The sequence below is a fragment of the Oncorhynchus gorbuscha genome, linkage group LG11 (genome assembly GCF_021184085.1).
Source record: "Oncorhynchus gorbuscha isolate QuinsamMale2020 ecotype Even-year linkage group LG11, OgorEven_v1.0, whole genome shotgun sequence".
NCBI classification, from domain to species: Eukaryota; Metazoa; Chordata; class Actinopteri; order Salmoniformes; family Salmonidae; genus Oncorhynchus; species Oncorhynchus gorbuscha.
In genome coordinates, this window is record NC_060183.1 from 85003875 (window position 1) to 85064822 (window position 60948).

Sequence of the window (60948 nt, forward strand, 5' to 3'; positions counted from 1 at the left end):
ATTAGTAACGCTGTGTGGCTGTCATTAGTAACGCTGTGTGGCTGTCATTAGTAACGCTGTGTTGCTGTCATTAGTAACGCTGTGTGGCTGTCATTAGTAACGCTGTGTGGCTGTCATTAGTAACGCTGTGTGGCTGTCATTAGTAACGCTGTGTGGCTGTCATTAGTAACGCTGTGTTGCTGTCATTAGTAACGCTGTGTGGCTGTCATTAGTAACGCTGTGTTGCTGTCATTAGTAACGCAGTGTTACTGTCATTAGTAACGCTGTGTGGCTGTCATTAGTAACGCGGTGTGGCTGTCATTAGTAACGCGGTGTGGCTGTCATTAGTAACGCGGTGTGGCTGTCATTAGTAACGCGGTGTGGCTGTCATTAGTAACGCGGTGTGGCTGTCATTAGTAACGCTGTGTGGCTGTCATTAGTAACGCTGTGTGGCTGTCATTAGTAACGCTGTGTGGCTGTCATTAGTAACGCTGTGTGGCTGTCATTAGTAACGCTGTGTGGCTGTCATTAGTAACGCTGTGTGGCTGTCATTAGTAACGCTGTGTGGCTGTCATTAGTAACGCTGTGTGGTGGTGTGGCTGTCATTAGTAACGCTGTGTGGCTGTCATTAGTAACGCTGTGTGGCTGTCATTAGTAACGCTGTGTGGCTGTCATTAGTAACGCTGTGTGGCTGTCATTAGTAACGCTGTGTGGCTGTCATTAGTAACGCTGTGTGGCTGTCATTAGTAATGCGGTGTGGCTGTGTGGCTGTCATTAGTAACGCTGTGTGGCTGTCATTAGTAACGCTGTGTGGCTGTCATTAGTAACGCTGTGTGGCTGTCATTAGTAACGCTGTGTGGCTGTCATTAGTAACGCTGTGTGGCTGTCATTAGTAACGCTGTGTGGCTGTCATTAGTAATGCGGTGTGGCTGTGTGGCTGTCATTAGTAACGCTGTGTGGCTGTCATTAGTAACGCTGTGTGGCTGTCATTAGTAACGCTGTGTGGCTGTCATTAGTAACGCTGTGTGGTGGTGTGGCTGTCATTAGTAACGCTGTGTGGCTGTCATTAGTAACGCTGTGTGGCTGTCATTAGTAACGCTGTGTGGCTGTCATTAGTAACGCTGTGTGGCTGTCATTAGTAACGCTGTGTGGCTGTCATTAACGTGTGTGGCTGTCATTAGTAACTGTGTGGCTGTCATTAGTAACGCTGTGTGGCTGTCATTAGTAACGCTGTGTGGCTGTCATTAGTAACGCTGTGTGGCTGTCATTAGTAACGCTGTGTGGCTGTCATTAGTAACGCTGTGTGGCTGTCATTAGTAACGCTGTGTGGCTGTCATTAGTAACGCTGTGTGGCTGTCATTAGTAACGCTGTGTGGCTGTCATTAGTAACGCTGTGTGGCTGTCATTAGTAACGCTGTGTGGCTGTCATTAGTAACGCTGTGTGGCTGTCATTAGTAACGCTGTGTGGCTGTCATTAGTAACGCTGTGTTGCTGTCATTAGTAACGCTGTGTGGCTGTCATTAGTAACGCTGTGTGGCTGTCATTAGTAACGCTGTGTGGCTGTCATTAGTAACGCTGTGTGGCTGTCATTAGTAACGCTGTGTTGCTGTCATTAAGAGCGTCTGCTAAATGACTTAAATGTAAATGTAAATTAGTAACGCTGTGTGGCTGTCATTAGTAACGCGGTGTTGCTGTCATTAGTAACGCTGTGTGGCTGTCATTAGTAACGCTGTGTGGCTGTCATTAGTAACGCTGTGTGGCTGTGTGGCTGTCATTAGTAACGCGGTGTGGCTGTCATTAGTAACGCTGTGTGGCTGTGTGGCTGTCATTAGTAACGCTGTGTGGCTGTCATTAGTAACGCTGTGTAGCTAAATAATAATAATAATAATATATGCCATTTAGCAGACACTTTTATCCAAAGCGACTTACAGTCATGTGTGCATACATTCTACGTATGGGTGGTCCCGGGGATCGAACCCACTACCCTGGCGTTACAAGCGCCATGCTCTACCAACTGAGCTACAGAAGGACCAGCTGTCATTAGTAATGCTGTGTGGCTGTCATTAGTAACGCTGTGTGGCTGTCATTAGTAACGCTGTGTGGCTGTCATTAGTAACGCTGTGTGGCTGTCATTAGTAACGCTGTGTGGCTGTCATTAGTAACGCGGTGTGGCTGTGTGGCTGTCATTAGTAACGCTGTGTGGCTGTCATTAGTAACGCTGTGTGGCTGTCATTAGTAACGCTGTGTGGCTGTCATTAGTAACGCTGTGTGGCTGTCATTAGTAACGCTGTGTGGTGGTGTGGCTGTCATTAGTAACGCTGTGTGGCTGTCATTAGTAACGCTGTGTGGCTGTCATTAGTAACGCTGTGTGGCTGTCATTAGTAACGCTGTGTGGCTGTCATTAGTAACGCTGTGTGGCTGTCATTAGTAACGCTGTGTGGCTGTCATTAGTAACGCTGTGTGGCTGTCATTAGTAACGCTGTGTGGCTGTCATTAGTAACGCTGTGTGGCTGTCATTAGTAACGCTGTGTGGCTGTCATTAGTAACGCTGTGTGGCTGTCATTAGTAACGCTGTGTGGCTGTCATTAGTAACGCTGTGTTGCTGTCATTAGTAACGCTGTGTGGCTGTCATTAGTAACGCTGTGTGGCTGTCATTAGTAACGCTGTGTGGCTGTCATTAGTAACGCTGTGTGGCTGTCATTAGTAACGCTGTGTGGCTGTCATTAGTAACGCTGTGTGGCTGTCATTAGTAACGCTGTGTGGCTGTCATTAGTAACGCTGTGTGGCTGTCATTAGTAACGCTGTGTGGCTGTCATTAGTAACGCTGTGTGGCTGTCATTAGTAACGCTGTGTGGCTGTCATTAGTAACGCTGTGTGGCTGTCATTAGTAACGCTGTGTGGCTGTCATTAGTAACGCTGTGTGGCTGTCATTAGTAACGCTGTGTGGCTGTCATTAGTAACGCTGTGTTGCTGTCATTAGTAACGCTGTGTGGCTGTCATTAGTAACGCTGTGTGGCTGTCATTAGTAACGCTGTGTGGCTGTCATTAGTAACGCTGTGTGGCTGTCATTAGTAACGCTGTGTGGCTGTCATTAGTAACGCTGTGTGGCTGTCATTAGTAACGCTGTGTGGCTGTCATTAGTAACGCTGTGTGGCTGTCATTAGTAACGCTGTGTGGCTGTGTGGCTGTCATTAGTAACGCGGTGTGGCTGTCATTAGTAACGCTGTGTGGCTGTGTGGCTGTCATTAGTAACGCTGTGTGGCTGTCATTAGTAACGCTGTGTAGCTAAATAATAATAATAATAATATATGCCATTTAGCAGACGCTTTTATCCAAAGCGACTTACAGTCATGTGTGCATACATTCTACGTATGGGTGGTCCCGGGGATCAAACCCACTACCCTGGCGTTACAAGCGCCATGCTCTACCAACTGAGCTACAGAAGGACCAGCTGTCATTAGTAACGCTGTGTGGCTGTCATTAGTAACGCTGTGTGGCTGTCATTAGTAACGCTGTGTGGCTGTCATTAGTAACGCTGTGTGGCTGTCATTAGTAACGCTGTGTGGCTGTCATTAGTAACGCGGTGTGGCTGTGTGGCTGTCATTAGTAACGCTGTGTGGCTGTCATTAGTAACGCTGTGTGGCTGTCATTAGTAACGCTGTGTGGCTGTCATTAGTAACGCTGTGTGGCTGTCATTAGTAACGCTGTGTGGCTGTCATTAGTAACGCTGTGTGGCTGTCATTAGTAACGCTGTGTGGCTGTCATTAGTAACGCTGTGTGGCTGTCATTAGTAACGCTGTGTGGCTGTCATTAGTAACGCTGTGTGGCTGTCATTAGTAACGCTGTGTTGCTGTCATTAGTAACGCTGTGTGGCTGTCATTAGTAACGCGGTGTTGCTGTCATTAGTAACGCTGTGTGGCTGTCATTAGTAACGCTGTGTGGCTGTCATTAGTAACGCTGTGTGGCTGTCATTAGTAATGCTGTGTGGCTGTCATTAGTAACGCTGTGTGGCTGTCATTAGTAATGCTGTGTTGCTGTCATTAGTAACGCTGTGTGGCTGTCATTTCGTGCACCAGCTGTTGTTCACACATATGCATTAGCCGCCGCCCCTAGTCTTAATAACAGAGGCTGCTGTTCTATGCTGCTTAAAAAGTTTAAAACCCACCAGCTGTATGTTCGTCATGTCATTGTTCAGCCACGATTCGGTGAAACATAAGATATTACCGTTTTTAATGTCCCGTTGGTAGGATATACGTTCTTGTAGTTAGTCTGTTTTACAATAGATTGATTGTACGTTGACTAATAGGACCGATGGTAAAGGTAATGGATCCTTACAAGACATATGACCCCTATACAGATACATAGAACCTCTACAGATGGGAACTGCCCATTCACATTCTCTCAAGATGCTGAAATAAATAAATCATATCTCTCCACTCCTGTTGTCTACATTTGGTGTAGCCTAACATGTTTACCGCACCGCTCGTGTTGCAAAATAAATGTACACATACATGTTATTCAATAATTTCATCTAAACTGTTCGCGCGTGTCTGAATAGAGCGTCAACAAGCGTCTGACTAGAGCGTCAACAAGTGTCTGACTAGAGCGTCAACAAGTGTCTGACTGACTAGAGCGTCAACAAGTGTCTGACTGACTAGAGCGTCAACAAGTGTCTGACTGACTAGAGCATCAACAAGTGTCTGACTGACTAGAGCATCAACAAGTGTCTGACTGACTAGAGCGTCAACAAGTGTCTGACTAGAGCGTCAACAAGTGTCTGACTGACTAGAGCATCAACAAGTGTCTGACTAGAGCGTCAATAAGTGTCTGACTGACTAGAGCGTCAACAAGTGTCTGACTGACTAGAGCATCAACAAGTGTCTGACTGACTAGAGCGTCAACAAGTGTCTGACTGACTAGAGCATCAACAAGTGTCTGACTAGAGCGTCAACAAGTGTCTGACTGACTAGAGCGTCAACAAGTGTCTGACTAACTAGAGCGTCAACAAGCATCTGACTAGACTTAAAAAAGGACCTTGTGCATTTCAGGTAAAATAACAACCCAATGTTTATATCCCAGGACAAACTAGCTAGCAACAGCAAGTCAGCTAGCTAAATGTCCATTAATTGTTTAATGTGTTTCGACCTGTCCCCAAATGAATATAGTGTGTTCATGGCCGCTAGTATTTCTTAATGAGCACGGATTAAAAACAAACAAAAAAACAAAGGCCAAATCAGGAAGTGCAGTAACCCTTTAAGAGAGTATGTTATGCAACTATGTTGTCTGTCTTCAGACTTATTTATTGTCTGTGTTCATAACATCTTGTAAATAGCAGCATCCGACTGGGGAAACATCTCCTTTAACGCCCCTGTAACTGGTATTTACTAGTGGGAAACTCATTATCTCTAAGCTCCAACTTTTACGACATGTCGAACTGTAACATCACATACTAAGGAAATGACCTTGATAACATCATGTTTCAACGGTTATATCACATCCAAACAACGACAGTGGGTTAATTTGAGTCAGAACCTGCCGGAACAGGATCCGACATCTCTCAGTTTTGGGCTGTTTAGTTCTGGTACTTCTGGTGGCAAAAACAATCATTTTCACTGTCTTTTTTTAAATGGTTTAATTGCAGAGTTAAATCAGTTTGACTCCTCCTTAATTCTATGTTATGCTGCATCCTTTAACCTGATGTTGTTTTTGTTGGGCCAATTAGGTTGCAGGTTTCTCTCTAAGGAAGGAGCTGACTTTTCTACCCATGAGGAGCTGTGGCACATGAGGAGCTGTGGCACATGACAGCGCCCAGTGCGTCTTTCTGCTTCAGAATCCTCTTCGCAGTGCTCTTTTACACGTGTCTGTTACCCTGAGGGAGGTAATGTGTTACCCTGAGGGAGGTAATGTGTTACCCTGAGGGAGGTAATGTGTTACCCTGAGGGAGGTAATGTGTTACCCTGAGGGAGGTAATGTGTTACCCTGAGGGAGGTAATGTGTTACCCTGAGGGAGGTAATGTGTTACCCTGAGGGAGGTAATGTGTTACCCTGAGGGAGGTAATGTGTTACCCTGAGGGAGGTAATGTGCTACTCTGAGGGAGGTAATGTGTTACTCTGAGGGAGGTAATGTGTTACTCTGAGGGAGGTAATGTGCTACTCTGAGGGAGGTAATGTGTTACCCTGAGGGAGGTAATGTGTTACCCTGAGGGAGGTAATGTGTTACCCTGAGGGAGGTAATGTGCTACTCTGAGGGAGGTAATGTGCTACTCTGAGGGAGGTAATGTGTTACTCTGAGGGAGGTAATGTGCTTAAAGTCAATCTGCTTTGCCATTTCTTGTAACTCGGAACTCAAGAATTCAGGGCCTGTTGTCACTAACGACCTCATCTGCCATGCTTGTGACGGTTCAGCTTCAGGGAGACCTGGGTAGTGTGGTTGTAGATGTGTAGAATCTCAGGGAATCTTGACTTGTAGTCTGATACATGATCAGATTAGTTCTGTTTTCTTATGCTCACATAGGTCCAGAGCAATGGGCCCCATCAGGGAGCCCGTCCTTTTGCTATGACTTTAAAAAAATCTCACAACAGAACTGACAACACCTTTACCTTTGAGATCCCGCCCGCCATACCACAGTAAAGTCATGCCATAATAATTTAAAAAATCACAACAGAACTGACAACACCTTTACCTTTGAGATCCCGCCCGCCATACCACAGTAAAGTCATGCCATAATAATTAAAAAAATCACAACAGCTGAAGAAATAGGAAGTGTCGGGACAATTTTATAAATGTCGAACAGATCTTTTTGGGATCTTTTTGTGTCAGTAAAATGTACTATGCGAGAAATGGTGGTGGAAATGCCCGTATGTGCAAATATATCTGTACAGCAACGCTCCCCATCCAACCTGACAGAGCTTGAGAGGATCTGCAGAGAACAATGGGAGAAACTCCCCAAATACATTTACATTTCCATTTAAGTCATTTAGCAGACGCTCTTATCCAGAGCGACTTACAAATTGGCAAACAGGTGTGCCAAGCTTGTAGCATCATACCCTAGAAGACTCAAGACTGTAATCTCTTCCAAAGATGCTTCAACAAAGTACTTAGTTTGTGATACATTTACATTTGTCAATTAGCAGACACTTTTATCCAGAGAGACTTGCAGTAGTGAGAACATTCATTTTATCATACTAAATGTGATATGTTTTTTTTTCTTTCATACATTTGCAAAAAATTCTAAAGACCTGTTTTTGCTTTGCCATTATGGGTTATTTTGTGTAGATTCATGAGGAAAAAACAGTTTAATACAATTCAGAATAAGGCTGTAACGCAACAAAATGAGGATGCACTGTACATTAACCAGATTTATTTGTGGGTAAAGTTGATAACATTACCGGTGGAGGGTTCTTATCAACAGTTTAAACCCATCTACATTTTCTAGAAATAAAATTAAAAAGCAGCTAGTGTGAGTTATTTTTGAATGTAAACATGTTTTTAAGATTTTTTTTTAAAGTTTAACTTTCCAGTTTTGTTAATATAAATATACAATGAGCCTAACATCAACCCATACGTTGTCCTCAGTTTTCTCATCCTTCCACATGTTTTGTACATGTTACAAATGGTCCTGTATTTGTATTTATATTGAATAAGATGATCATTTTCATCTCTCATAACAACACGATGACGTAGATACACATCCGAAATGACGTATTTCCGGTAAGGCCTCGTTTTTACTTCTATGTTTTGGAGAAGAAGAAGAAAATATCTCCCACTATCCAGCTAGTCGGAGTGGTCTATCGCTTGCTTTGACCGCTGATTTGTTACTTATAATCATCCCAAACAACTCCTTCCTTTTATATTAGAAGAAATAGCTATATGAAGAGTCTCCGGTGTAAAGGTAAGTGTTTATTGACAATAACAGAGAGATAACAGGCGTCTCTTTGTTCTATGAGTCGGATCACGCTAACGACCGTAGCTAGCTAGCTAGTTAGCCGTAGACCAAAGCCAGCTTCATATTCGGGCTGCTGTTTGATTTGAAATAGCTGAATAGTTAGCAAGATAACTGGCTAGCTCGGGTGTGTTATGTTAGCCGCGGGCCCAGCTAGATAATTAGCAAGCTAGATAGATAGCGATATGCAGAATGGTTGAAATGACTAGCCAGCCCAGAATTAACATTATATCAATGCGTTAGCCACTGATAACGATATGGGCTATGAACAATATTTGATCTGTGTTGCTAAATATCTAGTAATTGTAACAGTAGGCCGTTCTTTGCCTTAGTTGTCTTATGCTCGGTATACACTACACGACTTCTGAAATGGTAACAACTTGAACGTGCTCCCATTTCCCGATGTCCTTGTCCCCAAATCTTTCTCCCCATCCATCCTAAAACCACAGGACGAGGGTGGTTACACAATGAGTCCCTAGTTGATCCTGTCCTGCTTTTCTCGGTTGTCGTAGGAAGAAAACAAATAGGTGCAGAAACATTTTTTTTTAAGTCTTGAGGCGCAGAATATGGTCTTGATTTCACGTCGGTATATATATATTTGTATTTCTGTCATGTAATGTAGGACACTGATGTAATATTGGTTCGTTTTGCCTGTTGCCTCGGGTGAGTGGAGGTTTTACGTAAGTACCAAGGATTCTGTGGTTTCTCTTGCAAAAGGGATTGCTTTTGATAAAACGTATTTTTCTTCCTTCCCAATGAGAACTAAATTAGAAAATGTTAAAATATGTATTTTATGGAAAAGATATGTATGTTTATGGACGATGCACCATGCTGCCTTGTTGACAAAATGACCGAGCTGTTCCATTTGAGAAGGACATTGCCTCCCTCCCCGTTTTCGCCAGATGTGACAGGCATCTGCCCGGGCTCAACATAATTGAATCCGCCCATTGTTTTCGTCTCACATGCTGAATGCTCAATGGCTATTGGGAGCAGTCCTTGTCCAATCATGCTGTAGCACTGCTCGTACTATAAAATGTAGGACATGTCCTTGACCTGCTCAAACTATGCGAGTCTCGATGTAATGATCCTAGCCCAAGTTCATAGGATTTCAGCCAGATCAGGAATATTCGTCTGAGATGGAAAAAATGTAGCGACTTCATGTTAAGGTTGTGTAGTGTATGCCTGGCCTTAAACCCTCTACAGGCTGTATGATTTTAGCTGTCTTATGCTGGGATTTTGCAGACATTTCCACGACGTTGGCAAATTAAAAAAATCGTAAACGATTGTTGGACATCTGGGCTCGTTCAGTGTAACAGGGTCGTAGGTCGTAGGCTCTGACCGTTCTGGTTGTGTCTTTATCATGTCAGGTGTTCCGAGCTGATCCCAGTGACTGACCAATAGGAACACTTGAGTATGCACACAATTAGTCAGAATAATATAATAGTTTGATTTTTAAACATTTACATGCTGTGCAAGAAGGAACGATTTCCCTAATAATCTTGTTTACATGATGGGATTTTGATAAATGCAGAAAATATCCAAACAAAATAAACGTTCTACCATGTTCTTTTGGGGAAGCTTCTTTTGATTCTGACATGGGACATATGAAGTTTGTTTGTGTAAACTTTTTAAAAAGATTCATACGTTCGGTTGTTCTGAACTCACTTCTCTCGCGCATAACCGTAGAGAGAGGCTTGCGCTGCTGGTACATGCATAGATCAAATACACCGCTGATGTTGACGAAAGCCTGTACCAATTTAACCCGCTTGATATCAAGATTTGAATTAACATCTCACACAGTGGTGTGATAATCGTAAAAGACTGAATCTGACGTACAGTCTGCACAAAGGCCTTAAACTCAACTCTACGAATTACTATGGAGTTGAGCAGCGGCGAGTGTGAGTGGACTGTTGCTAGCAGATTGTAACGTGCTCCATTAGCCATAGGCAGGGCAAACCCTGGTAGATCATCAACAAATAAATCGCAGTGTGTTTTTGGACACATTCAGCAGCTTTTACCAGATTAAATACAATACCATTTGGAAATCAATGTTAAAAATTCAGTTGTATATTCATAACTTAAATAGAAAAAATTCTGTCAACTGCTTCTGTTTTTTCTGTTGGTCATGTCCCAGACGCCAAGCCCCTCCCCAGACGCCAAGCCCCTCCCCAGACGCCAAGCCCCTCCCCAGACGCCAAGCCCCTCCCCAGACGCCAAGCCCCTCCCCAGACGCCAAGCCCCTCCCCAGACGCCAAGCCCCTCCCCAGACGCCAAGCCCCTCCCCAGACGCCAAGCCCCTCCCCAGACGCCAAGCCCCTCCCCAGACGCCAAGCCCCTCCCCAGACGCCAAGCCCCTCCCCAGACGCCAAGCCCCTCCCCAGACGCCAAGCCAATGAACATGTTGTGGAAAATCAATCAAATGTATTTATAAAGCCCTTTTTACATCAGCCGATATCACAAAGTGCTGTGCAGAAACCCAGCCTAAATCCCCAAACAGCAAGCAATGCAGATGTAGAAGCACGGTGGTTAGGAAAAACTCCCTAGAAAGGCCAGAACCTAGGAAGAGACCAAGAGAGGAACCAGGCTATGAGGGGTGGCCAGTCCTCTTCTGCCTGTACCAGGTGGAGATTATAACAGAACATGGCCAAGATGTTCAAATGTTCATAACCAGCAGGGTAAAATAATAATAATAATCACAGTGTTTTCAGTTCACCGGTATGGGGTCCAGCATGCTCGGGGCATTACTGACTCAAATGAATGAGATGGTTCTGGTGTAGTACAGAGTTTTTTTTTTTTTTTCAACAAACCTTAACCTGGTGATACCATCTCAGTTCTTAGTTCTCCTATCCTCTAAAATATAAGTTTTCCTGTTTACAGGTTTATTTTGATTTTGGAGCAAAAAATTGTAAAATAAATCAAAGGCACCTCTGACTACATCGAGTCGCTGTCAGTTCATACTTGGAGAAATGTTGCCTACGTTTGTCCCGTGTAAATGCGTTCTTTTCTTTGGGTGCTGCAATCTGTCGTGTTTTAGCCCTGCCAAGGGAGTGGGTGTTAATGCAGAATGACTAGATCCCATTTAGCCCTGCCAAGGGAGTGGGTGTTAATGCAGAATGACTAGATCCCATTTAGCCCTGCCAAGGGAGTGGGTGTTAATGCAGAATGACTAGATCCCATTTAGCTCTGCCAAGGGAGCGGGTGTTAATGCAGAATGACTAGATCCCATTTAGCCCTGCCAAGGGAGTGGGTGTTAATGCAGAATGACTAGATCCCATTTAGCCCTGCCAAGGGAGTGGGTGTTAATGCAGAATGACTAGATCCCATTTAGCCCTGCCAAGGGAGTGGGTGTTAATGCAGAATGACTAGATCCCATTTAGCCCTGCCAAGGGAGTGGGTGTTAATGCAGAATGACTAGATCCCATTTGGCCCCTGAATAGTTAATGATAAGCTGTAGACCACACTGTCTACCAAGAGAGTTCTCATCTATATTTTTCGCAGCCATCTATTTACCACCACAGAACGATACTGGCACTAATAGCGCTCTTAACCAACTCTATAAGGCCATAAGCAAAGAAGAAAATGCTCACTCAGAAGTGGCACTCCTAGTGGCCAGGGACTTTAAGGCAGGCAAACTTAAATCAGTTTAACCAAAATTTTACCAGCATGTCACATGTGCAACCAGGGAAAAAAAAACAAAATCCTAGACCACCTTTACTCAACACACAGAGATGCATACAAAGCTCTCCATTTAGGAAATCTGACCATAATTCTATCCTCCCTGATTCCTGCTTACGAGCAAAAACTAAAGCAGGAAGTACCAGTGACTTCCGTGTTGCTCAATACGGAAGTGGTCAGATGACGCGGATGCTACGCTACAGGACTCTTTTGCAGCACAGACTGGAATATGTTCCGGGATTCATCCAATGGCATTGAGGAATGTAAGACATGGATGTGCATCGATGACGTCGTCCCCACAGTGACTGTACGTACATATCCCAACCAGAATCCATGGATTACAGGCAACATTCTCATCGAGCTAATGGCTAGAGCTGCCGCTTTCAAGGAGCGGGAGACTAATCCGGACTCTTTTAAGAAATCCCGCTATGCCCTCAGACGAACCATCAATACAGGCAAAGCATCAATACAGGACTAAGATTAAATCGTACTACACCGTCTCTGAAGCTCGTCAGATGTGGCAGGGAAAACTAGAAAACTATTACAGACTACAAAGGGAAGCCCAGACTCGGGCTGCCCAGTGACGTGAGCCTACCAGATGAGCTAAATGCCTTATATGCTCGCTTCGAGGCAAGCAACCCTGAAGCATGCACGAGAACACCAGCTGTGCTGGATGGCTGTGTAATAACGCTCTCGGTAGCCAATGTGAACAAAACCTTTAAACATGTCAATGTTCACAAAGCTGCTGGGCCAGACAGATGACCTATTACTGCTCGGCATCTGCCTGTAAGGCGCTACAGAGGGTGGTGTGAATGGCCCAATACATCACCGGTGGCCAAGTTTCCTGCCATCCAGGCAGTGTCAGAGGAAAGCCCATAAAATGGTCAGAGACCACACGGCAAGTGGTACTGGAGCGCCGAGTCTCGGACCAAAATGCTCCTTCACCGTTTCTACCCCCTCCCAAAAAAAACCATAAGACTGTTGAATAATTCATAAAATCGACCACTGGACAATTTATATTGACCCCCACCCCCACTCCCCCCTCCCTTTAGAACACTGCTGCTGTTTGTAACCTATGTCACTGCCCCCACCTACATGTACAGATGACCTTAACTAGCCTGTACACCTACATGTACAGATGACCTTAACTAGCCTGTACACCTACATGTACAGATGACCTTAACTAGCCTGTACACCTACATGTACAGATGACCTTAACTAGCCTGTACACCTACATGTACAGATGACCTTAACTAGCCTGTACACCTACATGTACAGATGACCTTAACTAGCCTGTACACCTACATGTACAGATGACCTTAACTAGCCTGTACACCGACATGTACAGATGACCTTAACTAGCCTGTACACCGACACCCTGACTCTGTACTGGTGCTCCCTGTATATAGCCTCGTTATTCTTATTCTATTACTGTGTATTATTATTTGTATTTGTCTACTTGGTAAATATGTTCTTCTTAAACTTCACTGTTAAGGGCCTTTAAGTAAGAATTTCATGGTAAAGTCCACACCTATTGTATTCGGTGTGTGTGTGACAAAGTTTGATTTGATTTTGATTTGAACTCACACTTCTATTATGAATAAGTAATATACATTTTTCCATAGGGGAAACGGCTCCAACTCACGATGGAAGACTGCTTGCACACTTCTTCAGAGAACCTGTCTAAGCTGGTCCGCTGGGCCCACAGTCACGGCACCATCTGTGCTCTCATCCCGAACCTCAAACACCTGCTTACCGAGGGTTCCCATGGGAACCTAACCGCCATGTGGGGGTGCAGCGCGGGCCACGCCTACCACTGGCCCCTCCCCGCCACCTGTAAAACCGGCCAGAAGGTGGGTGTTTTCTTTTAGTCCCAGATGTTTGTGATTTTGACTGAACATGTTTGGGTTGGCAAGAGGGCAGAAACAGACTGGAGCCCAGGCTAGGCATTTATGGCACTGCAATGTACACTCGGTGGCCAGTTTACACCACCCCGTTCACAAAAAGGGTTCGCCCCTACAGACAGTGAGCCACGTGTCCGTGGCTTGCTATATAAAGCAGGCATCGAGGCATTCAGTTATTGTTTTATTGAAATTTAGAATGGGCAAAACAAGTGACCTACACGACTGAGCGTGGTATGATTGTCGATGCCAGGTGTGCCAGTTCCAATGCGCCGGTTCTCAGAAACGTCCAGAAGCCTCCTGGGCTTTTCACGCACGACAGTGTCTAGGGTTTATTGAGAATGCGACAAACATAAACATATCCGGTCAGTGGCCAAAAACAGCTTGTCGGTGAGATGCCGAAGGAGAATGGCAAGAATCGTGCAAGCTAAAAGGTGGTCCACGAACAGGCAAATAACGGTGCAGTACAACAGTGGTGTGCAGAAACGGCTTCTCGGGACACAACTCGTCGGTCCTTTTCACGGATTGGCTATTGCAGCAGACGACCACACCAGGTTCCAATCCTATCAGATAAAAACAAGAGGAAGTGGCTCCAGCGGCCACGCGATCACCAACAATGGACAATAGAGGAGTGGAAAAAACATTGCCTGGTCCAACGAATCCCGGTTCTTGTTGTCAAGCTGATGGCACTCAGTATTTAGCATGAGCAGCAGAGCGCTCTGTAAGCAGTATGAGTCATGGCCCCATCCTGCCTGGTGTCGACACTACAGGCTGGTGGCGGTGGTTTAATGGAACGGGGAATGTTTTGCTGGCATGCCTTACGTCCCTTGACACCGATTAAGCAACTTTCCCTGACGAAGTCCGGCTTTTCTGGAGGCAAAGGGGGTTCAACCCAGTACTGTAAGAGTTTACAATGTGGACGGTTTGTTTTTCTGTAGATAATGGGGAAAAACATTTCTAAATGGTTTGAAACTAAAATAAAACATATTTTCATGCAGTTCCACATGTGAACTCTGATAAAAATAAAAGTGAATATATGCAAATTGGCCCGTAACTCTGTTGTCTTAACTAAAAGTCTTCAGTTTAATGATAGTAATCAAAGATTCTCTGTAATTAATATATGCCATTTAGCAGACGCTTTTATCCAAAGCGACTTACAGTCATGTGTGCATACATTCTACGTATGGGTGGTCCCGGGGATCGAACCCACTACCCTGGCGTTACAAGCGCCATGCTCTACCAACTGAGCTACAGAAGGACCACAATTAGTATTACACGATTAAACTGATTAATCATGTAACTGTAATTAACTAGGAAGTTAAGATTACAAGGTTATAATTTCCTAATATAACCTTTCAGATATTTTGTCTGATCAATTAGTCTTCGATTTAATGAATTATTTATTTTACCTTTCGTTAGTCTCATTCCAAACGTCGTAAATTGTTGGTTATCTGCACGAACCCAGTTTTCACTATGAGTCATCCATACATCAATTGTCTTAAATAATTTATTACTAAATAAGTAATTCACAGAAATGCATAAACAAACAAACAGTCAATATGGTTACAAGAAATGATAAGGGAATGTGCCCCTAGTGGGCTAAACCGGCATCGCGGCTTGGTAGACAAAACAGGGAGTGGAGGTCAGCTGAGAAGTCACTACAGATTGATAATTATAACAATTGAAATGCTAATCCTTTGCACATGAACGCTCACTCATTCGGGAACAATTGCAATCAATATATATATTTACACTTGTCGTCTTGATCGCTGGTGAAAAGTGTTTCTTTTGTAGAATTGTCCGTCTCTCTCTGTCTGTCGTGGTTAGAGGGGGTAGTTCAGAGTGACATTCGTGTTGTTATAGAATGGATGTTTCGGCGGTTGTCGTTCTTCAATGATACCGAATTCCTAGTTGCAGACTAGTAATTAATATCAAAGACTTGTTCTTATTCTGTCGGTATCGATAGTCTTAAGAGTTTAACCAGGTGGTATGATTAAAAGATTCAGCAATGGTCTGCAACCTTTAGTCCCCCTCCTAATGGAGAAAAACTTGGTCTGATGACAATTTCTCAAAGTTGGGGTTTTATTCGGAATTGCAGAAAAGGGGCTGTCCCAGGGTGCCTGACCCTAACTGGGCTCAGTGGCGGTCCTCTGATTTAGTTAAACTCAAAAGAGAATTGGAGTTTCCTTCATTAAACAGTCCAAAATCACATCACACAATTTTACAAACCGTATCATACTCACTCATTCATCTTATACAACAATTAGATGTAATTACAATTAGATGTAAACCTTATATCTTGGGCTATTATATAAACAGCGTTATGGTAATGTGGCCACACCGTCTCCCATGAGCTTCACCAAGTTGTGGAAGAAATTCCTTTGTTCTCTATGAAACTTCACTCTCTCTTATATTGTGTGTCCATGAGGCAGGGGCTTCTCCTCAGGAATTTACGACCACAGCAGCCTAGTTGAAGGAGGCAAGGGGGAGGCAGGGAGAGGGGGATGCGGCTTGCTGTACCCAAAGAGGGCAAAGTCATGACAACTCCATCTATACGACAACACGGGTCTAGGACTGTACGGCAACTCGGGTCTAGGACTGTACGGCAACTCGGGTCTAGGACTGTACGGCAACTCCGGTCTAGGACTGTACGGCAACTCCGGTCTAGGACTGTACGGCAACTCAGGGCGAGGACTGTACGGCAACTCAGGGCGAGGACTGTACGGCAACTCAGGGCGAGGACTGTACGGCAACTCAGGGCGAGGACTGTACGGCAACTCAGGGCGAGGACTGTACGGCAACTCAGGGCGAGGACTGTACGGCAACTCAGGGCGAGGACTGTACGGCAACTCAGGGCGAGGACTGTACGGCAACTCAGGGCGAGGACTGTACGGCAACTCAGGGCGAGGACTGTACGGCAACTCAGGGCGAGGACTGTACGGCAACTCAGGGCGAGGACTGTACGGCAACTCAGGGCGAGGACTGTACGGCAACTCAGGGCGAGGACTGTACGGCAACTCAGGGCGAGGACTGTACGGCAACTCAGGGCGAGGACTGTACGGCAACTCAGGGCGAGGACTGTACGGCAACTCAGGGCGAGGACTGTACGGCAACTCAGGGCGAGGACTGTACGGCAACTCAGGGCGAGGACTGTACGGCAACTCAGGGCGAGGACTGTACAGTACCGCCAGTACCAAGTTAATGTGGCGGCTATATACAGGGGGTACCAGTACAGAGTCTATGTGGAGGCTATATACAGGGGGTACCGGTACAGAGTCAATGTATGGGGCTACAGGTTAGTCATGGTAATTCAAGATAATAACAGCAGTGTAAAGGGGGGGGGGGCAATGCAAATAGTCTAGGTAGCCATTTGATTAGATGTTCAGGAGTCTTGGGGGTGGAAGCTGTTTAGAAGCCTCTTGGACCTAGACTTGGCACTCCGGTACTGCTTGCCGTGCGATAGCAGAGAGAAGTCTATGACTAGAGTGGCTGGAGTCTTTGACAATTTTTAGGGCGTTTATCTGACACCACCCTAGTATATATGTCCTGGAAGGCAGGAAGCTTGGCCCCTGTGATGTACTGGGATGTACGCACTACCCTCTAGTGCCTTGCGGTCGGAGGCCGAGCAGTTGCCATAACAGGCATTGATGCAACTAGTCAGGATGCTCTCGATGGTGCAGCTGTTAAACCTTTTGAGGATCTGAGGACCAATGCCAAATCTTTTCAGTCTCCTGACGGGAAAAGGGTTTCTCTTGCCCTCTTCTCTTGTCTTCGTGTGCTTGGACCATGTTAGTTTATTGGTGATGTGGATACCAAGGAACTTGAAGCTCTCAACCTGCTCCACTACAGCCCCGTCGATGAGAATGGGGGCGTTCTCAGTCCTCCTTTTTCTGTAGTCCACAATCATCTCTTTTGTCTTGATCACGTTGAGGGAGAGGTTGTTGTCCTGGCACAACACGACCTGGTCTCTGACCTCCTCTATAGGCTGTCTCGTCGTTGCCCCCCCCCCCCCACTTGTGTCATCGGCAAACTTAACGATGGGGGCCTCCCAGGGGTGGCGCAGTGGTTAAGGGCGCTGTACTGCAGTGCCAGCTGTGCCATCAGAGTCCCTGGGTTCGCGCCCAGGCTCTGTCTTAACCGGCCGCGACCGGGAGGTCAGTGGGGCGACACACAATTAGCGTCGTCTGGGATAGGGAGGGCTTGGTCGGTAGGGATGTCCTTGTCTCATCACGCATCAAGCGACTCCTGTGGCGGGCCGGGCGCAGTGTGTGCTAACCAAGGTTGCCAGGTGCACGGTGTTTCCTCCGACACATTGGTGCGGATGGCTTCTGGGTTGGATGCGCGCTGTGTTAAGAAGCAGTGCGGCTTGGTTGGGTTGTGTATCGGAGGACGCATGACTTTCGACCTTCGTCTCTCCCGAGCCCGTACGGGAGTTGTAGCGATGAGACAAGATAGTAACTACTACAACAATTGGATACCACGAAATTGGGGAGAAAAAAAGGAGTAAAATTCAACGAAAAAAACACACAAACTGTTAATAATAAATAATAATATATGCCATTTAGCAGACGCTTTTATCCAAAGCGACTTACAGTCATGTGTGCATACATTCTACGTATGGGTGGTCCCGGGGATCGAACCCACTACCCTGGCGTTACAAGCGCCATGCTCTACCAACTGAGCTACAGAGAGTGGAGTCGTGCCTCGGTGTTGGAGTCGTGCCTCGGTGTTGGAGTCGTGCCTCGGTGTTGGAGTCGTGCCTCGGTGTTGGAGTCGTGCCTGGCCGTGCAGTCCTGAGTGAACCGGGTTTAAAGTGACTCTCGGTTAGTTCCATAATTTGGGATTTGTGTGTCCATGAAAACCGTGTAACATAAAGACACACAAAATGTAATGATATCTTTATACACAAACTATCCCACAGCCAAAATGCAAGTCATGTTTTATGTCACACAATCTTGGGATTTGGACAAATAAAAAGGTTAAAACCCGGTTTTAAATCAACTTGTGAATATTATTGATTATAGCTATGATGTTATTGATTATGATCCCCCATTGTCAGATTATTATAATGACTTCTAAAAGCTGGAACACCTTTTCAGGGAAATCCTCACTGGTACCCTCGTTTATAGAAAGGTCATATAGGAAGTATTCTGACCCCGTGACTTTTCCCACATTTTGTTTCGTTACAGCCCCCTCCCCCCTCATCAATCTACACACAATACCCCATAATGACAAAGCGAAAACAGGTTTATATATATATTTTTTATATCACATTTACATAATTATTCAGACCTTTTACTCAGTACTTTGTTGAAGCACCTTTGGCAGCGATTACAGCCATGAGTCTTCTTGGGTATGACGCTACAAGCTTGCTACAACTGTATTTGGGGAGTTTCTCCCATTCTTCTCTGCAGATCCTCTCAAGCTCTGTCAGGTTGGATGGGGAGCGTCACTGCACAGCTATTCTCAGGTCTCTCCAGAGATGTTCGATCGGGTTCAAGTCCAGGCTCTGACTGGGACACTCAAGCACATTCAGAGACTTGTCCCGAAACCACCCCTGCGCTCTCTTGGCTGTGTGCTTAGGGTCCTTGTCCTGTTGGAAGGTGAACCTTCGCCCCAGTCTGAGGTCCTGAGTACACTGGAACATCAAGGATCGGTCTGTACTTTGCTCCGTTCATCTTTCCCTCGATCCTGACTAGTCTCCCAGTCCCTGCTGCTGAAAAACATCCCCACAACATGATGCTGCCACCACCATGCTTCACCGTAGGGATGGTGCCAGGTTTCCTCCAGACATGACGCTTGGCATTCAGGCCAAAGAGTTCAATCTTGGTTTTATCAGACGAGAGAATCCTGTTTCTCATGGTCAGAGTCCTTTAGGTGCTATTTGGCAAACTCCAAGCGGGCTGTCATGTGCCTTTTTACTGAGGAGTGGCATCCATCTGACCACTCTACCATAACGGCCTGATTAGTGAAGTGCTGCAGAGATGGTTGTCCTTCTGGAAGGTTCTCCCATCTCCACAGAGAAACTGTGGAGCTCTGTCAGTGACCATCGGGTTCTTGATCACCTCCATGACCAAGGCCCTTCCAAATCATGTCCAATCAATTGAATTTACCACCGGTGGACTCCAAGTTGTAGGAACATCTCAAGGGTGATCAATGGAAACAGGATGCACCTGAACTCAATTTATTGAATGTTCCTAGCAAACCGCAAATTGGCGGTAATCTTAGCTAACTTCATAGCAAAGGGTCTGAATACTTAAGTATTTTTAGTACATTTGCAAGAAAATCTAAACTTGTTTTCACTTTGTCATTATGGGGTATTGTGTGTAGATTGAGGCGGAAGAGAACGACTTAATCCATGTGGAGAATAGTCACGGGGTCTGAATACCTCTCTGATGTTGTCAGGGCCATCCCACCAGGTCAAATTCCCGATCCATGTAAAATGTATTTGTTGACTTCTGATTCTAAAGGAGCGGGGGGGCTGCTTCCAGGACAGCCGAAGCATCAACTCAGACAGCCTCAGTGTCCAGGGAGGGGCCTCAGCCCGTCAAAGCAGCCCAGGAGGTGAGAGGTTTCTGGGCCACTCCACCAAGGCCAAGGGAGGTGACAGCAGCCAGACACGGGAGTCCTGCGACTTCTCCAACTGCAGCGACGACAACACTGAGGCTGACGACAACACAGAGGAGTATAACAACAACCTGTTTGATATTGTCTGTGAGTCTTCAGCCACGACAGACGAGGATGGAGACGTAGACTACGAGCCTCATCACAGACCCAGGAAGAGGGGTCCCCCGGGGGGCATGCCCGGCCCCCAGAGACCAGGGTCTGAGGACAGGGGACAGGGGGACAAGTCAGTGAAGAAGATCAAGCAGGAGACTGCTGAGGACTTTTACACAGTACCTAAAGCCCAGCTAGCAGCAGGGGTAGGTACTGACTCTGGCCTAGCCTCTCACTCAGTCTCCCAGTCCCCAAAACCTAATAATTCCCTGTCCCACCATGCATTGCCACACAAACCCTTGCAGCTGGACGCCGACTGTTTGGTTGGTGGTGTGTCGTCGTCTCTGCTGGGCCACTCCTTTCCTCACAAACCTCTCCGAGGCTCTATCTCCAGCTCTGTCTCCAAACCTTCCATGATGAGCACTAGTTCTCCCAGACATCAGGACCTGTCTTCGGTGTCGACCCAGGGCCTGAGCACCCTCCCTGGTGCAGGTAGTGAGCTGATGGAGGACCTGCTGAACCATGGAGGATCTGAGGGGCCGTTGGGGAACCTGACTCCCTCCTCTCCCAGTGGGATGAACCCTGACCTGGACCTCCTGGGAGCAGAGACCAAAGGAGAGGCAACAGGTACAGTTAACCTCTCCCTCTAGCTGCTCTCCCTCTAGCTGCTCTCTCTCGCTGCCCTCTCTCTCTCTCTCTCGCTGCTCTCTCTAGCTGCCCTCTCTCTCTCTCGCTGCTCTCTCTAGCTGCTCTCTCTCGCTGCCCTCTCTCTCTCTCGCTGCTCTCTCTAGCTGCTCTCTCTCGCTGCCCTCTCTCTCGCTGCTCTCTCTAGCTGCTCTCTCTCGCTGCCCTCTCTCTCTCTCGCTGCTCTCTCTAGCTGCTCTCTCTCGCTGCCCTCTCTCTCTCTCGCTGCTCCCTCTAGCTGCTCTCTCTCGCTGCCCTCTCTCTCTCCAGCTGCTCTCTCCAGCTGCTCTCTCCAGCTGCTCTCTCTCGCTGCCCTCGCTCTCTCTCGCTGCTCTCTAGCTGCTCTCTCTCGCTGCCCTCTCTCCCTCTAGCTGCTCTCTCTCTCTCTCTCTCTCTCTCTCTCTCTCTCTCTCTCTCTCTGTCTCTCTCTCTCTCTCTCTCGCTGCCCTCTCTCTCTCTCTCTCGCTGCCCTCTCTCTCTCTCTCGCTGCCCTCTCTCTCTCTCTCGCTGCCCTCTCTCTCTCTCTCGCTGCCCTCTCTCTCTCTCTCGCTGCCCTCTGTCTCTCTCTCGCTGCCCTCTGTCTCTCTCTCGCTGCCCTCTGTCTCTCTCTCGCTGCCCTCTGTCTCTCTCTCGCTGCCCTCTGTCTCTCTCTCGCTGCCCTCTGTCTCTCTCTCGCTGCCCTCTCTCTCTCGCTGCTCTCTCTCCCTCGCTGCTCTCTCTCTCCCCTCTCTCTCTCTCGCTGCCCTCTCTCTCTCTCGCTGCCCTCTCTCGCTCTAGCTGCTCTCTCTCGCTGCCCTCTCTCTCTCACTGCTCTCCCTCGCTGCCGTCTCTCTTTCGCTGCTCTCTTTCGCTGCTCTCTCTAGCTGCTCTCTCTAGCTGCTCTCTCTCGCTACCCTCTCTCCCTCTAGCTGCTCTCTCTCGCTGCTCTCTCTCTCTCTCTCGCTTCTCTCTCTCTCTCGCTTCTCTCTCTCTCTCTCGCTTCTCTCTCTCTCTCTCTCTCTCTCGCTGCCCTCTCTCTCTCACTGCTCTCCCTCGCTGCCCTCTCTCTTTCGCTGCTCTCTTTCGCTGCTCTCTTTCGCTGCTCTCTTTCGCTGCTCTCTCTAGCTGCTCTCTCTAGCTGCTCTCTCTAGCTGCTCTCTCTTGCTGCCCTCTCTCCCTCTAGCTGCTCTCTCTCGCTGCTCTCTCTCTCTCTCTCTCTCTCTCTCTCTCGCTTCTCTCTCTCTCTCTCGCTTCTCTCTCTCTCTCTCGCTTCTCTCTCTCTCTCTCGCTTCTCTCTCTCTCTCTCGCTCGCTGCCCTCTCTCTCGCTCGCTGCCCTCTCTCTCGCTCTCTCTCTCTCGCTCGCTGCCCTCTCTCTCTCTCGCTCGCTGCCCTCTCTCTCTCTCGCTCGCTGCCCTCTCTCTCTCTCTCGCTCGCTCGCTGCCCTCTCTCTCTCTCTCGCTCGCTCGCTGCCCTCTCTCTCTCTCTCGCTCGCTCGCTGCCCTCTCTCTCTCTCTCGCTCGCTCGCTGCCCTCTCTCTCTCTCTCGCTCGCTCGCTGCCCTCTCTCTCTCTCTCGCTCGCTCGCTGCCCTCTCTCTCTCTCTCGCTCGCTCGCTGCCCTCTCTCTCTCTCTCGCTCGCTCGCTGCCCTCTCTCTCTCTCTCGCTCGCTCGCTGCCCTCTCTCTCTCTCTCGCTCGCTGCCCTCTCTCTCTCTCGCTCGCTCGCTGCCCTCTCTCTCTCTCGCTCGCTGCCCTCTCTCTCTCTCGCTCGCTGCCCGCTCGCTCGCTCGCTGCCCTCTCTCTCTCTCTCTCTCGCTCGCTGCCCTCTCTCTCTCTCGCTGCCCTCTCTCTCTCTCGCTGCCCTCTCTCTCTCTCTCGCTGCCCTCTCTCTCTCTCTCGCTGCCCTCTCTCTCTCTCGCTGCCCTCTCTCTCTCTCGCTGCCCTCTCTCTCTCTCGCTGCTCTCTCTCGCTGCTCTCTCTCTCTCTGTCTGTGTGTCACCACACTGGTTCTGCTGTCATACATAAACAAACACAACCAATTGTCACAAGAAGGCCCCTCACCATTTCTGAGTGGTATCCCTGAGAGCTGTATGCACCTAGCACTTAAAGAGTGTCTAAACATCTATAATATAATGTACCGTTACACCTTTTCTATACCGGTGGAAACCTGTATCTGTCTGTTTTGTAGTTTTATTAGTCTTTTCTGTCTGTTGTAATCTGCTGCATGCTCCATAAATCTGCTAGGATTTTAGGAGACATGACAGTTCCTCTGTGAATCATGTAGGCCTCTTAAGGGTGTAACAGTACACGTATGTGTCTACTGAACCGTTTGGCACGAGGACCTCTGTTCGGTCCGCACTGTGAACTCTAATACCTCTGAAAATATATTTACAAAAGTAAAAATACTAGGCCAAAAGTCTATGCCTAAACTGTGTGGTGGGGCCCCGCTCCTCTGTGTGGTGGGGCCTGCTCCTCTGTGTGGTGGGGCCTGCTCCTCTGTGTGGTAGGGCCTGCTCCTCTGTGTGGTGGGGCCTGCTCCTCTGTGTGGTGGGGCCTGCTCCTCTGTGTGGTGGGGCCCTGCTCCTCTGTGTGGTGGGGCCCTGCTCCTCTGTGTGGTGGGGCCCTGCTCCTCTGTGTGGTGGGGCCCTGCTCCTCTGTGTGGTGGGGCCCTGCTCCTCTGTGTGGTGGGGCCTGCTCTGTGTGGTGGGGCCCTGCTCCTCAAGTAAATCAGAGCTGTGCGATGGAGAGTGGTGGGGTCGATCATCCGGCGCTTTAAATCTCCAGTTTGACTGTAACGGTCAACTAGAAGTGGCGACTTGTGACTGTAACGGTCAACTAGAAGTGGAGACTTGTGACTGTAACGGTCAACTAGAAGTGGAGACTTGTGACTGTAACGGTCATATGAAGTGGAGACTTGTGACTGTAACGGTCATATGAAGTGGAGACTTGTGACTGTAACGGTCGTCATGTGAAGTGGAGACTTGAGACTGTAACGGTCAACTAGAAGTGGAGACTTGTGACTGTAACAGTCGTCATGTGAAGTGGAGACTTGTGACTGTAACGGTCGTCATATGAAGTGGAGACTTGTGACTGTAACAGTCGTCATGTGAAGTGGAGACTTGTGACTGTAACGGTCGTCATGTGAAGTGGAGACTTGTGACTGTAACGGTCAACTAGAAGTGGAGACTTGTGACTGTAACAGTCGTCATGTGAAGTGGAGACTTGTGACTGTAACGGTCGTCATATGAAGTGGAGACTTGTGACTGTAACGGTCGTCATGTGAAGTGGAGACTTGTGACTAACGGTCATATGAAGTGGAGACTTGTGACTGTAACGGTCAACTAGAAGTGGAGGCTTGTGACTGTAACGGTCAACTAGAAGTGGAGACTTGTGACTGTAACGGTCAACTAGAAGTGGAGACTTGTGACTGTAACGGTCAACTAGAAGTGGAGGCTTGTGACTGTAACGGTCGTCATATGAAGTGGAGACTTGTGACTGTAACGGTCAACTAGAAGTGGAGACTTGTGACTGTAACGGTCAACTAGAAGTGGAGGCTTGTGACTGTAACGGTCGTCGTGTGAAGTGGAGGCTTGTGACTGTAACGGTCATATGAAGTGGAGACTTGTGACTGTAACGGTCAACTAGAAGTGGAGGCTTGTGACTGTAACGGTCGTCGTGTGAAGTGGAGACTTGTGACTGTAACGGTCAACTAGAAGTGGAGACTTGTGACTGTAACGGTCAACTAGAAGTGGAGGCTTGTGACTGTAACGGTCGTCGTGTGAAGTGGAGACTTGAGACTGTAACGGTCAACTAGAAGTGGAGGCTTGTGACTGTAACGGTCAACTAGAAGTGGAGGCTTGTGACTGTAACGGTCAACTAGAAGTGGAGGCTTGTGACTGTAACGGTCAACTAGAAGTGGAGGCTTGTGACTGTAACGGTCAACTAGAAGTGGAGGCTTGTGACTGTAACGGTCAACTAGAAGTGGAGACTTGTGACTGTAACGGTCAACTAGAAGTGGAGACTTGTGACTGTAACGGTCAACTAGAAGTGGAGACTTGTGACTGTAACGGTCAACTAGAAGTGGAGGCTTGTGACTGTAACGGTCGTCGTGTGAAGTGGAGACTTGAGACTGTAACGGTCAACTAGAAGTGGAGACTTGTGACTGTAACGGTCAACTAGAAGTGGAGGCTTGTGACTGTAACGGTCAACTAGAAGTGGAGGCTTGTGACTGTAACGGTCAACTAGAAGTGGAGACTTGAGACTGTAACGGTCGTCGTGTGAAGTGGAGACTTGAGACTGTAACGGTCGTCGTGTGAAGTGGAGACTTGTGACTGTAACGGTCGTCATGTGAAGTGGAGACTTGTGACTGTAACGGTCGTCATGTGAAGTGGAGACTTGTGACTGTAACGGTCAACTAGAAGTGGAGACTTGTGACTGTAACGGTCGTCATGTGAAGTGGAGACTTGTGACTGTAACGGTCAACTAGAAGTGGAGACTTGTGACTGTAACGGTCGTCGTGTGAAGTGGAGACTTGAGACTGTAACGGTCATCGTGTGGAGACTTCACAATAAGTACCAAACTTTGGTTTGGGAAAACATTACATTACACATTCACATATCACATATGGGGCGGCAGGGTAGTCTAAGCTTGGTTTGGGTATCCTAGTGGTTAGAGCGTTGGGCCAGTAACGGAAGGTTGTACGTTCGAATCCCCGAGCTGACAAGGTACAAATCTGTTGTTCTGCCCCCCCCCTCCCCTCCTTGCATTGTCGGAACTAGAAGCACAAGCGTTTCGCAACATTCGCATTAAAATCTGCTAACCATGTGTATGTGACAAATAAAATTTGATCTGATTTGAAACTATTATGACTATGGAAAGATGAGACTCTCAAAATGGATACCATTTTATTTTCCTCATCAATCTACATACAATACACCATAATAGGTTTTTAGACATTTTTGCTCATTTATATATATATTTTAAAAAGTATCACCGTCTCATTCAGAACCCTTCACTTTTTCCACATTTTTACATTAGACTGAAATGAATTAAATGTTTTTTTCCCCCCTCATCAATCTTCACATAATACCCTATAATGACAAAGCAAAATATTTTTTGTTTGTTTCATTTTTGCTAATTTATTAAAAATAAACTTAAACATTACATTTACGTAAGAATTCAGACCCTTTACTCAGTAGTTTGTTGAAGCACCTTTGGCAGCGACTACAGTCTCAAGTCTTCTTGGGTATGACGCTACAAGCTTGGTACACCTGTATTTGGGGAGTTTCTCCCATTCTTCTCTACAGATCCTCTCAAGCTCTGTCAGGTTGGATGGGGAGCGTCACTGCGTCGCTATTTTCTGTGTCGCTATTTTCTGTTCTCTCCAGAGATGTTAGATCGGTTTCAAGTCCGGGCTCTGGCTGGGCCACTCAAGCACATTGAGACTTGTCCTTAAGCCACTCCTGCGTTATCTTGTCTGTGTGCTTAGGGTCACTGTCCTGTTGGAAGGTGAACCTTAGCCTCAGCCTGAGGTCCTGAGCGCTCTGGAGCAGGTTTTCATCAAGGATCTCTCTGTACTTTGCTCCTTCATCTTTCCCTCGATCCTGACTATTCTCCCAGTCCCTGCAGCTGAAGAACATCCCCACAGCATGATGCTGCCACCACCAAATCAAATCAAATCAAATCAAATCAAATTTTATTTGTCACATACACATGGTTAGCAGATGTTAATGCGAGTGTAGCGAAATGCTTGTGCTTCTAGTTCCGACAATGCAGTGATAACCAACAAGTAATCTAACTAACAATTCCAAAAAAAACTACTGTCTTATACACAGTGTAAGGGGATAAGGAACATGTACATAAGGATATATGAATGAGTGATGGTACAGAGCAGCATACAGTAGATGGTATCGAGTACAGTATATACATATGAGATGAGTATGTAGACAAGTAAACAAAGTGGCATAGTTAAAGTGGCTAGTGATACATGTGTTACATAAGGATGCAGTCGATGTTGTAGAGTACAGTATATACATATGCATATGAGATGAATAATGTAGGGTAAGTAACATTATATAAGGTAGCATTGTTTAAAGTGGCTAGTGATATATTTACATCATTTCCATCAATTCCCATTATTAAAATGGCTGGAGTTGGGTCAGTGTCAATGACAGTGTGTTGGCAGCAGCCACTCAATGTTAGTGGTGGCTATTTAACAGTCTGATGGCCTTGAGATAGAAGCTGTTTTTCAGTCTCTCGGTCCCAGCTTTGATGCACCTGTACTGACCTCGCCTTCTGGATGATAGCGGGGTGAACAGGCAGTGGTTCGGGTGGTTGATGTCCTCGATGATCTTTATGGCCTTCCTGTAACAACGGGTGGTGTAGGTGTCCTGGAGGGCAGGTAGTTTGCCCCCGGTGATGCGTTGTGCAGTCCTCACTACCCTCTGGAGAGCCTTACGGTTGAGGGCGGAGCAGTTGCCGTACCAGGCGGTGATACAGCCCGCCAGGATGCTCTCGATTGTGCATCTGTAGAAGTTTGTGAGTGCTTTTGGTGACAAGCCGAATTTCTTCAGCCTCCTGAGGTTGAATAGGCGCTGCTGCGCCTTCTTCACGACGCTGTCAGTGTGAGTGGACCAATTCAGTTTGTCTGTGATGTGTATGCCGAGGAACTTAAAACTAGCTACCCTCTCCACTACTGTTCCATCGATGTGGATAGGGGGGTGTTCCCTCTGCTGTTTCCTGAAGTCCACAATCATCTCCTTAGTTTTGTTGACGTTGAGTGTGAGGTTATTTTCCTGACACCACACTCCAAGGGTCCACCATGCTTCACCGTAGGAATGGTGCCAGGTTTCCTCCAGGCGTGACACTTGGCATTCAGGCCAAAGAGTTCAATCTTGGTTTCATCAGACCAGAGAATCTTGTTTCTCATGGTCAGAGTCCTTTAGGTGCTATTTGGCAAACTCCAAGAGGGCTGTCATGTGTCTTTTACTAAAAAGGATTACAATTTTTTAAATCCTCAATCTACACACAACACCCCATAATGACAAAGCGACAACAGGTTTTTAAACATTTTTGCACATTATATAAAATATTTAAATGAACAGAAATACCTTATTTACATACAGTTGAAGTCATACATTTACATACACTTAGGTTGGAGTCATTAAAACTAGTTTACATACACTTAGGTTGGAGTCATTAACTAGTTTACATACACTTAGGTTGGAGTCATTAAAACTAGTTTACATACACTTAGGTTGGAGTCATTAAAACTAGTTTACATACACTTAGGTTGGAGTCATTAAAACTAGTTTACATACACTTAGGTTGGAGTCATTAAAACTAGTTTACATACACTTAGGTTGGAGTCATTAAAACTAGTTTACATACACTTAGGTTGGAGTCATTAAAACTAGTTTACATACACTTAGGTTGGAGTCATTAACTCGTTTTTCAACCACTCCACAAATTTCTTGTTAACAAACTATTGTTTTGTCAAGTCGGTTAGGACATCTACTTTGTGCATGACACAAGTAATTTTTCCAACAATTGTTTGCAGACAGATTATTTCACTTATGATTCACTGTATCACAACAATATTGTATTTACTTTGCCACCATGGCCTTTTTTGCCTTTACCTCCCTTCTCACCTCATTTGCTCACATCGTATATAGACTTGTTTATACTGTATTATTGACTGTATGTTTGTTTTACTCCATGTGTAACTCTGTGTCGTTGTATCTGTCGAACTGCTTTGCTTTATCTTGGCCAGGTCGCAATTGTAAATGAGAACTTGTTCTCAACTAGCCTACCTGGTTAAATAAAGGTGAAATAAAAAATAAATTAAAAATTCCAGTGGGTCAGAAGTTTACATACACGAATTTAACTGTGCCTTTAAACAGCTTAGAAAATTCCAGAAAATGATGTCATGGTTTTAGAAGCTTCTGATAGGCTAATTGACATCATGTGAGTCAATTGGAGGTGTACCTGTGGATGTATTTCAAGGTCTACCTTCAAACTCAGTGCCTCTTTGCTTGACATCATGGGAAAACCAAAAGGAGTCAGCCAAGACCTCAGATAAATTGTAGACCTCCAAGTCTGGTTCATCCTTGGGAGCAATTTCCAAACACCTGTCAAAAAATGATTCAGCTTTTCCTGACTGTACAGTGCCTTTTCAATGTTAGGGTTGATTGCGGGCCTCAAATGTTAAACATTTATCACATAGTCGGGAGGTTGCGGATGAGTAAGAAGAAACGGCTGACCTGCGCACCACTAATCTCAATATAAGGTGAGTTTATTAAACCTTTTCGTTGTTGAGTGATCACATATATAATTCTAGCCGTTTTGTGTAATGTAGCTCTGTGAAATCGGATTTCATTGTTTTGAGACTGCCTGTATGCTGTAACTAAGGAGAGCACTGTATGTTTCCGTCCTAAATCCCACCCCATTCCCTAAGTAGTGCACTGCTTTTGCCCAGTGCCCATAGGGAATAGGGTTCCATTTGGGGAATTAAGGTGCCAACAGTAGACTGTTTTTCTTCATGTGAAACAGTGAATGAACCAAGTGTTCAATCCCATTTTACAGGACCACCAGACTGTTCCAAGAAGAAGGAGTGAGCTGTTTTTTACTTTGAGAGAAATGGTTAGTTATTTGTATGTACATTTCCAATTAAATGTGCTTTTAAATGTCATGACCGATCAAAATCATGTTTTTCATTTTTAATTGGATGATATTGGGATGAAACCAGATCAGAAGTATGAATAAATGACTGAATGCTTCTACATCGCTAAAGTTTGATTATAAAGTCACTCCCCCAAACACTTATAAAGTCACTCCCCCAAACACTTATAAAGTCACTCCCCCAAACACTTATAAAGTCACTCCCCCAAACACTTATAAAGTCACTCCCCCAAACACTTATAAAGTCACTCCCCCAAACACTTATAAAGTCACTCCCCCAAACACTTGCATTCAGGAGGCGGGATTATTAAGATGATCGGGTGACATCACCTTTAATACACCAATGGTAACATGATTATTATTTCACCTAATTTAAATAAGTAGGGGCTTGTAACCAACATCAGAGATGGTGTGTTTGCAGAGGGGCGTGTCCTAGATAGCTCTAAAGCTACTCTACTGGTGCCAAAATCTGACTGTAGGATGGCAGCTAATATCATTTAAAGTTTTTACTCATTCGTTTACCCTTTCATCCGGCTAGCTAGGTCTTTAGCCAGCATAGAACAGGGGGGGGGGGGGGTTGTTCAAAACTCAAGTCAACACGTCCGTCAGGATGTGACCCGCGTCACGAGAGACGCAACAAACGGGAGTCATCCAGTGATGACTAGGTTGAGATGATTTTACGTTGCATCCAAGTTGCTTGGTGTGTTCCAAGAGCTGTCAGTCAAGGCAACCTCGTGAATATAAGCTCCCCGCAAACTCAACCGGCCTTTAAAAAAAAAAAAACTTCCTGGTAGGAAGTACTTTTCCCTCAAATTTAAATTTAGTCTTGTTTGACATGGGAATCAGAATGACTGTTGAGGACCAAGGCATTGTTCAGTGAATACTGTGTAAAATAAACTGTAATAAAAAAAAAATGTATAGCCAAACTGTGTTGTCATTATGTCTCATAAGGATTATAGTTAAAGATGCACTATGTAGAAATCGCTCCGCCATTTCCTGGTTGCAAAATTTTGAAAGTTTGCCTAATTTCAGTTTGTGACAGAACGAGAAAGGACAGTGTAGAGAATCATTGTACCATCTAAACCACTGTCAAATATATGTTCCATAACTCAAAATATTTTCAGCGGTTTGAAGCTGGTGGACAAAACTGAAAGTTAAAAAAACAAACAAACGGAAAAAACGAAACTTAAGAACAGGAAGCATAGAAATAGCACATGCAGAACAGATCTGCCGTTTCTTCGACTCGGCGACAGATCTATAACTCTAATTTCTATGAGTTTGGTCGGCTCATCCAAAAAGTGACATATTGCCACTTTTAATGGAAAATATTTATATAAACATTTTCTAAAAACCTGTCTGATTCCTCCTCTTTTTTCATTTTTTAGACGTAATCTGGCCCACCTTTTCAAGCCATTGCCTGACCAGCGAACCGGCAATGGAGAGGCGGCGCGTTGAAGAGTTTGTTGCTAGAATAGGTGAGACCATTCTGGAGCTACGCTAGTTTTCAAATGACACTATTGATGAAGCTTTCTCCTAGGCACATTTTGTAGAAATTTCTCTGTGTTTTGTTTTTGTGTGTAAATATCTCTGTTGTTCTCTACAGATCTGGGTCAGCTACAGAGTCTACAGACAGTCATACACCAGGTTCTGTCTTTCCGTGACAAGAAAATGGAGAGAGGGGAGGATTGGAAAATGGAGAGAGGGGAGGATTGGAAAATGGAGAGAGGGGAGGAGAGGAGAACGGAGAGAGGACAGGATTGGAAAACGGAGAGAGGGGAAGAGAGGAGAATGGAGAGGGGGGAGGATTGGAGAACGGAGAGTGGGGAAGAGAGGATAGCGGAGAGAGGGGAGGATTGGAGAACTGAGAGAGGGGAAGAGAGGAGAGTGGAGAGAAGGCAGTACCATGAGGATAGAGCTCCCAGTCATTATCCCCAGCCCCACATTTATCAACCCAACACCCATCACCAACAGACCCAGTTCCAGTCCCATCTTGAGACCCACCAGCCACAGCTTCAACCCCAGGCTGAGCCAACGCGCTGGCGAGGCCGTCACAGGGAGCAGCTGCAGGGCCAGCAGGAGCTCTACCCCGGCTCAGGAGTCCTGCTGTCCTCCCTGCAGCTAGCTGCCATGTTTCAGGAGGCTAGAGGGAACTGCATGAGACTCTTTCATCTCCTATTCGAGCATTTCTTCACCGAGGAAGACCTCATAGGGGCGGTGGCCTTCGGCAGGAGGGGAAAAGTACCCGACGGCAAGAAGATTCTTGACCGCAGAACGGTGGACGCAATCATAGGTGAGGAGGAGTAGTAGGCAATCATAGGTGAGGAGGAGGAGGAGTGGACGATCATAGGTGAGGAGGAGGAGTAGACTATCATAGGTGAGGAGGAGGAGTAGACTATCATAGGTGAGGAGGAGGAGTAGACTATCATAGGTGAGGAGGAGGAGTAGACTATCATAGGTGAGGAGGAGGAGTAGACTATCATAGGTGAGGAGGAGGAGTAGACTATCATAGGTGAGGAGGAGGAGTAGACTATCATAGGTGAGGAGGAGGAGTAGACTATCATAGGTGAGGAGGAGGAGTAGACTATCATAGGTGAGGAGGAGGAGTAGACTATCATAGGTGAGGAGGAGGAGTAGACTATCATAGGTGAGGAGGAGGAGTAGACTATCATAGGTGAGGAGGAGGAGTAGACTATCATAGGTGAGGAGGAGGAGGAGTAGACTATCATAGGTGAGGAGGAGGAGGAGACTATCATAGGTGAGGAGGAGGAGGAGACTATCATAGGTGAGGAGGAGGAGTAGACTATCATAGGTGAGGAGGAGGAGTAGACTATCATAGGTGAGGAGGAGGAGTAGACTATCATAGGTGAGGAGGAGGAGTAGACTATCATAGGTGAGGAGGAGGAGGAGACTATCATAGGTGAGGAGGAGGAGGAGGAGTAGACTATCATAGGTGAGGAGGAGGAGGAGTAGACTATCATAGGTGAGGAGGAGGAGGAGTAGACTATCATAGGTGAGGAGGAGGAGTAGACTATCATAGGTGAGGAGGAGGAGTAGACTATCATAGGTGAGGAGGAGGAGTAGACTATCATAGGTGAGGAGGAGGAGTAGACTATCATAGGTGAGGAGGAGGAGTAGACTATCATAGGTGAGGAGGAGGAGTAGACTATCATAGGTGAGGAGGAGGAGTAGACTATCATAGGTGAGGAGGAGGAGTAGACGATCATAGGTGAGGAGGAGGAGTAGACGATCATAGGTGAGGAGGAGGAGTAGACGATCATAGGTGAGGAGGAGGAGTAGACGATCATAGGTGAGGAGGAGGAGTAGACGATCATAGGTGAGGAGGAGGAGTAGACGATCATAGGTGAGGAGGAGGAGTAGACGATCATAGGTGAGGAGGAGGAGTAGACGATCATAGGTGAGGAGGAGGAGTAGACGATCATAGGTGAGGAGGAGGAGTAGACGATCATAGGTGAGGAGGAGGAGTAGACGATCATAGGTGAGGAGGAGGAGTAGACGATCATAGGTGAGGAGGAGGAGTAGACGATCATAGGTGAGGAGGAGGAGTAGACGATCATAGGTGAGGAGGAGGAGTAGACGATCATAGGGGAGGAGGAGGAGTAGGCGATCATAGGGGAGGAGGAGGAGTAGGCGATCATAGGGGAGGAGGAGGAGTAGGCGATCATAGGGGAGGAGGAGGAGTAGGCGACCATAGGTGAGGAGGAGGAGGAGTAGGCGACCATAGGTGAGGAGGAGGAGGAGTAGACGACCATAGGTGAGGAGGAGTAGACGACCATAGGTGAGGAGGAGGAGGAGTGGACGATCATAGGTGAGGAGGAGTAGACTATCATAGGTGATTGTTAATGCACTTTTTCGGGTCCTGGTCTAAAGTAGGTCACTATATAGAGGGAATAGGGCCCTGGTCTAAAGTAGATCACTATATAGAGGGAATAGGGCCCTGGTCTAAAGCAGGTCACTATATAGAGGGAATAGGGCCCTGGTCTAAATCAGTGTACTATATAAAGGGAATAGGGCCCTGGTCTAAAGCAGGTCACTATATAGAGGGAATAGGGCCCTGGTTTAAAGCAGGTCACTATATAGAGGGAATAGGGCCCTGGTCTAAAGCAGGTCACTATATAGAGGGAATAGGGCCCTGGTTTAAAGCAGGTCACTATATAGAGGGAATAGGGCCCTGGTCTAAAGCAGGTCACTATATAGAGGGAATAGGGCCCTGGTTTAAAGCAGGTCACTATATAGAGGGAATAGGGCCCTGGTCTAAAGTAGGTCACTATATAGAGGGAATAGGGCCCTGGCTTAAAGCAGGTCACTATATAGAGGGAATAGGGCCCTGGTCTAAAGTAGGTCACTATATAGAGGGAATAGGGCCCCCCCCCCTAAGTTTTAGATGCACTATTGTTAAGTGACTGTCCCACTGGATGTCATAAGGTGAATGCACCAATTTGTAAGTCGCTCTGGATAAGAGCGTCTGCTAAATGACTTAAATGTAAATGGTCTAAAGCAGGTCACTATATAGAGGGAATAGGGCCCTGGTTTAAAGCAGGTCACTATATAGAGGGAATAGGGCCCTGGTCTAAAGTAGGTCACTATATAGAGGGAATAGGGCCCTGGTCTAAAGCAGGTCACTATATAGAGGGAATAGGGCCCTGGTCTAAAGCAGGTCACTATATAGAGGGAATAGGGCCCTGGTCTAAAGCAGGTCACTATATAGAGGGAATAGGGCCCTGGGCCCTTGTGTTTTCTACTCTGGGCCCATGTATGTAGTGACTCATACCAACTGCTCAACGTGTCAGTTAACTAACTGTATCTCCACTTCACAGCGTACGTCCTCCACTGCTCTGCCCTGGATGGCTGGACGTCGGTGGAGTCGTCCAAACTGAAGAAAGCATGCATCAATAAGTGTAGACTGAGGATGTGTCAGAGGAGAATTGTTACATGTCCTGACGACTTTCCGCAGGTCAGGGTCTGAGGATCCTACCGTTGTGGAGGAAAGGAGGTCATCGTGTCTGCCTTCTTTTGTCCCAAATGGAATCCTATTGCCTTCATATGGGCTCTGGTCAAAAGTAGTGCTCTATATAGGGCTCTGGTCAAAAGTAGGGCTCTCTATAGGGCTCTGGTCAAAAGGAGTGCTCTCTATTGGGCTCTTGTCAAAAGTAGTGCTCTATATAGGGCTCTGGTCAAAAGTAGTGCTCTCTATAGGGCTCTGGTCAAAAATAGTGCTCTCTATAGGGCTCTGGTCAAAAGGAGTGCTCTCTATTGGGCTCTGGTCAAAAGTAGTGCTCTATATAGGGCTCTGGTCAAAAGTAGTGCTCTATATAGGGCTCTGGTCAAAAGTAGTGCTCTCTATAGGGCTCTGGTCAAAAGTAGTGCTCTATATAGGGCTCTGGTCAAAAGTAGTGCTCTCTATAGGGCTCTGGTCAAAAGTAGTGCTCTCTATAGGGCTCTGGTCAAAAGTAGTGCTCTCTATAGGGCTCTGGTCAAAAGTAGTGCTCTCTATAGGGCTCTGGTCAAAAGTAGTGCTCTCTCTGGTCAAAAGTAGGGCTCTGGTCAAAAGTAGTGCTCTCTATAGGGCTCTGGTCAAAAGTAGTGCTCTCTATGGGGCTCTGGTCAAAAGTAGTGCTCTCTATAGGGCTCTGGTCAAAAGTAGTGCTCTCTATAGGGCTCTGGTCAAAAGTAGTGCTCTCTATAGGGCTCTGGTCAAAAGTAGTGCTCTCTATAGGGCTCTGGTCAAAAGTAGTGCTCTCTATAGGGCTCTGGTCAAAAGTAGTGCTCTCTATAGGGCTCTGGTCAAAAGTAGTGCTCTATATAGGGCTCTGGTCAAAAGTAGTGCTCTATATAGGGCTCTGGTCAAAAGTAGTGCTCTCTATAGGGCTCTGGTCAAAAGTAGTGCTCTATATAGGGCTCTGGTCAAAAGTAGTGCTCTATAGGGCTCTGGTCAAAAGTAGGGCTCTGGTCAAAAAAGTAGTGCTCTATATAGGGCTCTGGTCAAAAGTAGTGCTCTCTATAGGGCTCTGGTCAAAAGTAGTGCTCTCTATGCTCTCTAGGGCTCTGGTCAAAAGTAGTGCTCTCTATAGGGCTCTGGTCAAAAGTAGTGCTCTATATAGGGCTCTGGTCAAAAGTATTGGGCTCTGGTCAAAAGTAGTGGGCTCTGGTCTAGTGCTCTAGGGCTCTGGTCAAAAGTAGTGCTCTCTATAGGGCTCTGGTCAAAAGTAGTGCTCTCTCTGGTCAAAAGTAGGGCTCTGGTCAAAAGTAGTGCTCTCTATAGGGCTCTGGTCAAAAGTAGTGCTCTCTATAGGGCTCTGGTCAAAAGTAGTGCTCTCTATGGGGCTCTGGTCAAAAGTAGTGCTCTCTATGGGGCTCTGGTCAAAAGTAGTGCTCTCTATAGGGCTCTGGTCAAAAGTAGTGCTCTCTATAGGGCTCTGGTCAAAAGTAGTGCTCTCTATAGGGCTCTGGTCAAAAGTAGTGCTCTCTATAGGGCTCTGGTCAAAAGTAGTGCTCTATAGGGCTCTGGTCAAAAGTAGTGCTCTATAGGGAATATGGTGCCATTTTGAGCCTGTGGGACGACGTGTTTTCTTATCCAGAAGACATGACGCCAGCGGAATGCAGGGTTCTATGTTCTTTACTTCCATTTTTCCTGCATTAAGTTGTTGTTAGTCACGATGTTAGACCAATGACTGAAGGAGAAATGTTGTGTGTAATGATGTTAGACCAATGACTGAAGGAGAAATGTTGTGTGTAATGATGTTAGACCAATGACTGAAGGAGAAACGTTGACAGTATGTTGCCCTGAAATAAATGGTCAATCCCCCTCGATGGTGTCGAGAAATTATTGAATGGATATTTAAATAGACGAGCCTTGATCTCAGCCATAGAAGGGTTTAAACTTGTCTCTTCATGACTCTCTACAACTTTTCTTTAATCAATTCTGAATTCTGTACGTCACAGTTTTATATTAGTGATTCGTGTTGAAGACTAGTTGAAGTCGGACGTTTAAATGCACTTAGGTTGGAGTCATTAAAACTCATTTTTCAACCACTACAGAAATGTCTTGTTAACTATAGTTTTGTCAAGTCAGTTAGGACATCTATTTTGCATGACACAAGGAATTTTTCCAACAATTGTTTACAGACAGATTATTTCACTTATTCACTGTATCACAATTCCAGTGGGTCAGACGTTTACATACACTAAGTTGACTGTGCCTTTAAACAGCTTGGAAAATTCCAGAAAATGATGTCATGGCTTTAGAAGCTCCTGTCAATTGGAGGTGCACCTGTCAATGTATTTCAAGGTCTACCTTCAAACTCAGTGCGCCTTTGCTTGATATGGTAAAATCAAAAGAACTCAGCCAAGACCTCAGAAAAATATTTCCAAACGCCTGAAGGTACCACGTTCATCTGTACAAACAATAGTACGCAAGTATAAACACCATGGGACCACACAGCCGTCATACCACTCAGGAAGGAGACGCATTCTGTCTCCTAGATATGAACGTACTTTGGTGCGAAAAGTGCAAATCAATCCCAGAACAACAGTAAAGAACCTTGTGAAGATGCTGGAGGAAACCGGTACAAAAGTATCTATATCCACAGTAAAAACGAGTCCTATATCGACATAACCTGAAAGGCCGCTCAGCAAGGAAGAAGTCACTGCTTCAAAACCGCCATAAAAAAGACAGACTACGGTTTGCAACTGCAAATGGGGACAAAGAACGTTGAAGAAATGTCCTCTGGTCTGATGAAACATAAATAGAACTGTTTGGCAAAAATGACCATTGTCATGTTTGGAGGAAAAAGGGGGATGCTTGCAAGCCGAAGAACACCATCCCAACCGTGAAGCACGGGGGTGGCAGCATCATGTTGTGGGGGTGCTTTGCTGCAGGCGGGACTGGTGCACTTCACAAAATAGATGGCATCATGAGGGAGGAAAATTATGTGGATATATTGAAGCAACATCTCAAGACATCAGTCAGGAAGTTTAAGCTTGGTCGCAAATGAGTCTTCCAAATGGACAATGACCTCAAGCATACTTCCAAAGTTGTGGCAAAATGGCCTAAGGACAACAAAGTCAAGGTATTGGAGTGGCCATCACAAAGCCCTGACCTCAATCCTATAGAAAATGTGTGGGCAGAACTGAAAAAGTGTGTGTGAGCAAGGAGGCCTACAAACCTGACTCAATTATATCAGCTCTGTCAGGAGGAATGGGACAAAACTCACCCAACTTATTGTGGGAAGCTTGTGGAAGGCTACCTGAAACATTTGACCCAAGTTAAACAATTTAAAGGCAATGCTACCAAATACTAATTGAGTGTATGTAAACTTCTGACCCACTGGGAATGTGATGAAATAAATCAAACCTGAAGCAAATTATTCTCTCTACTATTATTCTGACATTTCACATTCTTAAAATAAAATGGTGATCCTAACTGACCTAAGACAGGGAATTTTTACTAGATTTTAATGTCAGGAATTGTGAAAAACTTGAGTTTAAATGTATTTGGCTAAGGTGTATGTAAACTTCCGACTTCAACTGTGTGCTAAATAGCTAATCGATATTTTAAAACTTTTCCCAACTCCCTTTTATTTATTAAAACACATATAGGATAGAGTTTTAAAGCAAGTGGGAAAAACTCCTCTCATATTGGAACCTGAGTAGCAGGTAGGTTCCAGTTTCTCTCGTAATGTTTTCCAGTTCCTTTTTATTTGTCCTCTGTGCTGCATGTGTTCTCTCATATGAGGGGGGGGGGGGGTTCTGCCTACATTCGTTTGAAAGTGATCCTACTCTGTATGTTCTCTGAACTATGACCCCTTTTCCAACACCCAGAGACACAGTGTTAACTTCGTTTAGCTTTTTTATGTACTTTAAAATTATTTCTGTAATAAAGTTACCATAATTATTATGTTGAAACTGTATATCCTGTCTCACCCTTCCTGTCTCTGTTGCCAGTGGGACCAGCTCTGTGTGAAATAGAGCGGCTGCGAGCATTGCTGAGTGTTGAGCGGAGCCGCAGTGAGCAGATGGGGGAGACCATCTCCAGTCTGAAACAGGACAAGGAGCTGCTGCAGCAGGAACTCACTAAGAAGGCTGAACTCATCTGTGACTTCCTGCAAGACCAACTACGACCAGGTACGCTCTTACTACGCCCAGGTAGGCACCTCATTCTTCTCAGGTACCCTATAAGCTCAATGGGATGTTACATAATGGGATATTAATATTGAGGGTTATGTGTTCAATGCTGACAAAAAAAACTTGTTGTCTCTACTAAAATCAATTTCCCCCCCAAAAATTGGCACTACTATCTGTCTGTTTGTCTGGATACAAATGTATCCATAACTGTTATAGGGGTCTGCCGTCCTCCCTCGGCACTCGAGGAGTTAACTAGTTTGTTGTCTTCTACTAAGTCAGAAGTCATCCTGGGTGACCTAAATTGTGATTGTCTGAAGCCTGCATTTCCCAATCTAAAAAGTCATGTGTAATGACCTAAACCTTACCCAGCTGTAATGACTAAGACTACATGAGCCCAACCCTATAGAGCCTTCAATGTCAACTCTGATCTTATTCTGACAAATACACCAGCGAAATATGTTTCTACTGGTGTATTCTCCCAAGACATTACTGACAATTGCCCAGTTTGTGTTAGAGATGTGACAATACAAAACATCTAAGCTTCAGCGAACAGGCTTTTAAAATGTGTCTTTATTTTCGTGATTTTGATTGTATTTCAGCTATCCCTGAACCTGATTTAGTTTTCAGCCTTTTTTTCAGATGTTTTCAGTACTATTGTGAATGATCATGCTCCCGACAAAAATACTCAGGGTTAAAGGAGGATTGAATGCCTGGTATCACTCTGGAAGATTATGCTTGGGTCACGGCCAGGAACACAGTCTTAGGCCCGGACTGGCGGTTAAGCAACTGAGACCAGCTGAACAGCTAAATCTGATTTATTATGTAGCTTTTGGATTGTAATGGGAACCCGGCTAAATTATGGGATGGTGTCAAATCCCCGTAGGGTTTTATTTCTCCTCTCTACCACACAACACATTTAATTCAGACTCTGGCCTCATCATTGATGGGTTTAATCACCATTTTTATTTCAGCGGGTTATCTCTCTTTGAAAGAACGTCTGAGTCTATTCACAATGGTATTGGGCTGGATGCTGGCAGGGGAAACTTAGTGAATGACCTGAGAAATGATAGTCCCAGCTTTTCTTTTAATCTATATACAGAAAAAGAAAGTACTGGATGCTTTGCTAGCAATATCCAACAAAAAATAGAGACAGGGACCGGACGCTTGGACCCTGGTCTGCTTAAGGTTTCCGCCCCCATCATTGTTGGCGCAATAAAACCACTTTGTTTTTTTATTTAACATTGTTATCAGGAAATATTTCAAAAATCAGCTGTTGTTCTGCCTTAAGGACGTGGATAGTAGAGATCTTAATAACTATCGGCCCATTTCAAGGCTTCCTGGTCTAGCGAAGATTCTATAAAACTTGGTAGATGTACAATTTAGTTTTTTTTTAACCTTAAATGTATTTTGAATGTGAACCAATCAGGGTTTAGGCCTGGGCATCCAATCAGGGTTTAGGCCTGGGCATCCAATCAGGGTTTAGTCCTGGGCATCCAATCAGGGTTTAGTCCTGGGCATCCAATCAGGGTTTAGTCCTGGGCATCCAATCAGGGTTTAGTCCTGGGCATCCAATCAGGGTTTAGTCCTGGGCATAGCACTGTTACAGCTTCCACTTCAGTAGTTAATGATATTGTCAATGCTTTAGACACTACAATGACATGTTCTGCTTTGTTTGTGGACCTGTCAAATTATTTTGATACTGTTGATCGTGCTATTTTATTGAATAAGTTGTCCTCGATAGGTCTGAGCTCTGACACCTGTTCCTGGGTTGATGATGATCTTAGTGACAGAACTCAGGCCTTCCTGATGGATGGGGTTTCGTCTGAATTTCTAGAGGTACATAAAAGTGTACCACAGGAGTTGATTTTGGGACTTCTTCTTGTTTACTACTAATATAAACCCCATTGGTCAATCTGTTAAATTGTAAACTTCATCTTTATGCAGACCATTATGTTGCTATTGTCCAGACTTTTCATCTGGCTGTGTCAGAACTACAGTCAGATTTAATATCTAGCTGATGTGCTTAAAACGGGCAAAACTAAACTCATGTTGTTTTTAAAACTCTCGTGTTTCAGATGAACTACATGTTCTTCAATCGAACATGTTCCTGCATATACAGTTCCTTCGAAAAGTATTCAGACCCCTTGACCTTTTCCACATTTTGTTACGTTACAGCCTTGTTCTAAAATTGATTTAATAAAAAAAGGTATTCGGCAATCTACACACAATACCCCATAATGACATCACAATACCCCATAATGACATCACAGTACCCCATAATGACATCACAATACCCCATAATGACATCACAATACCCCATAATGACATCACAATACCCCATAATGACATCACAATACCCCATAATGACATCACAATACCCCATAATGACATCACAATACCCCATAATGACATCACAATACCCCATAATGACATCACAATACCCCATAACGACATCACAATACCCCATAATGACATCACAATACCCCATAAGGACATCACAATACCCATAACGACAACACAATACCCCATAACGACATCACAATACCCCATAACGACATCACAATACCCCATAATGACATCACAATACCCCATAATGACAACACAATACCCCATAATGACATCACAATACATTTACATTACCCCATAATGACATCACAATACCCCATAACGACATCACAATACCCCATAATGACATCACAATTCGCCTGCCATATAAGTTCTGTTATACTCACAGACATTATTTCAATGGTTTTGGAAACATTAGAGTGTTTTCTATCCAAATCTACCACTTATATGCATATCCTAGCTTCTGGGCCTGAGTAGAAGGCAGTTTACTTTGGGCATGCTTTTCATCCGGAGGTGAAAATAGTGCCCCCTAACCTAATGAAGTTAATCAGCTTCTTGATATGCCACACCTGTCAGTTAGATGGATTAGATGGCAAAGGAGAAATGCTCACTAACAGGGATGTAAACACATTTGTGCACAAAATTTTGTCCGACACTTCTTATTTCAGCTCATGAAATATGGGACCAACACATTACATTTAATAATTTTGTTCAGTATAGAACATAATTAGGTCTAGTCTAAGGCTTAGTCTACAAACTGTACCTGATCATCATCAGCAGGGGTGAGGAGGCATGTGGATGAAGAATGACCCTCTATTATAAATCCAGAGTTAAAAACATGGCGTGATGTTTCTGCCAGAGACCATCGGTTTTATGTTTTTTCTTTTCCTCAGAGAAGAGGCGTGGTCTTTCGTCCAGCCAGATGGAGCTGGGGACGGGTAGCTCCTCCCACATGGGGGTGGGTTTCCCTGATGAGGGTGTGGCTTTTGAGAACCCCGCCCTATTCGACAGCTTTGAGGAGGTGGAGCTCCACAGGGTGATGAAGAGCTCCAAGAGGAGCAGAGATGGAGAGAACACACGAGTTAGGAGTAAGTACTGTAGATGGCCCTTAAACAGAGTCAGGACTACAGTACTGTAGATGGCCCTTAAACAGAGTCAGGACTACAGTACTGTAGATGGCCCTTAAACAGAGTCAGGACTACAGTACTGTAGATGGCCCTTAAACAGAGTCAGGACTACAGTACTGTAGATGGCCCTTAAACAGAGTCAGGACTCCAGTACTGTAGATGGCCCTTAAACAGAGTCAGGACTACAGTACTGTAGATGGCCCTTAAACAGAGTCAGGACTACAGTACTGTAGATGGCCCTGTAAACAGAGTCAGGACTACAGTACTGTAGATGGCCCTTAAACAGAGTCAGGAGGACTAGTACAGATGGCCCTAAACTGGACTAGATGGCCCTTAAACAGAGTCAGGACTACAGTACTGTAGATGGCCCTTAAACAGAGTCAGGACTACAGTACTGTAGATGGCCCTTAAACAGAGTCAGGACTACAGTACTGTAGATGGCCCTTAAACAGAGTCAGGACTACAGTACTGTAGATGGCCCTTAAACAGAGTCAGGACTACTGTAGATGGCAGTCAGGACTGTACTGTAGATGGCCCTTAAACAGAGTCAGGACTACAGTACTGACCCTAAACAGTCAGGACTACAGTACTGTAGATGGCCCTTAAACAGAGTCAGGACTACAGTACTGTAGATGGCCCTTAAACAGAGTCTACAGTACTGTAGATGGCCCTAAACAGTCAGGACTACAGTACTGAGATGGCCCTTAAACAGAGTCAGGACTACAGTACTGTAGATGGCCCTTAAACAGAGTCAGGACTACAGTACTGTAGATGGCCCTTAAACAGACTACAGTACTGTAGATGACTAAACAGAGTCAGGACTACTGTAGATGGCCCTTAAACAGAGTCAGGACTACAGTACTGTAGATGGCCCTTAAACAGAGTCAGGACTACAGTACTGTAGATGGCCCTTAAACAGAGTCAGGACTACAGTACTGTAGATGGCCCTTAAACAGAGTCAGGACTACAGTACTGTAGATGGCCCTTAAACAGAGTCAGGACTACAGTACTGTAGATGGCCCTTAAACAGAGTCAGGACTACAGTACTGTAGATGGCCCTTAAACAGAGTCAGGACTACAGTACTGTAGATGGCCCTTAAACAGAGTCAGGACTACAGTACTGTAGATGGCCCTTAAACAGAGTCAGGACTACAGTACTGTAGATGGCCCTTAAACAGAGTCAGGACTACAGTACTGTAGATGGCCCTTAAACAGAGTCAGGACTACAGTACTGTAGATGGCCCTTAAACAGAGTCAGGACTACAGTACTGTAGATGGCCCTTAAACAGAGTCAGGACTACAGTACTGTACAGTCACTGTAGATGGCCCTTAAACAGAGTCAGGACTACAGTACTGTAGATGGCCCTTAAACAGAGTCCCTTAGAGACTACAGTACTGTAGATGGCCCTTAAACAGAGTCAGGACTACAGTACTGTAGATGGCCCTTAAACAGAGTCAGGACTACAGTACTGTAGATGGCCCTTAAACAGAGTCAGGACTACAGTACTGTAGATGGCCCTTAAACAGAGTCAGGACTAAGTACTGTAGATGGCCCTCAGGACTACAGTACTGTAGATGGCCCTTAAACAGAGTACTGTAGATGGCCCTTAAACAGAGTCAGGACTACAGTACTGTAGATGGCCCTTAAACAGGACTCAGGACTAGTACTGTAGATGGCCCTTAAACAGAGTCAGGACTACAGTACTGTAGATGGCCCTTAAACAGAGTCAGGACTACAGTACTGTAGATGGCCCTACAGTACTGTAAACAGAGTCAGGACTACAGTACTGTAGATGGCCCTTAAACAGAGTCAGGACTACAGTACTGTAGATGGCCCTTAAACAGAGTCAGGTACTGTAGATGGCCCTTAGAGTCACTACAGTAGATGGCCCTTAAACAGAGTCAGGACTACAGTACTGTAGATGGCCCTTAAACAGAGTCAGGACTACAGTACTGTAGATGGCCCTTAAACAGAGTCAGGACTACAGTACTGTAGATGGCCCTAGATGGCCCTTAAACAGAGTCAGGACTACAGTACTGTAGATGGCCCTTAAACAGAGTCAGGACTACAGTACTGTAGATGGCCCTTAAACAGAGTCAGGACTACAGTACTGTAGATGGCCCTTAAACAGAGTCAGGACTACAGTACTGTAGATGGCCCTTAAACAGAGTCAGGACTACAGTACTGTAGATGGCCCTTAAACAGAGTCAGGACTCCAGTACTGTAGATGGCCCTTAAACAGAGTCAGGACTACTACAGTACTGTAGATGGCCCTTAAACAGAGTCAGGACTACAGTACAGTACTGTAGATGGCCCTTAAACAGAGTCAGGACTACAGTACTGTAGATGGCCCTTAAACAGAGTCAGGACTACAGTACTGTAGATGGCCCTTAAACAGAGTCAGGACTACAGTACTGTAGATGGCCCTACTGTAGATGGCCCTTAAACAGAGTCAGGACTACAGTACTGTAGATGGCCCTTAAACAGAGTCAGGACTACAGTACTGTAGATGGCCCTTAGAGTCAGGACTCCAGTACTGTAGATGGCCCTTAAACAGAGTCAGGACTACAGTACTGTAGATGGCCCTTAAACAGAGTCAGGACTACAGTACTGTAGATGGCCCTTAAACAGAGTCAGGACTACAGTACTGTAGATGGCCCTTAAACAGAGTCAGGACTACAGTACTGTAGATGGCCCTTAAACAGAGTCAGGACTACAGTACTGTAGATGGCCCTTAGAGTCAGGACTCCAGTACTGTAGATGGCCAGTACTGTAGATGGCCCTTAAACAGAGTCAGGACTACAGTACTGTAGATGGCCCTTAAACAGAGTCAGGACTACAGTACTGTAGATGGCCCTACTAGATGGCCCTTAAACAGAGTCAGGACTCCAGTACTGTAGATGGCCCTTAAACAGAGTCAGGACTACAGTACTGTAGATGGCCCTTAAACAGAGTCAGGACTACAGTACTGTAGATGGCCCTTAAACAGAGTCAGGACTCCAGTACTGTAGATGGCCCTTAAACAGAGTCAGGACTACAGTACTGTAGATGGCCCTTAAACAGAGTCAGGACTACAGTACTGTAGATGGCCCTTAAACAGAGTCAGGACTACAGTACTGTAGATGGCCCTTAGAGTCGGGACTCCAGTACTGTAGATGGCCCTTAAACAGAGTCAGGACTACAGTACTGTAGATGGCCCTTAAACAGAGAGTCAGGTACTAAACAGTACTGTAGATGGCCCTTAAACAGAGTCAGGACTACAGTACTGTAGATGGCCCTTAGAGTCAGGGACTCCAGTACTGTAGATGGCCCCTACTGTAACAGAGTCAACAGAGTCCCTTAGACTCTACAGTACTGTAGATGGCCCTTAAACAGAGTCAGGACTACAGTACTGTAGATGGCCCTTAGAGTCAGGACTACAGTACTGTAGATGGCCCTTAAACAGAGTCAGGACTACAGTACTGTAGATGGCCCTTAAACAGAGTCAGGACTACAGTACTGTAGATGGCCCTTAAACAGAGTCAGGACTACAGTACTGTAGATGGCCCTTAAACAGAGTCAGGACTACAGTACTGTAGATGGCCCTTAGAGTCAGGACTACAGTACTGTAGATGGCCCTTAAACAGAGTCAGGACTCCAGTACTGTAGATGGCCCTTAAACAGAGTCAGGACTACAGTACTGTAGATGGCCCTTAAACAGAGTCAGGACTACAGTACTGTAGATGGCCCTTAAACAGAGTCAGGACTCCAGTACTGTAGATGGCCCTTAAACAGAGTCAGGACTACAGTACTGTAGATGGCCCTTAGATGGCCCTTAGAGTCAGGGACTCCAGTACTGTAGATGGCCCAAGTACTGTAGATGGCCCTTAAGAGTCAACCATAGATGGCCCTTAAACAGAGTCAGGACTCCAGTACTGTACCCAATACCATAGAGTCAGGACTCCAGTACTGTAGATGGCCCTTAAACAGAGTCAGGACTCCAGTACTGTACCCAATACCATAGAGTCAGGACTCCAGTACTGTACCCAATACCATAGAGTCAGGACTCCAGTACTGTAGATGGCCCAAACAGAGTCAGGACCATAGAGATGGCAGGTCAGGACTCCAGTACTGTACCCAATACCATAGAGTCAGGACTCCAGTACTGTACCCAATACCATAGAGTCAGGACACCATAGAATCAGGACTACAGTACTGTAGATGGCCCTTAGAGTCAGGACTCCAGTACTGTAGATGGCCCTTAAACAGAGTCAGGACTACAGTACTGTAGATGGCCCTTAAACAGAGTCAGGACTCCAGTACTGTACCCAATACCATAGAGTCAGGACTCCAGTACTGTAGATGGCCCTTAAACAGAGTCAGGACTCCAGTACTGTACCCAATACCATAGAGTCAGGACTCCAGTACTGTACCCAATACCATAGAGTCAGGACTCCAGTACTGTAGATGGCCCTTAGAGTCAGGACTCCAGTACTGTAGATGGCCCTTAGAGTCAGGACTCCAGTACTGTAGATGGCCCTTAGAGTCAGGACTCCAGTACTGTAGATGGCCCTTAGAGTCAGGACTCCAGTACTGTAGATGGCCCTTAGAGTCAGGACTCCAGTACTGTACCCAATACCATAGAGTCAGGACTCCAGTACTGTAGATGGCCCTTAGAGTCAGGACTCCAGTACTGTAGATGGCCCTTAGAGTCAGGACTCCAGTACTGTAGATGGCCCTTAGAGTCAGGACTCCAGTACTGTACCCAATACCATAGAGTCAGGACTACAGTACTGTACCCAATACCATAGAGTTGGATAGAGGGCGCACTTGGACCAAATCCTGGTGATGGCGCTGTCCATGCTGTCACAGAAGTGGCCAATGCGGAGATAGGAGATGAGCTCTCTAGTACATCTCCATCCCTCACACTGAAACATGTCAAATGAAGAGTTGAGAAATCAGCATTTGTTTTACTATTACTTAACCCCGTCGGTCCTGCCGCTCTCTCTCCCCAGTGAAGAACGTGGTGGGCGTCATCGCCAGGTACATGGCGGCCCTGCAGGAGTTCAGACGCAGCGTCTCCATGAAGGTGGCGTTCGACCGCGTGGGCGTCGACCGCAACACCATCTCACGGACGGCCGCCATCGCCGAGCTGAGCCTGGCCGCTCCGGAGGTAAATCCTTCATTTTAATCTAAGGCTTTGATCTTTTTATTCTGGGATTAGGTTTTTATCATTTGTGTCTGTCTTTGTATTTATTCAGTGTTGTAGGTGCCATTTTGGTTTATGAGTTGTGTATATATTGTCTGTCCAGGGTTATTTTGACTTGTTTTGGACACTAGAGGGCACTATTTGTTGGGGTCATGGGTCACTGGTCTCGTGTGTGTGTGTGTGTGTGTGTGTGTGTGGTGTGAGTGGGTTAGTACAGGTGTGTGGTTGAGAAATCAGATTTGTTTTACTATTACTTACCCCTCGCGTGGCGTGAAGAACGGGTGGGCGCAGTACAGTGTGTGGTGGGTTAGTACAGGTGAGAGGAAGGGTTAGTACAGTGTGAGTGGTGTGTGTGTAGTGTGTGGTGTGTGTGAGGAAGGGTTAGTACAGGTGTGTGGTGAGAGGGGGTTAGTACAGGTGAGAGGAAGGGTTAGTACAGGTGTGAGGTGAAGGGGGTTAGTACAGGTGTACAGGAAGGGTTAGTACAGGTGAGAGGAAGGGTTAGTACAGGTGTACAGGTGAGAGGGAAGGGTTAGTACAGGTGTACAGGTGAGAGGAAGGGTTAGTACAGGTGAGAGGAAGGGTTAGTACAGGTGAGAGGAAGGGTTAGTACAGGTGTACAGGTGAGAGGAATGGTTAGTACAGGTGTACAGGTGAGAGAAAGGGTTAGTACAGGTGTACAGGTGAGAGGAAGGGTTAGTACAGGTGTACAGGTGAGAGGAAGGGTTAGTACAGGTGTACAGGTGAGAGGAAGGGTTAGTACAGGTGTACAGGTGAGAGAAAGGGTTAGTACAGGTGTACAGGTGAGAGGAAGGGTTAGTACAGGTGTACAGGTGAGAGGAAGGGTTAGTACAGGTGTACAGGTGAGAGGAAGGGTTAGTACAGGTGTACAGGTGAGAGGAAGGGTTAGTACAGGTGAGAGGAAGGGTTAGTACAGGTGAGAGGAAGGGTTAGTACAGGTGAGAGGAAGGGTTAGTACAGGTGTACAGGTGAGAGGAAGGGTTAGGCTGGGTTTCTGTACAGCACTTTGAGATATCAGCTGATGTACGAAGGGCTATATAAATAAATTTGATTTGATTTGATTAGTACAGGTGTACAGGTGAGAGGAAGGGTTAGTACAGGTGTACAGGTGAGAGGAAGGGTTAGTACAGGTGTACAGGTGAGAGGAAGGGTTAGTACAGGTGAGAGGAAGGGTTAGTACAGGTGTACAGGTGAGAGGAAGGGTTAGTACAGGTGTACAGGTGAGAGGAAGGGTTAGTACAGGTGAGAGGAAGGGTTAGTACAGGTGAGAGGAAGGGTTAGTACAGGTGTACAGGTGAGAGGAAGGGTTAGTACAGGTGTACAGGTGAGAGGAAGGGTTAGTACAGGTGTACAGGTGAGAGGAAGGGTTAGTACAGGTGAGAGGAAGGGTTAGTGCAGGTGTACAGGTGAGAGGAAGGGTTAGTACAGGTGTACAGGTGAGAGGAAGGGTTAGTACAGGTGAGAGGGTGTTGTAAGGGTTAGTACAGGTGAGAGGAAGGGTTAGTACAGGTGAGAGGAAGGGTTAGTACAGGTGTACAGGTGAGAGGAAGGGTTAGTACAGGTGAGAGGAAGGGTTAGTTAGTACAGGTGAGAGGAAGGGTTAGTACAGGTGTACAGGTGAGAGGAGAGCACACACAGCACACACATATATAGCTGCTAGAATGCATCTCTCTGCACCTTTTCTATATGTGTGTTTGGAAGCTATTTATATTTTATATACACAATAAATGGGTGTTGTATGTATTAGCTGGTGTTGTATGTATTAGAAAGAGTCTGTTTGGAAAGCTGATTGTTTTAGACGTTTCTCTCCTGTGCCAGTGGCTTTTCATAGGAAATCAGGTGTTGTATGTATTAGCAGGTGTTGTATGTATTAGCAGGTGTTGTATGTATTAGCAGGTCCTTTGGGGGTTAATAAAGCATTATTTAATCCTAGGTGTTCCACGCTCTGCCACCTTGGGACGAGAAAGAGGAGACGCTGGCTCACTACGCCCACCGCTGCAGGCAGGCCATGGACGACACCATCCGAGCCAAGATCAAAACCATGAAAACCAAGGGAGACCTGCTGCCCATAGTCAGCAAATGACCCCAGAGAAGGAAGGTGTGTCCTCGGGATGCCTGTAGGACAAACCAGACCAACACCATCTGCGGTAGATTACCTGCTCGGTGTTTTAACGTGTAGATTGTTCAGGAACTGAACAGAAAATGGGGGCTGGTGTTCTGTGGTCAAAGGCGATGGGACGGCCTACGTTCTTCGTGTTGGTCTGTCTTGTCCTTTATGATAAAAGCCTGGTCCACAGATCTGTTTGTGTTGTCGTGCCAAGTTGGAAAGACGACACAAACAGGTCTGGGACCAGGCTTGACCTCTGATCCCCAGTGATGCTCGACTGCCATTTCAAAACAAGTGAAATGTTGTTATTGCTCCGTCCCATTTGTCTGCCCACCCCCACTATGACCTTAACCCATCAATGATGACAGACACCATGACTATCATTAAAAAACACATTGTAGTGCACCAATGTTTGATTTACTGTAATGTGTAACATTTATTTAGTCTTTTGAACGATGTGCTAATGCTTTTGAAGTGTTTTTAGTAGTGGAGAACAACATTGGAAAATATTATTCAAATAAGGATCTTATTTTTGTCAAGAGTTTTTCCGGTACTTTTGGTGGTCTATGTAGTGTTGTTTTTAAAGAGATTCTCCAGTACCTTTGATGGTCTATGTAGTGTTGTTTTTAAAGAGATTCTCCGGTACTTTTGTAAACTTTTTAGCCAGTAGTTTTGAAAGTATCACTCACGAGCCAAAAGGGGTCCCTGAAAATTGCGTACTATGTCACTGCGCTCGCTGTGTGTGCGCATCTTGCTAGCTGTCACTCAAATGGCGAGGGGTTGAAGCTCATTACTTGGAACTGGAGCTGCTAGAGGGCTGGCTCACGCGGAAGGAAATGGCACAGCTTCCAGAAAAACAGGTGCTTTCAAACGAGGGATTTTTAGGGATAATTGAGATGAGACGTGTTGATACTTTAGTTTGCTCCTTTAGGGCACCAGTACTGATCCAGTAATGTCTGAGGTTGTGTACATTGTCACTCGTGGGAAAGGAGGAGAGCTGTCGACTGCCTAAATCCTTACCCGGTGAGAAGAAACGAGCTCACAGTTCAGTCTGGAATGCTCTGGGGCTTTCCGAGTCATCATGCAGCTCCTTGAAGAGCTCTATTCAGGGCACTGTGGCATGGTGCGAATGAAGGAGACGCTGCTACTTCCGGTGGCCAGGATGTAGTTATCAAAGACTAGGCCAAGTGTTGTTCTGCATGTCACATGACGAGGAACGTGCCTTAGCTAGCGCTGCTACACTCATGGGACTTCCCAGAGGGGCCATGGCAGCGAGTCCACATGCAGGCCTACTGGAGCAAGGTTTCCTAAACTCTGTCCAGGGTTCCTCCCTGGGTACACGTTTTGTTTTTTTGCCCCTAACACTACACAGCTGTTTAAAATAATCAAAGCTTGATGATGAGTTTTGCTAGGGGCAAAAAACACCAGAAACGTGCACCCAGGGTGGGCCCTGGGACCGAGTTTGGAAAACCCTAGACTGGAGGATCGTATGTTGCTAGTCACACAGCAAATGGCCTGAGGTTGCAGTGATGAAGAACACTTCAGCAGAGAGAGCCATCGAAAAGTTAGTCAATATTCAGTCGCTTCGGCTTGCCAACGCAACTCGTTAGTGATAATGTCCCCCCCCCCAGCTGGTGTTTGAAGAGTTCCGGTCATCCATTGAAGAATCCATCACATCAAAATCAGCGCTGTATCACCCTGTAACAAACTGCCTCGTCGAAAGATTAGTCCAGACTATGAAGCAAGCTTTAAAAGTCATCACAAGGAAACGGGTCCCTCAACACCTTCCTGTTGACCAACAGAGACACCCCCCCCCAATAAAACAATAATCTGGTCGGGAGTGTCCAAACTGCTCAACGGGTGGTGTAGTATGGCTGCCCTCTACTCCGACCTCTGACCTCTGTGTTTCTGAGGGGTCAGACTAAAGCACAAGACATTTCCATTGGACAATAAACAAATGTTCAGCTACAGCAGCAACAGAGACAAGGAGGCCATACTTGCAACCATTTAAAGTTAAATGGGTTCTCCAGGCAATGAAATGCATTGATTTACTTGTGTGTTACAGAACACTAAATTGTAGCTTGTCCCATCAGATAACATGTTACATATTAAAGTGTTAGACCTCTCACTGAAGGCTTCAGTCATACAAAAGTTATACTTCAATCCAAACTGGTTCTCTAGCAGATCAGTAAGAATGTCTCATCCCATGTTCAAGAATGGCCTTTTTTATTCAGATTACAACCTCTCCTTTATTCAGATTACAATCTCTCACTGTATTCAGATTACAACCTCTCCTTTATTCAGATTACAACCTCTCCCTTTATTCAGATTACAACCTCTCACTTTATTCAGATTACAACCTCTCCCTTTATTCAGATTACAACCTCTCCCAGATTACAACCTCTCCCTTTATTCAGATTACAACCTCTCCCTTTATTCAGATTACAACCTCTCCCTTTATTCAGATTACAACCTCTCCCTTTATTCAGATTACAACCTCTCCCTTTATTCAGATTACAACCTCTCCCTTTATTCAGATTACAACCTCTCCCTTTATTCAGATTACAACCTCTCCCTTTATTCAGATTACAACCTCTCCCTTTATTCAGATTACAACCTCTCCCTTTATTCAGATTACAACCTCTCCCTTTATTCAGATTACAACCTCTCCCTTTATTCAGATTACAACCTCTCCCTTTATTCAGATTACAACCTCTCCCTTTATTCAGATTACAACCTCTCCCTTTATTCAGATTACAACCTCTCCCTTTATTCAGATTACAACCTCTCCCTTTATTCAGATTACAACCTCTCCCTTTACAACCTTCATTCAGATTACAACCTCTCCCTTTATTCAGATTACAACCTCTCCCTTTATTCAGATTACAACCTCTCCTGTATTCAGATTACAACCTCTCCCTTTATTCAGATTACAACCTCTCCCTTTATTCAGATTACAACCTCTCCACCAGAAAATACAAATATTAGATTAAACCTCTCCTCTATTCAGATTACAACATTTTTGGGATTCAAATTACAACCTCTCCCTTTATTCAGATATCACAAATGGGACTTTATTCAGATTACAACAGCTAACACAGATTACAGATATGACATGCAGATTACAACCTCTCCCTTTATTCAGATTACAACCTCTCACTTTATTCAGATTACAACCTCTCACTGTATTCAGATTACAACCTCTCCCTTTATTCAGATTACAACCTCTCCCTCTTGCAATTTCAGTGTAATCCACCAGAAAATACAAATATTATCAAACTCAAACTAATTAATAAAAAAAACATTTTTGGGATAAAAATAAAAGGCCTAATCTTTGTAAATGTTATCACAAATGGGACTGGTGGAGTTATGACATGCAGCTAACACAGGTGGAGATATGACATGCAGCTAACACAGGTGGAGATATGACATGCAGCTAACACAGGTGGAGATATGACATGCAGCTAACACAGGTGGAGATATGACATGCAGCTAACACAGGTGGAGATATGACATGCAGCTAGCTAACACAGGTGGCGATATGACATGCAGCTAACACAGGTGGAGTTATGACATGCAGCTAACACAGACATATGGAAATGTCTGCTCTACCCAAAATTACAACCAACTAATTGCAGCATTACCGCAAAAATGGAAGAGGCAAGTAGAAGTGGGGGAAAAGTAAGGAACGTGTCTGTTGGCCCTGCATTAAAGACCAAAATTGGTTAAATGAAAATTGTGATAAATGAAAAAGTATACCAGTTTCATTTAAGTACCAACATTTTTTGCAGCTGTGCCATATATAGTTGGTAAGAGATTTTTGATGCACTGATTGATTCTATGGCACATGGTTTATGAACAAAATGACACCATATTCAAAACATACAAAATTCTGGTTAATTTAAGACATGAAATTCGGAAGATGTCAAGAACGTTGAAAGTTTCTTCAAGTGCCGTCGCAAAAACCATCAAGCGCTATGATTAAACTGGCTCTCATGAGGACCCCCACAGGAAAGGAAGACCCAGAGTTACCTGTCTCTCATGAGGACCCCCACAGGAAAGGAAGACCCAGAGTTACCTCTGCTGCAGAGGATAAGTTCATTAGAGTTGCCAGCCTCAGAAATTGCAGCCCAAATAAATGCTTCAGAGATCAAGTAACAGACACATCTCAACATCAACTGTTCAGAGGAGACTGTGTGAATCAGGCCTTCATGGTTGAATTGCTGCAAAGAAACCACTACTAAAGGACACCAATAATAAGAAGAGACTTGCTTGGGCCAAGAAACACGAGCAATGGACATTAGACCGGTGGAAATCTGTCCTTGTCTGATTTTAAGATGTTTGGTTCCAACCACCGTGTCTTTGTGAGACGCAGAGTGAACAGATGACCTCAGCATGTGTTTTCCCCACCTTATAGCATAGAGGTGTGATGGTGTGGGGGTGTGATGGTGTGATGGTGTGGGGGTGTGATGGTGTGATGGTGTGGGGTGTGATGGTGTGATGGTGTGGGGGTGTGATGGTGTGATGGTGTGGGGGTGCTTTGCTGGTGACACTGATTTATATAGGATTCAAGGCACACTACTACCACAGCATTCTGCAGCGATACGCCATCCCATCTGGGACCATCATTTGTTTTTCAACAGGACAATGACCCAACACACCTCCAGGCTGTGTCAGGGCTATTTGACCAAGAAGGAGAGTGATGGGAGTGCTGCATCAGATGACCTGGCCTCCACAATCATCCGGCCTCAACCAAATTGAGATGGTTTGGGGTGAGTTGTACCGCAGAGTGAAGGAAAAGCAGCCAAAAAGTGCTCAGCATATGTGGTACCTCCTTCAAGACTGGTTGAGAGACTGCAAAGCTGTCATCAAGGCAAAGACTTGGCTACTTTGAAGAATTTAAAACATGTTAATTTGTATAACACTTTTTTTGGTTACTACATGATTCCATATGTTCATAGTTCCTTTCAGTGTTGGGTAGATTACTTTCTAAATATAATCCGTAGGTTAGCTACCAAAATTGTAATAACTAATGTGATTTTGGGAAAAACCCAAACGCAGTAATTTGACTACCTCGTTACTTTCGTATTGTATAAAAAGGATCAATCAAACACATTTGATGTGTCGTCATATTGGTCTCTGACTTGTGGTCAGACTCACCCAGGTGGAACAAACTATAAAACGTGTGCTTTTTTTTTTCCAATGCTGAATTGAATGTTATTGAGGAAACAGAGGTGTCGATTTTTTTGTTTTTCCCCACAAAACATCCTTTCGGAATTGAAAAGTAATCCAAGACGTAATACGTTTTTTTTCTTCAAAAGTATCCAATTACAATCCAATTACAATATTTTTTTGCTGGTAACGTAATTGATTTGTTTTGTCAAACAGTAAACCCAACCCTGGTTCCTTCTATGTTGTAACAATATAACGTCTGGGTTTTAATATAATGAGTTTGCCAAGTAAAAGGTCCACATGTTGTTGTTGACTTGATCTTTATTTGATGAGGCCTTTTTTCCATTCATAAAAAAATGTTAGAAAAATGACATTTGTCTTTCAAAACCACATGATGTACGGTGCACCAAAAATAGACAGAAATAACATGACCCTTAGCTTCAACAAACAATCCCAGACCTTGTTCAGAAAGTCCTTGTAACAAAGTGTTGTCTGTTCGTGGAGAAAACACCAGAAACGAACGTCGGCCACTGAACGATGTGCCGTGTGTCGACGAACAGGGGCAATTCAACAGAATCGTTGGGAAAAATGAGGGCCGATCTGTGGTCCGCTGCCATTGGTCAACACCCAACAGGTGATCTGTGGCCCCGCCGCCATTGGTCAACACGTGATCTGTGGTCCGCTGCCATTGGTCAACACCCAACAGGTGTTGCTTTTAGGCGTTGGGTGTTTTCTTCTTCAGGTTCTGTTATTCTGCTGGTGGAGGTGGGTCCAGACGGGGCAGCACCGGGAGGATCAGGTTCCCGAAGGACGAGTCTTGAGTGATGAAGAATCCAGAAGAGTGAGCATGGGCATGCTACAGAAGATAAAGGAAGATTAGATTGTTTTCCACAAGTTCACAGAGTAGAAAGTGACCTCTATGGTTAGATTGTGTTTGACAAAGAAGCCTCTGGTACATTCTGGCCTTGATTCCATCTGAATACACAGACAAATGATAGAATACTTTATCAAGTTTTACCTCCCAGATTAGAACATTTGTTGTGTAAAAAAAAGAACACGTTCTTATTTTCAAATGGCGGCCTAGAAACCTACCAGGGAACGGTGGGTTAACTGCCTTGTTCAGGGACAGAACTACAGATTTTTACCTTGTCAGCTCAGGGATTCAATCTTGCAACCTTACGGTTAACTAGTCCAATGCTCTAACCACCTGCCTCACAATGAGCCTGCCTGTTACGCGAATGCAGTAAGAAGCCAAGGTAAGTTGCTGGCTAGCATTAAACTTAATCAATCATAATCACTAGTTATAACTACACATGGTTGATGATATTACTAGTTTATCTAGCGTGTCCTGCGTTGCATATAATCGATGCAGTGCGCATTCGTGAAAAAGGACTGTCGTTGCTCCAATGTTTACCTAACCATAAACACCAATGACTTTCTTAAAATCAATACACAGGAGTATATATTTTTAAACCTGCATATTTACCTAAAAGAAATCCAGGTTAGCAGGCAATATTAACCAGGTGAAATTGTGTCCCTTCTCTTGCGTTCATTGCACGCAGAGTCAGGGTATATGCAACAGTTTGGGCCGCCTGGCTCATTGCGAACTAATTTGCCAGAATTTTTAGTAATTATGACATAACATTGAAGGTTGTAACAGGAATATTTAGACTGATGGATGCCGCCCGTTAGATAAAATACAGAACGGTTCCGTATTTCACTGAAAGAATAAACGTTTTGTTTTCTAAATGATAGTTTCTGAATTAGACCATATTAATGACCGAAGGCTTGTATTTCTGTGTGTTATGTCATAATTAAGTCTATGATTTGATAGATCAGTCTGACTGAGCGATCGTAGGCACCAGCAGGCTCATAAGCATTCATTAAACAGCACTTTCGTGTGTTTAGCCAGCAGCTCTGCGGTTTATGACAATCCTATCAACTCCCGATATTGGGCGTGTAACCGATGTGATGTGAAATGGCTAGCTAGTTAGCGGGGTGCGTGCTAATAGCGTTTCAAACGTCACTCGCTCTGAGACTTGGAATAGGTATCCCCCTTTACAGCTGACTAGATATCCCCTTTTCCCTTTCCAACTGACTAGATATCCCCCTTTCCAACTGACTAGATATCCCCCTTTCCAACTGACTAGGTATCCCCCTTTCCAACTGACTAGGTATCCCCCTTTCCAACTGACTAGGTATCCCCCTTTCCAACTGACTAGGTATCCCCCTTTCCAACTGACTAGGTATCCCCCTTTCCCTGTACAACTGACTAGGTATCCCCTTTCCCTTACAACTGACTAGGTATCCCCTTTCCCTGTACAACTGACTAGGTATCCCCTTTACAACTGACTAGATATCCCCTTTCCCTTTACAACTGACTAGGTATCCCCCTTACAACTGACTAGGTATCCCCCTTACAACTGACTAGGTATCCCCTTTCCCTTTACAACTGACTAGGTATCCCCCTTTACAACTGACTAGATATCCCCCTTTCCCTTTACAACTGACTAGGTATCCCCCTTTACAACTGACTAGACCCCCTTTCCTTTCCAACTGACTAGGTATCCCCCTTTCCAACTGACTAGATATCCCCCTTTCCAACTGACTAGGTATCCCCCTTTCCAACTGACTAGGTATCCCCCTTTCCCTTTCCAACTGACTAGGTATCCCCCTTTCAACTGACTAGGTATCCCCCTTTACAACTGACTAGATACCCCCTTTCCCTTTCCAACTGACTAGATATCCCCCTTTCCAACTGACTAGGTATCCCCCTTTCCAAACTGACTAGGTATCCCCCTTTCCAACTGACTAGGTATCCCCCTTTACAACTGACTAGGTATCCCCCTTTGTACAACTGACTAGGTATCCCCCTTTCCCTACAACTGACTAGGTATCCCCCTTTACAACTGACTAGGTATCCCCCTTTCCCTGTACAACTGACTAGGTATCCCCCTTTCCCTGTACAACTGACTAGGTATCCCCTTTACAACTGACTAGGTATCCCCCTTCCCTGTACAACTGACTAGGTATCCCCCTTTCCAACTGACTAGGTATCCCCCTTTACAACTGACTAGGTATCCCCCTTTACAACTGACTAGGTATCCCCCTTTCCCTGACAACTGACTAGGTATCCCCCTTTCCCTGTACAACTGACTAGGTATCCCCCTTTACAACTGACTAGGTATCCCCTTTCCCTGTACAACTGACTAGGTATCCCCCTTTCCACAACTGACTAGGTATCCCCCTAGGTATCCCCTTTCCCTGTACAACTGACTAGGTATCCCCTTTCCCTGTACAACTGACTAGGTATCCCCCTTTCCCTGTACAACTGACTAGGTATCCCCCTTTCCAACTGACTAGGTATCCCCCTTTCCAACTGACTAGGTATCCCCTTTCCTGTACAACTGACTAGGTATCCCCCTTTCCAACTGACTAGGTATCCCCCTTTCCACAACTGACTAGGTATCCCCCTTTCCCTGTACAACTGACTAGGTATCCCCCTTTGTACAACTGACTAGGTATCCCCCTTTACAACTGACTAGATATCCCCTTTCCAACTGACTAGATATCCCCCTTTCCAACTGACTAGGTATCCCCCTTTACAACTGACTAGGTATCCCCCTTTCCCTGTACAACTGACTAGGTATCCCCCTTTCCAACTGACTAGGTATCCCCCTTTACAACTGACTAGGTATCCCCCTTTACAACTGACTAGGTATCCCCCTTTCCCTGTAAACTGACTAGGTATCCCCCTTTACAACTGACTAGGTATCCCCCTTTCCACAACTGACTAGGTATCCCCCTTTCCCTGTACAACTGACTAGGTATCCCCTTTACAACTGACTAGGTATCCCCCTTTCCAAACTGACTAGGTATCCCCTTTCCAACTGACTAGGTATCCCCCTTTACAACTGACTAGGTATCCCCCTTTACAACTGACTAGGTATCCCCCTTTCCAACTGACTAGGTATCCCCCTTTCCAACTGACTAGGTATCCCCCTTTCAACTGACTAGGTATCCCCCTTTCCAACTGACTAGGTATCCCCCTTTCCACAACTGACTAGGTATCCCCCTTTACAACTGACTAGGTATCCCCCTTTCCAACTGACTAGGTATCCCCTTTCCCTGTACAACTGACTAGGTATCCCCCTTTCCCTGTACAACTGACTAGGTATCCCCCTTTCCAACTGACTAGGTATCCCCCTTTCCAACTGACTAGGTATCCCCCTTTCCAACTGACTAGGTATCCCCCTTTCCAACTGACTAGGTATCCCCCTTTCCCTGTACAACTGACTAGGTATCCCCCTTTCCAAACTGACTAGGTATCCCCCTTTCCAAACTGACTAGGTATCCCCCTTTCCCTGTACAACTGACTAGGTATCCCCCTTTCCAACTGACTAGGTATCCCCCTTTACAACTGACTAGATATCCCCCTTTACAACTGACTAGGTATCCCCCTTTACAACTGACTAGGTATCCCCCTTTCCAACTGACTAGGTATCCCCCTTTCCTCTTAGATTACATTAAGATAGTCACATCTTCATTTTTTTGTCTTGGGAATATTTGGAAACAGATTTTCTACATTAAACTCATTCTTAGCTTTATTCCTAGTAATTTTAGTCTTTTTTAACCTAAAAATAACTTGTGGGCCACATATTGCAGACCCTTACTGTATTTATAGAGATCATGCAGAATGGCTCTGGGGGGGCTCTATGACCCTCCTACAACAAACTTCTGAAATGCATCCTTCCATCCTTGAAGAAATCCCAAATCTGAATTGGTCGGTTTAGGTAACACCTCGCTCACACCCGTCCAACCACTTATAGATCTATGCTTACCCCCAGATGAAACAAGGAGAGAAGGGTGCATTTCAGAAATTTTAGAATGAGGTCAAGGCTTTACCTGCAGAGCTGCCTTCTGCTGGGCAGCGATGTGCTGCTGCTCCGCGTGGTCTCTGAAGTCTTTATTCAGGGCTGGTCTGGAGAGAGGGATGCTGTTGGCGAGAGGGATGGAGGGATATGGGTCAGGGGTCCCAAACAACACCCTATAGAAATGCAATACTTTTGACCAGGACTCACAGGGCTCTGTTCAAATGTAGTTCACTATAAGGGACGCAGACAAAGTTTGTCACACACACACACACACACACACACACACACACACACACACACACACACACACACACACACACACACACACACACACACACACACACACACACACACACACACACACACACACACACCTGGCTCCAGGGTTATTCATGGAGGAGTTCTGTATCAAGCGTCTCTTCTCCTTGTCCAATTCAGCCAAAATGGCAACACGGTTCTTGTTCTGGAATCCTGAGTAGAGAAAATAAATACCGATTAGCAACAAAATAATATTACAGTATTGCAGTATCAGCACAAATAAAGCCAACTGGAGTCCAAGTGCTACTTGAAGAAGACTCTGCAGAAAACACCCTGGCCCAGAGCCGCCTACTAACTATAGTACCCGGCCTTCTGCTCCTGGACTTACCCGCTCCAGGTGCAGGCGAGGCCATGTCAGAGAAAGTGACTGCAGCCTAAACAACACAAAAGATAAGAGAGAGAGCTGTGCTAGCTAGTTAGCATTAGCACTGGGACAAATCGACCAAAAGGATAAGCAGATGTTCACCACTCGTTCAAATAGCTACATAACTATTATAAAGAATAGAATGCTTGAGTTCTACGTAAAATATATATATTTGTTTTGTTGTTGTTGTTGCTATATACAGAAACAAAGCCGCTAAAACATAACTACGTTTTACTTCTCTGGTGAACTCGTGTATCAACAAAAAGTAAAGTAACGTGACCACTTCAACTAAAGGGCGCGTTCCAGCGGACCGTTTTTGTCAAGTTGGGGACTATCGATCAAATCAAGGTTTATTTGGTCAGAGTACACAGATCTGCAGGCGCAGCGAAATGTTTGCTCCTTCTTCTTCTTCTTCGTCTTCTTCTTTGTGATTGGGTTGGCGTTTCGCATCCAACTTTTAACATCCATACAACGCCACCTATTGTACTGGAGTGTGAGGCCGGTGACTGACCTATATTAAATTATCTTCATTAGTCCTGTTCCTCTAAGAAAGTGAAATAGAGCCTTAGACACCACTTCCCTTCCCCTTTCCTTCCCCCACTAATCCACCCAAACCCCAACCCCCGTCCAGCCTCTCTAACCCTTTCACACAATCTCTCCCTATCTACGTTATACAGTTCACAAAATATAAAACACAAGTTCCACCGTTTCTGCCGCTAAACACTCATCACACAG

At 45.5% G+C, this 60948-nt stretch overlaps 2 protein-coding genes across 5 annotated transcripts; one reads left to right on the top strand and one right to left on the bottom strand.

The window, feature by feature from the left end:
* Positions 1-7700: 7700 nt before the first annotated feature.
* Positions 7701-50089, top strand: LOC123989573 (uncharacterized protein KIAA1958). Of its 3 annotated transcripts, none has more exons than XM_046290690.1 (7): positions 7702-7871; positions 13223-13450; positions 19969-20842; positions 38516-38716; positions 41935-42129; positions 47164-47321; positions 49312-50089. In XM_046290690.1, the coding sequence occupies exons 2-7, from the start codon at positions 13244-13246 to the stop codon at positions 49459-49461; spliced, it is 1785 nt and encodes a 594-aa protein (XP_046146646.1). In that variant the 5' UTR covers positions 7702-7871; positions 13223-13243; the 3' UTR covers positions 49462-50089. The 3 variants fall into 3 exon arrangements, with proteins under 3 accessions (XP_046146645.1, XP_046146646.1, XP_046146647.1); XM_046290691.1 differs by having other exon boundaries at positions 7703-7871; positions 38516-38695; XM_046290689.1 differs by lacking the exons at positions 38516-38716; positions 41935-42129; positions 47164-47321; positions 49312-50089 and adding exons at positions 30940-31029; positions 31158-31844; positions 34390-34737 and having other exon boundaries at positions 7701-7871.
* Positions 50090-54960: 4871 nt separating this feature from the next.
* On the bottom strand, positions 54961-60629 carry LOC124047987 (SOSS complex subunit C). Of its 2 annotated transcripts, none has more exons than XM_046368348.1 (5): positions 60449-60629; positions 60178-60223; positions 59906-60002; positions 59563-59653; positions 54961-55513 (listed from the first exon to the last, which is right to left on the bottom strand). In XM_046368348.1, exons 2-5 carry the CDS (start codon positions 60200-60202, stop codon positions 55406-55408), a joined length of 321 nt encoding a protein of 106 aa, XP_046224304.1. In that variant the 5' UTR covers positions 60203-60223; positions 60449-60629; the 3' UTR covers positions 54961-55405. The 2 variants fall into 2 exon arrangements, with proteins under 2 accessions (XP_046224304.1, XP_046224305.1); XM_046368349.1 differs by having other exon boundaries at positions 60442-60629.
* Positions 60630-60948: the final 319 nt, after the last annotated feature.

Bases quoted from the DNA above. Each gene is read 5' to 3' on its own strand.
- LOC123989573 (XM_046290689.1), top strand. From the start codon at position 13,244: ATGGAAGACTGCTTGCACACTTCTTCAGAGAACCTGTCTAAGCTGGTC. The intron at 31,030-31,157 runs GTGAGACCATTC...TGTTCTCTACAG, and splicing joins AGAGTTTGTTGCTAGAATAG to ATCTGGGTCAGCTACAGAGT. The intron at 31,845-34,389 runs GTGAGGAGGAGT...TCCACTTCACAG, and splicing joins AACGGTGGACGCAATCATAG to CGTACGTCCTCCACTGCTCT.
- LOC124047987 (XM_046368348.1), bottom strand. From the start codon at position 60,202: ATGGCCTCGCCTGCACCTGGAGCGG. The intron at 60,003-60,177 runs GTAAGTCCAGGA...TTCTCTACTCAG, and splicing joins CTCGCCTGCACCTGGAGCGG to GATTCCAGAACAAGAACCGT. The intron at 59,654-59,905 runs GTGTGTGTGTGT...TCTCGCCAACAG, and splicing joins ATGAATAACCCTGGAGCCAG to CATCCCTCTCTCCAGACCAG.